We start from the raw sequence: 72,089 nt of genomic DNA on the forward strand, positions 1-72,089 counted from the left end.
CACATTGACACACGCGCAAGCATTGACGCACATTGACACGCGCGCAAGCATTGACGCACATTGACACTCGCGCGCATATTGACGCACGCACACGCATTGACACGCACGGGCGCATTGACGCACATTGACACGCGCGCAAGCATTGACGCACATTGACACGCGCGCAAGCATATTGACACACGCACACGCATTGACACGCACGCAAGCATTGACGCACATTGACACGCGCGCAAGCATTGACGCACATTGACACACGCGCGCATTGACACACATTGACACGCACATGACAATGGACGTGAGGTTCTGGTCTGCAGCCCACATCTGTGTATCGGATAGTCTGTCAAACATAAAAATGTAAACGGTTAGACTTTTATGATGCAATATACGAGGAACTAACTAAACATATACTGTACACACCTCCATGATGATTGCCTTTCTCAAGTGGCTTTGTATGTGCTGTTGGGTTTTGTCCATCTGTGCTGGTCTGAATTTGGTGACCTCACAAAAAGGGCAGTGAAAGAACAAGCAACACTGACGGCTGTGGAGTGAAGTACATCCTCAAACCTGGCTGATGTTTAACTGATCAGCCATTTATGAGATTAATGAAAGCTTTGACAGAAACTGTTTTCTATATCACAGACTAAGCTACACACACAGGCAAATGAAAACAGCCAGAAATATGTTATGTTCACTGAACACATCATTTATGAACACATTTTTCATGTTGTATAAAACTCAAACATTCTATTGAATGACTGAACAATCTACTTTAATATCCTCGTGTCCAATTAGTTCATATTCAACGTCTGCTATCTCTGGTCTGTTTATCTGGATTCTTGTCACGGGGGCAGCAGCTTCAGCAGAGAGGTCCATACTTTCTTCTCCCCAGTTACATCGTCCAGCTCTTTCTGGAGGACCCCCCTGTGTTTCCAGCCCAGTGGAGGAACATGCTTCTTCAGTGTGTTCTGGGTCTTCCCCGGGTTCTACCATCAGTGGAACATGTTCCACTTCATCGGACTTATTCTCAGATGAATAAATTGATCTAAGACAAGAAAAAAATAAGTCAGTTTAGATTAAAAAAAAAGCTCAAACTAATTGAAATTCTCACGGATGCTCCGTTGAATCCATACATTCATTCATTCCCACTGCCACCTCCTAATAAGAAATAATGATCGTTTCTCTGATGCACAAATACTGCAGTGCTGAAGATATTAAACCAAAATTGACATTCATTTTAATTGTACAAGTGATGACATTTGCAAAATTAATCAACATTACATTTAAACATTAAATCACTTTGATAAATGACTAAAAAACATTCTTACATACCTTCCTTCTTCTCTTGAACTCTTTTCCATCTGGTTAAGGAGAAAAATAATTCAAGGAAATGACTCCAGATAAACACAAATCAATATAATAATGTGATTTTTATGAATGCATTTGTTTTTTACCTCTTTTTCTTTTTTTATACCAATAAACTACAGAACATGTGATCAGTAGAACGATCACAGCAACAATAATTCCAGCCACTTCTCCTGGTGTCAAACCTTCTCGACATACAGAGTCAGAAGAAATACTTCCTTCTCGTAGATATGTTGAACATCTACAAAGACAAGTGGAGACAGTTTAGAAGAAAACATCTGGAGCAAACATTTGTGAAGCTTCACTCACTGTTTGTGATCCTGACATGACGTGAACGTTCCATTTGAAAATGTTCCTTCACTGCAGGTTCCACACTCAGTGTCTGTGGAGGACGTTCCTGTGAAGAACATTGTGTGTGTCTTATAGTTTCTGCACTCTTGCATTTCACATGTTGGATGTGAAACTCGCCTGCTCTGATGATGAACTGTCCTGGTTCACATGTGGAGTGTTGCTGTGCTGCCACACATGTGTCCACTGAGCCGTCCACACAGAAAAAACCCTCCAGAGGTTCACACTTGGTGTTTGCTGTGAAGGTACAGGATCTGATCTCTCTCAGTCCTGTTAGTCAATAACAAATTCTACATCACATCTACATACTGACCAACTCATCATTCTAGTGAAGAACAAACTTTACCTTCAGTACAGACGAGACACTTGAAACCATGTTTCTCTCGGTTCAATTTGTCCATGTAAGTTCCATCATCACAGACAGTGCAGGACGGAGATGGAAATTCTGTGCAATGAACATTGACTCTGAATCCTGTGAGAGAAATAAATAAATGACACATTTGAGTGACGTTTTACATCAAGACTCCTGACAGTTACTCTTATAAGAAAAAAGGTCAACATTTAAAATAGGCAGAATACATTTGATAGAATCAACATACAAGTGTCATGCTTATGTTCTTTTGTTTTATTTTGAAGGTGGTTTTCCGTTTTCATGTGTCCTGTGTTTTGAGTGACAGACGCTGGCAGGTGCGCGGCTGGGGATGATGGAGTGGCGGGTTCTTCCCATTGATAAGGAGCGTCTCTACCCGGAAGAACTCGCCAGAGTATTGCGTTTCCAGACCAGGTTGGCTGTCCTTTCGATCTCGCTCCTCGCCTTTGAATCACAACTGGATAATCCTTTGGATACTCCTGACGTTGTCAGCACTTTTATTTACTCAAGTGAGTCCTTTTGTCTTTTTGTTTTAGTTGCTGTTGGGACCCCGATCTCCAGAAGTGCCCTGCCTTCGCCCCGAGTGCCTGTTTTGTTTTTTTGTTCCTATTACGGACCGCTCTGGATCTATATAAGACTTTTTTTTCTGAATTTTTCCTCCGTGGATTATTTAGAAGATAGCTGGGAAGGGCGACAGGTCTTGATACCTTCACTTAAACTTAGCGTTACATTTACCGATGTCAATAAAATGAAAAGAGACTTTAATAAACCACAACATGTACCTGTGCTCCTTCCAGCTGGACACTCAACATCCTTATCCTTCAACAGTGGACACTGTGACGTCACTCCTTCAACATCCTTATCCTTGAGAGAAAAGATCATTTAATATCAGATGATTTTTGAGAATCTATCAGTGATAGTTTCGTAGATTCTTCCGCGTCTGACCGTTATAAACCTCCTTGTAGGTGGACAACGCATGCGCAAATGCGTGGTTGATTTCCAACCTCGTGTACTGTACTGACACTAATAGAATGTTTTTCCATCATATTTGTCCATCATGATGAGTGCCATGGATCATACATGAACACACATGTTTAATGATAAATATTTGTTACCAGAGAACAATTGTTTCAACTGTAATGAAGCATACATGTTTGATATTTACCAATTAGTGTTAAATATTAGCTATATTGATGTTTGAGATAAAATGGGGACCCTTGAAATAAAAAGAAAGACCCACACTGTTAAGTCTTTCTGTAGGTTTGTTTATTGGACATAATAAATCGTTTTAGCAACACTAGAGGGCAGCAGAGAGTACAAGTTGCTTTGCGTGCAGGTGGAGAGACAGGACGAGCTAATGAGATCACCTGTGCAGGTGAAGCTTCTGTCTACAGAGCATGACTACAGCCAAGGTAATGTTAAACTCTTCTGTTAAATTGTTCTCATTTGGAGAGAATATCTTAGGATTATGGACATAAACTTGCAGTGTGACTGCAGTTCACACTTTTAATGATGTCGTCGTTGTAAATCTAAAACGTCCCGAGAAAGTAGAATTCTAGTGTTTCTGATCCCATCATGCAGGGAATAGCAGGTTTGATATAAATGTACATGAATTGATTCATTAAAGATATTATTACATTTGTCTCTTTTAACATTAAGACTTCATCACAAAGTATCATTTCTGGAGATGATTTGACTTCAATGTTGACAACAGTTTATACTGAGTGGATCTAGTATAACACTGACAGACCCGGCTGCAGAAAAACATTTAAGGGGGGGCATTACATTTTTTCAGGGGGGCAAACTTTTCAACCTAAAAACGTATTGGCTTCAGGCTGAACAATGGCTCTGGGACGACTCGCACAGTGCAGAGAAATAATTCTCCCATTACTAAAAAGTGACGGTTGATCCCAAAATCTAAAAAAACAACTAACAACCAACAACAAAGTTTAGTGCTGTGTCCATGTATTAAACTAAAGCACCACAGCTTCACTTCTACTAAAACATAAGCACTGAAGTCAACCTGAACACTGGATTGAACATCAAATAAGTTTTCATCTCATTGAACAAAATCATGGTAGGTGTGATGTGTGATCTGTTTGATACTTGATGAAGCCCAGTTGCTGCACATTGGCGCACGCATTGACGCACATTCTTCTTCTGAGAGTTGTAACACAGCGTCTCTTAACTGTTGAGCATGGTCCCGTCGTCTCGCACCAACGTCCATCTCCTCACTTTCGCTCTTCACTTTCCCGTACATACCGGGGACGTTCGTTAGCAAAGTTCGTTGCTAATAACCGTTAGCTTCGCCTCAGGAGCAGGTCCGAAAAAGTCGCTTCTGACACCAATGTAACGTTTGGTCCTCCACACATGACCAGACGGTTGTCTTGCACAGATATTGTTTCTTTGTTCGCTGTACTCACAGAGAGGTTATTGTTTCGGCCACAACCAACGCCGCTCGTTCTTCACACCACTAGTTGAACGCGAAATCTCTCTAACAACAACTGCGCATGCGCACAGACTCACCTTCTTAAAGTGCCCGCAACATTAATGAACAGAACAAACAGGATCGTTACAATATATATACAGTATATACACACACACACACACACACGTCTATACACATACACACATATACATATACACACACACGTCTATACACATACACACGTATATATACACACACGTCTATACACATACACACATATACACACATATATATACACACACGTCTATACACATACACACATATACACACACACACGTCTATACACATACACACATATACACACATATATATACACACACACGTCTATACACATACACACATATATAAACACACACACGTATATATATATACACACACACACACACACACACGTCTATACACATACACACATATACACACACGTCTATACACATACACACATATATATACACACACGTCTATACACACACATATATACACACACACACGTCTATACACATACACACATATATATACACACACACGTCTATACACATACACACACACATATACACACACACGTCTATACACATACACACATATATGTACACACATATAAACACACGTCTATACGCATTGACACACCCGCACGCATTGACGACCCGGGTTACATTTGACGCGTCGCCCATCTCTTCGTTGCCTTGGTAACGTGACGTGTCGCTGTTTCATTTGGCTACCGTAATTCTACAACTATGAAGCTCATTTGAAATGTTTAATGTCAACAGTGTGATTCTAATCCTGATTGTGCTTAACGACCTCAAACCACTTTAAGGAGGTACAGAGTGAATATAAATCGGTAAAAATGCTTAATTTTAATTTTTTGGAGCTTGGATTGTTTACGCATCGCGGAAGTCAAGAAGCTCTCGCGGATTAAAACATGCTTAAAAGGTCCTGTAAAAGTGACTATATTGTATATTTTTAGGTGTTTCAACTCCATAATGTTGACATTGTTTTATGAATGAGTAAAATAAAGTCTGTGCTATTTCGCTTGATCCTCTTTATAATCCGGTGCGCTTTTCTATGAAAATAGAAGCTTTCATTGAGATTGCGTTTATGGACATATGTTTTCTTTTTATTTAGCTGCGATTATGAGCGTCTACGTGACGTTTGTCAACATTAATCGCGAGTCTGCAGGGGTGACGTCACACATGCTAATCAACTGATCCTGCAGCGGTGACGTCACACCACAGGAATACAATGAGATATTGTGCTTGTTTGTTTAAAAGCGCCATGAATACAATAGTAGATGCGTGCTTGTATAAAGACCGAGTTAAGTTTAGTTTAAATTTAGCGTCAGCTAAAAAGTTTTCAAATTGCCGCATACGCAACTTCCGGATGATGACGTCACACTTGTTGACAAAGATCGATCGCATTTTATCCTCACGTTTGTGCATAACTTGACGGAATCAGGTGCGCGTCACTCGTCTATTGAGGTAAGATATCATTATTGCTTTAAGACTCAGAAATAATGTTTCATTGCGTGTAATGTAACTTTCTGTGGTGCGTTAACACGAGAGCTAGTTCGCTAAAACTTAGCTTTTTTAATTATAATGTAACTCACACACGTATTTTGTTTGTTATTTTGAAGGACGAAAATATATTTATATTCCAATAAAAAGTTTGCTATATTGGTGGGTCATGGTAGGCGATTTATTTTATTAATATTCAAGATTCTTAGCTACGGCACCTTCAACACATTCAACGCTTGTTAACCATACAACAGCACGAACGTTTAATCGGCGTGTTAAATAACAGATGCGGTGAACTCTGAGCCGCTGAAGCATCTGAACACCACGCGATAACAAAATATAAAGTGCAACTTACTTTCAAAACAAAGTGAAACAGTACAATATAAAATACTATCGAAAATATACACTTGAATAAAGTTATAAAACAATGCTTCAAGTTTCACACAAAAACTTAAATAGCTGCTTCGACACAACATTCATTTTCACACAGCAATATAAACAATAATATAAACGTATTGTTTAGGCTCACCTAGGAGTGATAAGAGAGTGTATTCAGTAAAATTGCAGGAGCGTTGGCACACTTTACAGCTTAATGTGGACAAAACTGAAACTCTGGTGATTGCTCCTGATGATAAGATTCCATGGTTGAGTCAGTACTTGGGTGACTTAGGTCAGTCTGTCAAACTGAGCCTGAGAAACCTGGGTGTTGTATTTGATAAAGACATGTCTCTTGTTCAACACTGCAGAAAACTGACCAGAAACTGTTTCCTTCAACTGAGAAAAATCTCTAAACTTAGGAAAATGTTGTCACAACATGATCTGGAGCTTGTAATCCATGCGTTTGTTTCTTCTCGTCTGGACTATTGTAACGGTTTGTTTTCATGTCTTAACAAGAAGGAGCTGTCTCGTCTGCAGTTGATTCAGAACTCTGCAGCGAGAATTCTGACCCGCTCAAGTAGGAGAACTCACATTTCTCCGATCCTTAAAACTCTTCACTGGCTTCCAGTTTCTTTCAGGATCAACTTTAAAATTCTGGTTCTTACTTTCAGAGCTATTCATGGTCAGGCTCCTCCTTACATCACTGATCTGATCCAGCCTTACACCCCAGCTCGGTCTCTGAGGTCTGTGGATCAGAATCTACTGATGGTTCCACGCACACGGCTCAGGACCAGAGGAGAGAAATCTTTTCAGGCTGTTGCTCCTAAGCTTTGGAACAATCTTCCTCTCTCTTTGCGCTTGATGGAGTCTACTGACTCCTTTAAGAAACATCTTAAGACGTTTCTATTTGTTCAGGCTTTTCCTTGAATTTCTCGAACTTGTTGTTCTCGGTGTTGTCTTGATCTTTGAAGTATGTACTGTTTTGAGTATTGTTTTTGATTGTTAAAGCGCTTTGTGACCCTGGTCTCGAAAAGCGCTATATAAATAAATATTACTTACTTACTTACTTACTTACACGTGTCTCAGTCTCTGAGCCGCTGAAGCATCTGAACACCACGCGTCTCATCCGTGGAACGCAGGTAAAAAACAATGGCCGTCTTAAAGCGACAGTGTCTTGATGCGATACATGCATTGAAAAGTAATAAAACATAAAACACGAAAATAACAACTGGGTTTAATTATATACTTCCAGTGAAAATAATTGAAACATAAAACGACAAATAAACGGCTGGGTTACATTACTAAAAACTAAAGCCTGACAGAGGGGGAGTGGCGCGGGAATGAACTACCGTACTTACTGGCGCGCGCATGTACAGACAGCATATACATCTGTTGTTTTGAGCGAGCACCATAAACCGAATATACACAATAATCCATAGTGGTATTGGTTACAAGTGTCTACACGTGGTGTTCACTGCGCAGGTTAACTGTACCGCATTACAAGTAATAGAATGTAACTTAATGTTGGTGAACCACATAGCAATTCATCTACATTAGAAGTCTAAAAAGCGAATGGTAGTACAGTCACGGTGAATACAATTGTATAAATCGTTTAATTAATTTAAATATAAGTCAGCAGATGGAGAGACTTACCACAGTCTTTACCAATGGAAACATGGCGGTGGTCCATGAGGTCCAATTACTCTAGAAACTTCTGGATCATTTGAAATGGGCGGAGCATATTAAGATATTAACACTGAATATTGTTAAATTGACCCTTGACAGTGTTCATTCACTTTTTACACTGAATAAATAACACCTGGGTTTTAACTCTGGATATTGACAACAGCACTGCAGGGGGAGGAGCCACGTTTTACACCTGTTGTTGTTGTGTTACATCTGGAAGAGTTAAACCAGTCTATGAAATAGTTAAAATACATTAACACTTCCTTTTTGACACTTGGAAATTTACTGTGCACGAACGCACACATTAAACAAATGCGCACACCCACATAAAACAAACGCGCACGCACACATAAAACACACGCATGCGTACACGGACATGCACTGACAAACGCACACACACACGGTGACATGCACACATAAAACACACGCACGCACGCACACATAAAACAAACGCGGACGCACACATCAAAGAAACGCGCACACACACCTAAAACACACGCATGCACACGCAGACACACACTGACACATGCGCACACACACCAGTGACATGCACACAAACGCATAACTACACATCACAAACAAACCTATATATATTTTTTTAAATCTGCGCTGTTGTGAAAGTGTGTTTCCCCTCTGGGGATGAATAAAGCTTTTCTATTCTATTCTATTCTAAAAAAAATCCGCGTTTGTTTTATGTGTTCGTGCGTGCGTGTGTTTTATGTTTGCATGTCACCGTGTGTGTGTGCGTTTGTCAGTGCATGTCTATGTATGCATGCGTGTGTTTTATGTGTGCGTGCGCGTTTGTTTTGTGTGCGTCCGCGTTTGTTTTATGTGTGCATGTCACCGTGTGTGTGTGCGTGTGTCAGTGCATGTCTGTGTGTGCATCCGTGTGTTTTGTGTGCGCGCGCGCGCATTTGTTTTATGTGTGCATGCGCGCATTTGTTTTATGTGTGCATGCGCGCATTTGTTTTATGTGTGCGTGCGCGCATTTGTTTCATGTGACATGCACACATAAAACACACGCACGCACGCACACATAAAACAAACGCGGACGCACACAAAACACACGCATGCACACACAGACATGCACTGACACACGCACACACACGGTGACATGCACACATAAAACACACACACGCATGCACACACAGACATGCACTGACACACGCACACACACGGTGACATGCACACATAAAACGCACACACGCACGCACACGCAGACACACACTGACACATGCGCACACACACCAATGACATGCACACAAACGCATAACTACACATCACAAACAAACCTATAAAATCCGCGTGTGTTTTATGTTTGCATGTCACCGTGTGTGTGTGCGTTTGTCAGTGCATGTCTGTGTATGCATGCGTGTGTTTTATGTGTGCGTGCGCGTTTGTTTTATGTGGGTGTGCGCATTTGTTTAATGTGTGCGTGCGTGTGTTGTGTGCGTGTGCATTTGTTTTATCTGTGCGCGCGCATTTGTTTTGTGTGCTCTTGCGCATTTGTTTTGTGTGCGCGTGCGCATTTCTTTAATATGTGCGTGCGCGCATTTGTTTTATGTGTGCGTGCGCGCATTTGTTTTATGTGACGTGCGCGCATTTGTTTTATGTGTGCATGCGCGCATTTGCTTTATGTGTGCATGCGCGCATTTGTTTTATGTCTGCATGCGCGCATTTGTTTTATGTGTGCATGCGCGCATTTGTTTTATGTGTGCGTGCGCGCATTTGTTTCATGTGACATGCACACATAAAACACACGCACGCACGCACACATAAAACAAACGCGGACGCACACAAAACACACGCATGCACACACAGACATGCACTGACACACGCACACACACGGTGACATGCACACATAAAACACACACACACACGCACGCACACGCAGACACACACTGACACATGCGCACACACACCAATGACATGCACACAAACGCATAACTACACATCACAAACAAACCTATAAAACCCGCGTTTGTTTTATGTGTGCGTGCGTGCGTGTGTTTTATGTTTGCATGTCACCGTGTGTGTGTGCGTTTGTCAGTGCATGTCTGTGTATGCATGCGTGTGTTTTATGTGTGCGTGCGCGTTTGTTTTATGTGGGTGTGCGCATTTGTTTAATGTGTGCGTGCGTGTGTTGTGTGCGTGTACATTTGTTTTATCTGTGCGCGCGCATTTGTTTTGTGTGCTCTTGCGCATTTGTTTTTGTGTGCGCGTGCGCATTTCTTTAATATGTGCGTGCGCGCATTTGTTTTATGTGTGCGTGCGCGCATTTGTTTTATGTGACGTGCGCGCATTTGTTTTATGTGTGCATGCGCGCATTTGCTTTATGTGTGCATGCGCGCATTTGTTTTATGTGTGCATGCGCGCATTTGTTTTATGTGTGCGTGCGCGCATTTGTTTCATGTGACATGCACACATAAAACACACGCACGCACGCACACATAAAACAAACGCGGACGCACACAAAACACACGCATTATGTGTGCGTGCGTGCGTGTGTTTTATGTTTGCATGTCACCGTGTGTGTGTGCGTTTGTCAGTGCATGTCTGTGTATGCATGCGTGTGTTTTATGTGTGCGTGCGCGTTTGTTTAATGTGGGTGTGCGCATTTGTTTAATGTGTGCGTGCGTGTGTTGTGTGTTGACACGCGCAAGCATTGACGCACATTGTTTTGTGTGCGTCCGCGTTTGTTTTATGTGTGCATGTCACCGTGTGTGTGTGCGTGTGTCAGTGCATGTCTGTGTGTGCATCCGTGTGTTTTGTGTGCGCGCGCGCGCATTTGTTTTATGTGTGCATGCGCGCATTTGTTTTATGTGTGCATGCGCGCATTTGTTTTATGTGTGCGTGCGCGCATTTGTTTCATGTGACATGCACACATAAAACACACGCACGCACGCACGCACGCACACATAAAACAAACGCGGACGCACACAAAACACACGCATGCACACACAGACATGCACTGACACACGCACACACACGGTGACATGCACACATAAAACACACACACGCATGCACACACAGACATGCACTGACACACGCACACACACGGTGACATGCACACATAAAACACACACACGCACGCACACGCAGACACACACTGACACATGCGCACACACACCAATGACATGCACACAAACGCATAACTACACATCACAAACAAACCTATAAAATCCGCGTTTGTTTTATGTGTGCGTGCGTGCGTGTGTTTTATGTTTGCATGTCACCGTGTGTGTGTGCGTTTGTCAGTGCATGTCTGTGTATGCATGCGTGTGTTTTATGTGTGCGTGCGCGTTTGTTTTATGTGGGTGTGCGCATTTGTTTAATGTGTGCGTGCGTGTGTTGTGTGCGTGTGCATTTGTTTTATCTGTGCGCGCGCATTTGTTTTGTGTGCTCTTGCGCATTTGTTTTGTGTGCGCGTGCGCATTTCTTTAATATGTGCGTGCGCGCATTTGTTTTATGTGTGCGTGCGCGCATTTGTTTTATGTGACGTGCGCGCATTTGTTTTATGTGTGCATGCGCGCATTTGCTTTATGTGTGCATGCGCGCATTTGTTTTATGTGTGCATGCGCGCATTTGTTTTATGTGTGCATGCGCGCATTTGGTTTATATGTGCGTGCGCGCATTTGTTTCATGTGACATGCACACATAAAACACACGCACGCACACATAAAACAAACGCGGACGCACACAAAACACACGCATGCACACACAGACATGCACTGACACACGCACACACACGGTGACATGCACACATAAAACACACACACGCACGCACACGCAGACACACACTGACACATGCGCACACACACCAATGACATGCACACAAACGCATAACTACACATCACAAACAAACCTATAAAACCCGCGTTTGTTTTATGTGTGCGTGCGTGCGTGTGTTTTATGTTTGCATGTCACCGTGTGTGTGTGCGTTTGTCAGTGCATGTCTGTGTATGCATGCGTGTGTTTTATGTGTGCGTGCGCGTTTGTTTTATGTGGGTGTGCGCATTTGTTTAATGTGTGCGTGCGTGTGTTGTGTGCGTGTGCATTTGTTTTATCTGTGCGCGCGCATTTGTTTTGTGTGCTCTTGCGCATTTGTTTTGTGTGCGCGTGCGCATTTCTTTAATATGTGCGTGCGCGCATTTGTTTTATGTGTGCGTGCGCGCATTTGTTTTATGTGACGTGCGCGCATTTGTTTTATGTGTGCATGCGCGCATTTGCTTTATGTGTGCATGCGCGCATTTGCTTTATGTGTGCATGCGCGCATTTGTTTTATGTGTGCATGCGCGCATTTGTTTTATGTGTGCGTGCGCGCATTTGTTTCATGTGACATGCACACATAAAACACACGCACGCACGCACACATAAAACAAACGCGGACGCACACAAAACACACGCATGCACACACAGACATGCACTGACACACGCACACACACGGTGACATGCACACATAAAACACACACACGCACGCACACGCAGACACACACTGACACATGCGCACACACACCAATGACATGCACACAAACGCATAACTACACATCACAAACAAACCTATAAAATCCGCGTTTGTTTTATGTGTGCGTGCGTGCGTGTGTTTTATGTTTGCATGTCACCGTGTGTGTGTGCGTTTGTCAGTGCATGTCTGTGTATGCATGCGTGTGTTTTATGTGTGCGTGCGCGTTTGTTTAATGTGGGTGTGCGCATTTGTTTAATGTGTGCGTGCGTGTGTTGTGTGTTGACACGCGCAAGCATTGACGCACATTGACACACGCGCAAGCATTGACGCACATTGACACGCGCGCAAGCATTGACGCACATTGACACTCGCGCGCATATTGACGCACGCACACGCATTGACACGCACGGGCGCATTGACGCACATTGACACGCACGCGCGCATTGACGCACATTGACACGCGCGCAAGCATTGACGCACATTGACACGCGCGCAAGCATATTGACACACGCACACGCATTGACACGCACGCAAGCATTGACGCACATTGACACGCGCGCAAGCATTGACGCACATTGACACACGCGCGCATTGACACACATTGACACGCACATGACAATGGACGTGAGGTTCTGGTCTGCAGCCCACATCTGTGTATCGGATAGTCTGTCAAACATAAAAATGTAAACGGTTAGACTTTTATGATGCAATATACGAGGAACTAACTAAACATATACTGTACACACCTCCATGATGATTGCCTTTCTCAAGTGGCTTTGTATGTGCTGTTGGGTTTTGTCCATCTGTGCTGGTCTGAATTTGGTGACCTCACAAAAAGGGCAGTGAAAGAACAAGCAACACTGACGGCTGTGGAGTGAAGTACATCCTCAAACCTGGCTGATGTTTAACTGATCAGCCATTTATGAGATTAATGAAAGCTTTGACAGAAACTGTTTTCTATATCACAGACTAAGCTACACACACAGGCAAATGAAAACAGCCAGAAATATGTTATGTTCACTGAACACATCATTTATGAACACATTTTTCATGTTGTATAAAACTCAAACATTCTATTGAATGACTGAACAATCTACTTTAATATCCTCGTGTCCAATTAGTTCATATTCAACGTCTGCTATCTCTGGTCTGTTTATCTGGATTCTTGTCACGGGGGCAGCAGCTTCAGCAGAGAGGTCCATACTTTCTTCTCCCCAGTTACATCGTCCAGCTCTTTCTGGAGGACCCCCCTGTGTTTCCAGCCCAGTGGAGGAACATGCTTCTTCAGTGTGTTCTGGGTCTTCCCCGGGTTCTACCATCAGTGGAACATGTTCCACTTCATCGGACTTATTCTCAGATGAATAAATTGATCTAAGACAAGAAAAAAATAAGTCAGTTTAGATTAAAAAAAAAGCTCAAACTAATTGAAATTCTCACGGATGCTCCGTTGAATCCATACATTCATTCATTCCCACTGCCACCTCCTAATAAGAAATAATGATCGTTTCTCTGATGCACAAATACTGCAGTGCTGAAGATATTAAACCAAAATTGACATTCATTTTAATTGTACAAGTGATGACATTTGCAAAATTAATCAACATTACATTTAAACATTAAATCACTTTGATAAATGACTAAAAAACATTCTTACATACCTTCCTTCTTCTCTTGAACTCTTTTCCATCTGGTTAAGGAGAAAAATAATTCAAGGAAATGACTCCAGATAAACACAAATCAATATAATAATGTGATTTTTATGAATGCATTTGTTTTTTACCTCTTTTTCTTTTTTTATACCAATAAACTACAGAACATGTGATCAGTAGAACGATCACAGCAACAATAATTCCAGCCACTTCTCCTGGTGTCAAACCTTCTCGACATACAGAGTCAGAAGAAATAGTTCCTTCTCGTAGATATGTTGAACATCTACAAAGACAAGTGGAGACAGTTTAGAAGAAAACATCTGGAGCAAACATTTGTGAAGCTTCACTCACTGTTTGTGATCCTGACATGACGTGAACGTTCCATTTGAAAATGTTCCTTCACTGCAGGTTCCACACTCAGTGTCTGTGGAGGACGTTCCTGTGAAGAACATTGTGTGTGTCTTATAGTTTCTGCACTCTTGCATTTCACATGTTGGATGTGAAACTCGCCTGCTCTGATGATGAACTGTCCTGGTTCACATGTGGAGTGTTGCTGTGCTGCCACACATGTGTCCACTGAGCCGTCCACACAGAAAAAACCCTCCAGAGGTTCACACTTGGTGTTTGCTGTGAAGGTACAGGATCTGATCTCTCTCAGTCCTGTTAGTCAATAACAAATTCTACATCACATCTACATACTGACCAACTCATCATTCTAGTGAAGAACAAACTTTACCTTCAGTACAGACGAGACACTTGAAACCATGTTTCTCTCGGTTCAATTTGTCCATGTAAGTTCCATCATCACAGACAGTGCAGGACGGAGATGGAAATTCTGTGCAATGAACATTGACTCTGAATCCTGTGAGAGAAATAAATAAATGACACATTTGAGTGACGTTTTACATCAAGACTCCTGACAGTTACTCTTATAAGAAAAAAGGTCAACATTTAAAATAGGCAGAATACATTTGATAGAATCAACATACAAGTGTCATGCTTATGTTCTTTTGTTTTATTTTGAAGGTGGTTTTCCGTTTTCATGTGTCCTGTGTTTTGAGTGACAGACGCTGGCAGGTGCGCGGCTGGGGATGATGGAGTGGCGGGTTCTTCCCATTGATAAGGAGCGTCTCTACCCGGAAGAACTCGCCAGAGTATTGCGTTTCCAGACCAGGTTGGCTGTCCTTTCGATCTCGCTCCTCGCCTTTGAATCACAACTGGATAATCCTTTGGATACTCCTGACGTTGTCAGCACTTTTATTTACTCAAGTGAGTCCTTTTGTCTTTTTGTTTTAGTTGCTGTTGGGACCCCGATCTCCAGAAGTGCCCTGCCTTCGCCCCGAGTGCCTGTTTTGTTTTTTTGTTCCTATTACGGACCGCTCTGGATCTATATAAGACTTTTTTTTCTGAATTTTTCCTCCGTGGATTATTTAGAAGATAGCTGGGAAGGGCGACAGGTCTTGATACCTTCACTTAAACTTAGCGTTACATTTACCGATGTCAATAAAATGAAAAGAGACTTTAATAAACCACAACATGTACCTGTGCTCCTTCCAGCTGGACACTCAACATCCTTATCCTTCAACAGTGGACACTGTGACGTCACTCCTTCAACATCCTTATCCTTGAGAGAAAAGATCATTTAATATCAGATGATTTTTGAGAATCTATCAGTGATAGTTTCGTAGATTCTTCCGCGTCTGACCGTTATAAACCTCCTTGTAGGTGGACAACGCATGCGCAAATGCGTGGTTGATTTCCAACCTCGTGTACTGTACTGACACTAATAGAATGTTTTTCCATCATATTTGTCCATCATGATGAGTGCCATGGATCATACATGAACACACATGTTTAATGATAAATATTTGTTACCAGAGAACAATTGTTTCAACTGTAATGAAGCATACATGTTTGATATTTACCAATTAGTGTTAAATATTAGCTATATTGATGTTTGAGATAAAATGGGGACCCTTGAAATAAAAAGAAAGACCCACACTGTTAAGTCTTTCTGTAGGTTTGTTTATTGGACATAATAAATCGTTTTAGCAACACTAGAGGGCAGCAGAGAGTACAAGTTGCTTTGCGTGCAGGTGGAGAGACAGGACGAGCTAATGAGATCACCTGTGCAGGTGAAGCTTCTGTCTACAGAGCATGACTACAGCCAAGGTAATGTTAAACTCTTCTGTTAAATTGTTCTCATTTGGAGAGAATATCTAAGGATTATGGACATAAACTTGCAGTGTGACTGCAGTTCACACTTTTAATGATGTCGTCGTTGTAAATCTAAAACGTCCCGAGAAAGTAGAATTCTAGTGTTTCTGATCCCATCATGCAGGGAATAGCAGGTTTGATATAAATGTACATGAATTGATTCATTAAAGATATTATTACATTTGTCTCTTTTAACATTAAGACTTCATCACAAAGTATCATTTCTGGAGATGATTTGACTTCAATGTTGACAACAGTTTATACTGAGTGGATCTAGTATAACACTGACAGACCCGGCTGCAGAAAAACATTTAAGGGGGGGCATTACATTTTTTCAGGGGGGCAAACTTTTCAACCTAAAAACGTATTGGCTTCAGGCTGAACAATGGCTCTGGGACGACTCGCACAGTGCAGAGAAATAATTCTCCCATTACTAAAAAGTGACGGTTGATCCCAAAATCTAAAAAAACAACTAACAACCAACAACAAAGTTTAGTGCTGTGTCCATGTATTAAACTAAAGCACCACAGCTTCACTTCTACTAAAACATAAGCACTGAAGTCAACCTGAACACTGGATTGAACATCAAATAAGTTTTCATCTCATTGAACAAAATCATGGTAGGTGTGATGTGTGATCTGTTTGATACTTGATGAAGCCCAGTTGCTGCACATTGGCGCACGCATTGACGCACATTCTTCTTCTGAGAGTTGTAACACAGCGTCTCTTAACTGTTGAGCATGGTCCCGTCGTCTCGCACCAACGTCCATCTCCTCACTTTCGCTCTTCACTTTCCCGTACATACCGGGGACGTTCGTTAGCAAAGTTCGTTGCTAATAACCGTTAGCTTCGCCTCAGGAGCAGGTCCGAAAAAGTCGCTTCTGACACCAATGTAACGTTTGGTCCTCCACACATGACCAGACGGTTGTCTTGCACAGATATTGTTTCTTTGTTCGCTGTACTCACAGAGAGGTTATTGTTTCGGCCACAACCAACGCCGCTCGTTCTTCACACCACTAGTTGAACGCGAAATCTCTCTAACAACAACTGCGCATGCGCACAGACTCACCTTCTTAAAGTGCCCGCAACATTAATGAACAGAACAAACAGGATCGTTACAATATATATACAGTATATACACACACACACACACACACACACGTCTATACACATACACACATATACATATACACACACACGTCTATACACATACACACATATATATACACACACGTCTATACACATACACACATATACACACATATATATACACACACGTCTATACACATACACACATATACACACACACACGTCTATACACATACACACATATACACACATATATATACACACACACGTCTATACACATACACACATATATAAACACACACACGTATATATATATACACACACACACACACACACACGTCTATACACATACACACATATACACACACGTCTATACACATACACACATATATATACACACACGTCTATACACACACATATATACACACACACACGTCTATACACATACACACATATATATACACACACACGTCTATACACATACACACACATATATACACACACACGTCTATACACATACACACATATATGTACACACATATAAACACACGTCTATACGCATTGACACACCCGCACGCATTGACGCACATTGACACACACACACGTATTGACGCACATTGACGCACATTGACACACACGTATTGACGCACATTGACACGCGCGCACGCATTGACACGCACGGGTCACCCAGTATTATACAGAGCACCCCCCGACGTCGGATTCAAACGACCCGGGTTACATTTGACGCGTCGCCCATCTCTTCGTTGCCTTGGTAACGTGACGTGTCGCTGTTTCATTTGGCTACCGTAATTCTACAACTATGAAGCTCATTTGAAATGTTTAATGTCAACAGTGTGATTCTAATCCTGATTGTGCTTAACGACCTCAAACCACTTTAAGGAGGAACAGAGTGAATATAAATCGGTAAAAATGCTTAATTTTAATTTTTTGGAGCTTGGATTGTTTACGCATCGCGGAAGTCAAGAAGCTCTCGCGGATTAAAACATGCTTAAAAGGTCCTGTAAAAGTGACTATATTGTATATTTTTAGGTGTTTCAACTCCATAATGTTGACATTGTTTTATGAATGAGTAAAATAAAGTCTGTGCTATTTCGCTTGATCCTCTTTATAATCCGGTGCGCTTTTCTATGAAAATAGAAGCTTTCATTGAGATTGCGTTTATGGACATATGTTTTCTTTTTATTTAGCTGCGATTATGAGCGTCTACGTGACGTTTGTCAACATTAATCGCGAGTCTGCAGGGGTGACGTCACACATGCTAATCAACTGATCCTGCAGCGGTGACGTCACACCACAGGAATACAATGAGATATTGTGCTTGTTTGTTTAAAAGCGCCATGAATACAATAGTAGATGCGTGCTTGTATAAAGACCGAGTTAAGTTTAGTTTAAATTTAGCGTCAGCTAAAAAGTTTTCAAATTGCCGCATACGCAACTTCCGGATGATGACGTCACACTTGTTGACAAAGATCGATCGCATTTTATCCTCACGTTTGTGCATAACTTGACGGAATCAGGTGCGCGTCACTCGTCTATTGAGGTAAGATATCATTATTGCTTTAAGACTCAGAAATAATGTTTCATTGCGTGTAATGTAACTTTCTGTGGTGCGTTAACACGAGAGCTAGTTCGCTAAAACTTAGCTTTTTTAATTATAATGTAACTCACACACGTATTTTGTTTGTTATTTTGAAGGACGAAAATATATTTATATTCCAATAAAAAGTTTGCTATATTGGTGGGTCATGGTAGGCGATTTATTTTATTAATATTCAAGATTCTTAGCTACGGCACCTTCAACACATTCAACGCTTGTTAACCATACAACAGCACGAACGTTTAATCGGCGTGTTAAATAACAGATGCGGTGAACTCTGAGCCGCTGAAGCATCTGAACACCACGCGATAACAAAATATAAAGTGCAACTTACTTTCAAAACAAAGTGAAACAGTACAATATAAAATACTATCGAAAATATACACTTGAATAAAGTTATAAAACAATGCTTCAAGTTTCACACAAAAACTTAAATAGCTGCTTCGACACAACATTCATTTACACACAGCAATATAAACAATAATATAAACGTATTGTTTAGGCTCACCTAGGAGTGATAAGCGAGTGTATTCAGTAAAATTGCAGGAGCGTTGGCACACTTTACAGCTTAATGTGGACAAAACTGAAACTCTGGTGATTGCTCCTGATGATAAGATTCCATGGTTGAGTCAGTACTTGGGTGACTTAGGTCAGTCTGTCAAACTGAGCCTGAGAAACCTGGGTGTTGTATTTGATAAAGACATGTCTCTTGTTCAACACTGCAGAAAACTGACCAGAAACTGTTTCCTTCAACTGAGAAAAATCTCTAAACTTAGGAAAATGTTGTCACAACATGATCTGGAGCTTGTAATCCATGCGTTTGTTTCTTCTCGTCTGGACTATTGTAACGGTTTGTTTTCATGTCTTAACAAGAAGGAGCTGTCTAGTCTGCAGTTGATTCAGAACTCTGCAGCGAGAATTCTGACCCGCTCAAGTAGGAGAACTCACATTTCTCCGATCCTTAAAACTCTTCACTGGCTTCCAGTTTCTTTCAGGATCAACTTTAAAATTCTGGTTCTTACTTTCAGAGCTATTCATGGTCAGGCTCCTCCTTACATCACTGATCTGATCCAGCCTTACACCCCAGCTCGGTCTCTGAGGTCTGTGGATCAGAATCTACTGATGGTTCCACGCACACGGCTCAGGACCAGAGGAGAGAAATCTTTTCAGGCTGTTGCTCCTAAGCTTTGGAACAATCTTCCTCTCTCTTTGCGCTTGATGGAGTCTACTGACTCCTTTAAGAAACATCTTAAGACGTTTCTATTTGTTCAGGCTTTTCCTTGAATTTCTCGAACTTGTTGTTCTCGGTGTTGTCTTGATCTTTGAAGTATGTACTGTTTTGAGTATTGTTTTTGATTGTTAAAGCGCTTTGTGACCCTGGTCTCGAAAAGCGCTATATAAATAAATATTACTTACTTACTTACTTACTTACACGTGTCTCAGTCTCTGAGCCGCTGAAGCATCTGAACACCACGCGTCTCATCCGTGGAACGCAGGTAAAAAACAATGGCCGTCTTAAAGCGACAGTGTCTTGATGCGATACATGCATTGAAAAGTAATAAAACATAAAACACGAAAATAACAACTGGGTTTAATTATATACTTCCAGTGAAAATAATTGAAACATAAAACGACAAATAAACGGCTGGGTTACATTACTAAAAACTAAAGCCTGACAGAGGGGGAGTGGCGCGGGAATGAACTACCGTACTTACTGGCGCGCGCATGTACAGACAGCATATACATCTGTTGTTTTGAGCGAGCACCATAAACCGAATATACACAATAATCCATAGTGGTATTGGTTACAAGTGTCTACACGTGGTGTTCACTGCGCAGGTTAACTGTACCGCATTACAAGTAATAGAATGTAACTTAATGTTGGTGAACCACATAGCAATTCATCTACATTAGAAGTCTAAAAAGCGAATGGTAGTACAGTCACGGTGAATACAATTGTATAAATCGTTTAATTCATTTAAATATAAGTCAGCAGATGGAGAGACTTACCACAGTCTTTACCAATGGAAACATGGCGGTGGTCCATGAGGTCCAATTACTCTAGAAACTTCTGGATCATTTGAAATGGGCGGAGCATATTAAGATATTAACACTGAATATTGTTAAATTGACCCTTGACAGTGTTCATTCACTTTTTACACTGAATAAATAACACCTGGGTTTTAACTCTGGATATTGACAACAGCACTGCAGGGGGAGGAGCCACGTTTTACACCTGTTGTTGTTGTGTTACATCTGGAAGAGTTAAACCAGTCTATGAAATAGTTAAAATACATTAACACTTCCTTTTTGACACTTGGAAATTTACTGTGCACGAACGCACACATTAAACAAATGCGCACACCCACATAAAACAAACGCGCACGCACACATAAAACACACGCATGCACACACAGACATGCACTGACACACGCCCACACACACGGTGACATGCACACATAAACACACGCACGCACGCACACATAAAACAAACGCGGACGCACACAAAACAAACGCGCACGCACACATTAAACACACGCATGCACACACAGACATGCACTGACACACGCACACACACACGGTGACATGCAAACATAAAACACACACACGCACGCACACGCAGACACACACTGACACATGCGCACACACACCAGTGACATGCACACAAACGCATAACTACACATCACAAACAAACCTATATATATTTTTTTTAATCTGCGCTGTTGTGAAAGTGTGTTTCCCCTCTGGGGATGAATAAAGCTTTTCTATTCTATTCTATTCTAAAAAAAATCCGCGTTTGTTTTATGTGTTCGTGCGTGCGTGTGTTTTATGTTTGCATGTCACCGTGTGTGTGTGCGTTTGTCAGTGCATGTCTATGTATGCATGCGTGTGTTTTATGTGTGCGTGCGCGTTTGTTTTGTGTGCGTCCGCGTTTGTTTTATGTGTGCATGTCACCGTGTGTGTGTGCGTGTGTCAGTGCATGTCTGTGTGTGCATCCGTGTGTTTTGTGTGCGCGCGCGCGCATTTGTTTTATGTGTGCATGCGCGCATTTGTTTTATGTGTGCATGCGCGCATTTGTTTTATGTGTGCGTGCGCGCATTTGTTTCATGTGACATGCACACATAAAACACACGCACGCACGCACACATAAAACAAACGCGGACGCACACAAAACACACGCATGCACACACAGACATGCACTGACACACGCACACACGCGGTGACATGCACACATAAAACACACACACGCATGCACACACAGACATGCACTGACACACGCACACACACGGTGACATGCACACATAAAACACACACACGCACGCACACGCAGACACACACTGACACATGCGCACACACACCAATGACATGCACACAAACGCATAACTACAGATCACAAACAAACCTATAAAATCCGCGTTTGTTTTATGTGTGCGTGCGTGCGTGTGTTTTATGTTTGCATGTCACCGTGTGTGTGTGCGTTTGTCAGTGCATGTCTGTGTATGCATGCGTGTGTTTTATGTGTGCGTGCGCGTTTGTTTTATGTGGGTGTGCGCATTTGTTTAATGTGTGCGTGCGTGTGTTGTGTGCGTGTGCATTTGTTTTATCTGTGCGCGCGCATTTGTTTTGTGTGCTCTTGCGCATTTGTTTTGTGTGCGCGTGCGCATTTCTTTAATATGTGCGTGCGCGCATTTGCTTTATGTGTGCATGCGCGCATTTGTTTTATGTGTGCATGCGCGCATTTGTTTTATGTGTGCATGCGCGCATTTGTTTTATGTGTGCGTGCGCGCATTTGTTTCATGTGACATGCACACATAAAACACACGCACGCACGCACACATAAAACAAACGCGGACGCACACAAAACACACGAATGCACACACAGACATGCACTGACACACGCACACACACGGTGACATGCACACATAAAACACACACACACACGCACGCACACGCAGACACACACTGACACATGCGCACACACACCAATGACATGCACACAAACGCATAACTACACATCACAAACAAACCTATAAAACCCGCGTTTGTTTTATGTGTGCGTGCGTGCGTGTGTTTTATGTTTGCATGTCACCGTGTGTGTGTGCGTTTGTCAGTGCATGTCTGTGTATGCATGCGTGTGTTTTATGTGTGCGTGCGCGTTTGTTTTATGTGGGTGTGCGCATTTGTTTAATGTGTGCGTGCGTGTGTTGTGTGCGTGTGCATTTGTTTTATCTGTGCGCGCGCATTTGTTTTGTGTGCTCTTGCGCATTTGTTTTGTGTGCGCGTGCGCATTTCTTTAATATGTGCGTGCGCGCATTTGTTTTATGTGTGCGTGCGCGCATTTGTTTTATGTGACGTGCGCGCATTTGTTTTATGTGTGCATGCGCGCATTTGCTTTATGTGTGCATGCGCGCATTTGTTTTATGTGTGCATGCGCGCATTTGTTTTATGTGTGCGTGCGCGCATTTGTTTCATGTGACATGCACACATAAAACACACGCACGCACGCACACATAAAACAAACGCGGACGCACACAAAACACACGCATTATGTGTGCGTGCGTGCGTGTGTTTTATGTTTGCATGTCACCGTGTGTGTGTGCGTTTGTCAGTGCATGTCTGTGTATGCATGCGTGTGTTTTATGTGTGCGTGCGCGTTTGTTTAATGTGGGTGTGCGCATTTGTTTAATGTGTGCGTGCGTGTGTTGTGTGTTGACACGCGCAAGCATTGACGCACATTGTTTTGTGTGCGTCCGCGTTTGTTTTATGTGTGCATGTCACCGTGTGTGTGTGCGTGTGTCAGTGCATGTCTGTGTGTGCATCCGTGTGTTTTGTGTGCGCGCGCGCGCATTTGTTTTATGTGTGCGCGCGCGCGCATTTGTTTTATGTGTGCATGCGCGCATTTGTTTTATGTGTGCGTGCGCGCATTTGTTTCATGTGACATGCACACATAAAACACACGCACGCACGCACACATAAAACAAACGCGGACGCACACAAAACACACGCATGCACACACAGACATGCACTGACACACGCACACACACGGTGACATGCACACATAAAACACACACACGCATGCACACACAGACATGCACTGACACACGCACACACACGGTGACATGCACACATAAAACACACACACGCACGCACACGCAGACACACACTGACACATGCGCACACACACCAATGACATGCATACAAACGCATAACTACAGATCACAAACAAACCTATAAAATCCGCGTTTGTTTTATGTGTGCGTGCGTGCGTGTGTTTTATGTTTGCATGTCACCGTGTGTGTGTGCGTTTGTCAGTGCATGTCTGTGTATGCATGCGTGTGTTTTATGTGTGCGTGCGCGTTTGTTTTATGTGGGTGTGCGCATTTGTTTAATGTGTGCGTGCGTGTGTTGTGTGCGTGTGCATTTGTTTTAACTGTGCGCGCGCATTTGTTTTGTGTGCTCTTGCGCATTTGTTTTGTGTGCGCGTGCGCATTTCTTTAATATGTGCGTGCGCGCATTTGTTTTATGTGTGCGTGCGCGCATTTGTTTTATGTGACGTGCGCGCATTTGTTTTATGTGTGCATGCGCGCATTTGCTTTATGTGTGCATGCGCGCATTTGTTTTATGTGTGCATGCGCGCATTTGTTTTATGTGTGCATGCGCGCATTTGTTTTATGTGTGCGTGCGCGCATTTGTTTCATGTGACATGCACACATAAAACACACGCACGCACGCACACATAAAACAAACGCGGACGCACACAAAACACACGCATGCACACACAGACATGCACTGACACACGCACACACACGGTGACATGCACACATAAAACACACACACGCACGCACACGCAGACACACACTGACACATGCGCACACACACCAATGACATGCACACAAACGCATAACTACACATCACAAACAAACCTATAAAACCCGCGTTTGTTTTATGTGTGCGTGCGTGCGTGTGTTTTATGTTTGCATGTCACCGTGTGTGTGTGCGTTTGTCAGTGCATGTCTGTGTATGCATGCGTGTGTTTTATGTGTGCGTGCGCGTTTGTTTTTTGTGGGTGTGCGCATTTGTTTAATGTGTGCGTGCGTGTGTTGTGTGCGTGTGCATTTGTTTTATCTGTGCCCGCGCATTTGTTTTGTGTGCTCTTGCGCCTTTGTTTTGTGTGCGCGTGCGCATTTCTTTAATATGTGCGTGCGCGCATTTGTTTTATGTGTGCGTGCGCGCATTTGTTTTATGTGACGTGCGCGCATTTGTTTTATGTGTGCATGCGCGCATTTGTTTTATGTGTGCATGCGCGCATTTGCTTTATGTGTGCATGCGCGCATTTGTTTTATGTGTGCATGCGCGCATTTGTTTTATGTGTGCGTGCGCGCATTTGTTTCATGTGACATGCACACATAAAACACACGCACGCACGCACACATAAAACAAACGCGGACGCACACAAAACACACGCATGCACACACAGACATGCACTGACACACGCACACACACGGTGACATGCACACATAAAACACACACACGCACGCACACGCAGACACACTGACACATGCGCACACACACCAATGACATGCACACAAACGCATAACTACACATCACAAACAAACCTATAAAATCCGCGTTTGTTTTATGTGTGCGTGCGTGCGTGTGTTTTATGTTTGCATGTCACCGTGTGTGTGTGCGTTTGTCAGTGCATGTCTGTGTATGCATGCGTGTGTTTTATGTGTGCGTGCGCGTTTGTTTAATGTGGGTGTGCGCATTTGTTTAATGTGTGCGTGCGTGTGTTGTGTGTTGACACGCGCAAGCATTGACGCACATTGACACACGCGCAAGCATTGACGCACATTGACACGCGCGCAAGCATTGACGCACATTGACACTCGCGCGCATATTGACGCACGCACACGCATTGACACGCACGGGCGCATTGACGCACATTGACACGCACGCGCGCATTGACGCACATTGACACGCGCGCAAGCATTGACGCACATTGACACGCGCGCAAGCATATTGACACACGCACACGCATTGACACGCACGCAAGCATTGACGCACATTGACACGCGCGCAAGCATTGACGCACATTGACACACGCGCGCGCATTGACACACATTGACACGCACATGACAATGGACGTGAGGTTCTGGTCTGCAGCCCACATCTGTGTATCGGATAGTCTGTCAAACATAAAAATGTAAACGGTTAGACTTTTATGATGCAATATACGAGGAACTAACTAAAGATATACTGTACACACCTCCATGATGATTGCCTTTCTCAAGTGGCTTTGTATGTGCTGTTGGGTTTTGTCCATCTGTGCTGGTCTGAATTTGGTGACCTCACAAAAAGGGCAGTGAAAGAACAAGCAACACTGACGGCTGTGGAGTGAAGTACATCCTCAAACCTGGCTGATGTTTAACTGATCAGCCATTTATGAGATTAATGAAAGCTTTGACAGAAACTGTTTTCTATATCACAGACTAAGCTACACACACAGGCAAATGAAAACAGCCAGAAATATGTTATGTTCACTGAACACATCATTTATGAACACATTTTTCATGTTGTATAAAACTCAAACATTCTATTGAATGACTGAACAATCTACTTTAATATCCTCGTGTCCAATTAGTTCATATTCAACGTCTGCTATCTCTGGTCTGTTTATCTGGATTCTTGTCACGGGGGCAGCAGCTTCAGCAGAGAGGTCCATACTTTCTTCTCCCCAGTTACATCGTCCAGCTCTTTCTGGAGGACCCCCCTGTGTTTCCAGCCCAGTGGAGGAACATGCTTCTTCAGTGTGTTCTGGGTCTTCCCCGGGTTCTACCATCAGTGGAACATGTTCCACTTCATCGGACTTATTCTCAGATGAATAAATTGATCTAAGACAAGAAAAAAATAAGTCAGTTTAGATTAAAAAAAAAGCTCAAACTAATTGAAATTCTCACGGATGCTCCGTTGAATCCATACATTCATTCATTCCCACTGCCACCTCCTAATAAGAAATAATGATCGTTTCTCTGATGCACAAATACTGCAGTGCTGAAGATATTAAACCAAAATTGACATTCATTTTAATTGTACAAGTGATGACATTTGCAAAATTAATCAACATTACATTTAAACATTAAATCACTTTGATAAATGACTAAAAAACATTCTTACATACCTTCCTTCTTCTCTTGAACTCTTTTCCATCTGGTTAAGGAGAAAAATAATTCAAGGAAATGACTCCAGATAAACACAAATCAATATAATAATGTGATTTTTATGAATGCATTTGTTTTTTACCTCTTTTTCTTTTTTTATACCAATAAACTACAGAACATGTGATCAGTAGAACGATCACAGCAACAATAATTCCAGCCACTTCTCCTGGTGTCAAACCTTCTCGACATACAGAGTCAGAAGAAATAGTTCCTTCTCGTAGATATGTTGAACATCTACAAAGACAAGTGGAGACAGTTTAGAAGAAAACATCTGGAGCAAACATTTGTGAAGCTTCACTCACTGTTTGTGATCCTGACATGACGTGAACGTTCCATTTGAAAATGTTCCTTCACTGCAGGTTCCACACTCAGTGTCTGTGGAGGACGTTCCTGTGAAGAACATTGTGTGTGTCTTATAGTTTCTGCACTCTTGCATTTCACATGTTGGATGTGAAACTCGCCTGCTCTGATGATGAACTGTCCTGGTTCACATGTGGAGTGTTGCTGTGCTGCCACACATGTGTCCACTGAGCCGTCCACACAGAAAAAACCCTCCAGAGGTTCACACTTGGTGTTTGCTGTGAAGGTACAGGATCTGATCTCTCTCAGTCCTGTTAGTCAATAACAAATTCTACATCACATCTACATACTGACCAACTCATCATTCTAGTGAAGAACAAACTTTACCTTCAGTACAGACGAGACACTTGAAACCATGTTTCTCTCGGTTCAATTTGTCCATGTAAGTTCCATCATCACAGACAGTGCAGGACGGAGATGGAAATTCTGTGCAATGAACATTGACTCTGAATCCTGTGAGAGAAATAAATAAATGACACATTTGAGTGACGTTTTACATCAAGACTCCTGACAGTTACTCTTATAAGAAAAAAGGTCAACATTTAAAATAGGCAGAATACATTTGATAGAATCAACATACAAGTGTCATGCTTATGTTCTTTTGTTTTATTTTGAAGGTGGTTTTCCGTTTTCATGTGTCCTGTGTTTTGAGTGACAGACGCTGGCAGGTGCGCGGCTGGGGATGATGGAGTGGCGGGTTCTTCCCATTGATAAGGAGCGTCTCTACCCGGAAGAACTCGCCAGAGTATTGCGTTTCCAGACCAGGTTGGCTGTCCTTTCGATCTCGCTCCTCGCCTTTGAATCACAACTGGATAATCCTTTGGATACTCCTGACGTTGTCAGCACTTTTATTTACTCAAGTGAGTCCTTTTGTCTTTTTGTTTTAGTTGCTGTTGGGACCCCGATCTCCAGAAGTGCCCTGCCTTCGCCCCGAGTGCCTGTTTTGTTTTTTTGTTCCTATTACGGACCGCTCTGGATCTATATAAGACTTTTTTTTCTGAATTTTTCCTCCGTGGATTATTTAGAAGATAGCTGGGAAGGGCGACAGGTCTTGATACCTTCACTTAAACTTAGCGTTACATTTACCGATGTCAATAAAATGAAAAGAGACTTTAATAAACCACAACATGTACCTGTGCTCCTTCCAGCTGGACACTCAACATCCTTATCCTTCAACAGTGGACACTGTGACGTCACTCCTTCAACATCCTTATCCTTGAGAGAAAAGATCATTTAATATCAGATGATTTTTGAGAATCTATCAGTGATAGTTTCGTAGATTCTTCCGCGTCTGACCGTTATAAACCTCCTTGTAGGTGGACAACGCATGCGCAAATGCGTGGTTGATTTCCAACCTCGTGTACTGTATTGACACTAATAGAATGTTTTTCCATCATATTTGTCCATCATGATGAGTGCCATGGATCATACATGAACACACATGTTTAATGATAAATATTTGTTACCAGAGAACAATTGTTTCAACTGTAATGAAGCATACATGTTTGATATTTACCAATTAGTGTTAAATATTAGCTATATTGATGTTTGAGATAAAATGGGGACCCTTGAAATAAAAAGAAAGACCCACACTGTTAAGTCTTTCTGTAGGTTTGTTTATTGGACATAATAAATCGTTTTAGCAACACTAGAGGGCAGCAGAGAGTACAAGTTGCTTTGCGTGCAGGTGGAGAGACAGGACGAGCTAATGAGATCACCTGTGCAGGTGAAGCTTCTGTCTACAGAGCATGACTACAGCCAAGGTAATGTTAAACTCTTCTTTTAAATTGTTCTCATTTGGAGAGAATATCTAAGGATTATGGACATAAACTTGCAGTGTGACTGCAGTTCACACTTTTAATGATGTCGTCGTTGTAAATCTAAAACGTCCCGAGAAAGTAGAATTCTAGTGTTTCTGATCCCATCATGCAGGGAATAGCAGGTTTGATATAAATGTACATGAATTGATTCATTAAAGATATTATTACATTTGTCTCTTTTAACATTAAGACTTCATCACAAAGTATCATTTCTGGAGATGATTTGACTTCAATGTTGACAACAGTTTATACTGAGTGGATCTAGTATAACACTGACAGACCCGGCTGCAGAAAAACATTTAAGGGGGGGCATTACATTTTTTCAGGGGGGCAAACTTTTCAACCTAAAAACGTATTGGCTTCAGGCTGAACAATGGCTCTGGGACGACTCGCACAGTGCAGAGAAATAATTCTCCCATTACTAAAAAGTGACGGTTGATCCCAAAATCTAAAAAAACAACTAACAACCAACAACAAAGTTTAGTGCTGTGTCCATGTATTAAACTAAAGCACCACAGCTTCACTTCTACTAAAACATAAGCACTGAAGTCAACCTGAACACTGGATTGAACATCAAATAAGTTTTCATCTCATTGAACAAAATCATGGTATGTGTGATCTGTTTGATACTTGATGAAGCCCAGTTGCTGCACATTGGCGCACGCATTGACGCACATTCTTCTTCTGAGAGTTGTAACACAGCGTCTCTTAACTGTTGAGCATGGTCCCGTCGTCTCGCACCAACGTCCATCTCCTCACTTTCGCTCTTCACTTTCCCGTACATACCGGGGACGTTCGTTAGCAAAGTTCGTTGCTAATAACCGTTAGCTTCGCCTCAGGAGCAGGTCCGAAAAAGTCGCTTCTGACACCAATGTAACGTTTGGTCCTCCACACATGACCAGACGGTTGTCTTGCACAGATATTGTTTCTTTGTTCGCTGTACTCACAGAGAGGTTATTGTTTCGGCCACAACCAACGCCGCTCGTTCTTCACACCACTAGTTGAACGCGAAATCTCTCTAACAACAACTGCGCATGCGCACAGACTCACCTTCTTAAAGTGCCCGCAACATTAATGAACAGAACAAACAGGATCGTTACAATATATATACAGTATATACACACACACACACACACACACACGTCTATACACATACACACATATACATATACACACACACGTCTATACACATACACACATATATATACACACACGTCTATACACATACACACATATACACACATATATATACACACACGTCTATACACATACACACATATACACACACACACGTCTATACACATACACACATATACACACATATATATACACACACACGTCTATACACATACACACATATATAAACACACACACGTATATATATATACACACACACACACACACACACACGTCTATACACATACACACATATACACACACGTCTATACACATACACACATATATATACACACACGTCTATACACACACATATATACACACACACACGTCTATACACATACACACATATATATACACACACACGTCTATACACATACACACACATATATACACACACACGTCTATACACATACACACATATATGTACACACATATAAACACACGTCTATACGCATTGACACACCCGCACGCATTGACGCACATTGACACACGCACACGTATTGACGCACATTGACGCACATTGACACACACGTATTGACGCACATTGACACGCGCGCACGCATTGACACGCACGGGTCACCCAGTATTATACAGAGCACCCCCCGACGTCGGATTCAAACGACCCGGGTTACATTTGACGCGTCGCCCATCTCTTCGTTGCCTTGGTAACGTGACGTGTCGCTGTTTCATTTGGCTACCGTAATTCTACAACTATGAAGCTCATTTGAAATGTTTAATGTCAACAGTGTGATTCTAATCCTGATTGTGCTTAACGACCTCAAACCACTTTAAGGAGGTACAGAGTGAATATAAATCGGTAAAAATGCTTAATTTTAATTTTTTGGAGCTTGGATTGTTTACGCATCGCGGAAGTCAAGAAGCTCTCGCGGATTAAAACATGCTTAAAAGGTCCTGTAAAAGTGACTATATTGTATATTTTTAGGTGTTTCAACTCCATAATGTTGACATTGTTTTATGAATGAGTAAAATAAAGTCTGTGCTATTTCGCTTGATCCTCTTTATAATCCGGTGCGCTTTTCTATGAAAATAGAAGCTTTCATTGAGATTGCGTTTATGGACATATGTTTTCTTTTTATTTAGCTGCGATTATGAGCGTCTACGTGACGTTTGTCAACATTAATCGCGAGTCTGCAGGGGTGACGTCACACATGCTAATCAACTGATCCTGCAGCGGTGACGTCACACCACAGGAATACAATGAGATATTGTGCTTGTTTGTTTAAAAGCGCCATGAATACAATAGTAGATGCGTGCTTGTATAAAGACCGAGTTAAGTTTAGTTTAAATTTAGCGTCAGCTAAAAAGTTTTCAAATTGCCGCATACGCAACTTCCGGATGATGACGTCACACTTGTTGACAAAGATCGATCGCATTTTATCCTCACGTTTGTGCATAACTTGACGGAATCAGGTGCGCGTCACTCGTCTATTGAGGTAAGATATCATTATTGCTTTAAGACTCAGAAATAATGTTTCATTGCGTGTAATGTAACTTTCTGTGGTGCGTTAACACGAGAGCTAGTTCGCTAAAACTTAGCTTTTTTAATTATAATGTAACTCACACACGTATTTTGTTTGTTATTTTGAAGGACGAAAATATATTTATATTCCAATAAAAAGTTTGCTATATTGGTGGGTCATGGTAGGCGATTTATTTTATTAATATTCAAGATTCTTAGCTACGGCACCTTCAACACATTCAACGCTTGTTAACCATACAACAGCACGAACGTTTAATCGGCGTGTTAAATAACAGATGCGGTGAACTCTGAGCCGCTGAAGCATCTGAACACCACGCGATAACAAAATATAAAGTGCAACTTACTTTCAAAACAAAGTGAAACAGTACAATATAAAATACTATCGAAAATATACACTTGAATAAAGTTATAAAACAATGCTTCAAGTTTCACACAAAAACTTAAATAGCTGCTTCGACACAACATTCATTTACACACAGCAATATAAACAATAATATAAACGTATTGTTTAGGCTCACCTAGGAGTGATAAGAGAGTGTATTCAGTAAAATTGCAGGAGCGTTGGCACACTTTACAGCTTAATGTGGACAAAACTGAAACTCTGGTGATTGCTCCTGATGATAAGATTCCATGGTTGAGTCAGTACTTGGGTGACTTAGGTCAGTCTGTCAAACTGAGCCTGAGAAACCTGGGTGTTGTATTTGATAAAGACATGTCTCTTGTTCAACACTGCAGAAAACTGACCAGAAACTGTTTCCTTCAACTGAGAAAAATCTCTAAACTTAGGAAAATGTTGTCACAACATGATCTGGAGCTTGTAATCCATGCGTTTGTTTCTTCTCGTCTGGACTATTGTAACGGTTTGTTTTCATGTCTTAACAAGAAGGAGCTGTCTCGTCTGCAGTTGATTCAGAACTCTGCAGCGAGAATTCTGACCCGCTCAAGTAGGAGAACTCACATTTCTCCGATCCTTAAAACTCTTCACTGGCTTCCAGTTTCTTTCAGGATCAACTTTAAAATTCTGGTTCTTACTTTCAGAGCTATTCATGGTCAGGCTCCTCCTTACATCACTGATCTGATCCAGCCTTACACCCCAGCTCGGTCTCTGAGGTCTGTGGATCAGAATCTACTGATGGTTCCACGCACACGGCTCAGGACCAGAGGAGAGAAATCTTTTCAGGCTGTTGCTCCTAAGCTTTGGAACAATCTTCCTCTCTCTTTGCGCTTGATGGAGTCTACTGACTCCTTTAAGAAACATCTTAAGACGTTTCTATTTGTTCAGGCTTTTCCTTGAATTTCTCGAACTTGTTGTTCTCGGTGTTGTCTTGATCTTTGAAGTATGTACTGTTTTGAGTATTGTTTTTGATTGTTAAAGCGCTTTGTGACCCTGGTCTCGAAAAGCGCTATATAAATAAATATTACTTACTTACTTACTTACTTACACGTGTCTCAGTCTCTGAGCCGCTGAAGCATCTGAACACCACGCGTCTCATCCGTGGAACGCAGGTAAAAAACAATGGCCGTCTTAAAGCGACAGTGTCTTGATGCGATACATGCATTGAAAAGTAATAAAACATAAAACACGAAAATAACAACTGGGTTTAATTATATACTTCCAGTGAAAATAATTGAAACATAAAACGACAAATAAACGGCTGGGTTACATTACTAAAAACTAAAGCCTGACAGAGGGGGAGTGGCGCGGGAATGAACTACCGTACTTACTGGCGCGCGCATGTACAGACAGCATATACATCTGTTGTTTTGAGCGAGCACCATAAACCGAATATACACAATAATCCATAGTGGTATTGGTTACAAGTGTCTACACGTGGTGTTCACTGCGCAGGTTAACTGTACCGCATTACAAGTAATAGAATGTAACTTAATGTTGGTGAACCACATAGCAATTCATCTACATTAGAAGTCTAAAAAGCGAATGGTAGTACAGTCACGGTGAATACAATTGTATAAATCGTTTAATTAATTTAAATATAAGTCAGCAGATGGAGAGACTTACCACAGTCTTTACCAATGGAAACATGGCGGTGGTCCATGAGGTCCAATTACTCTAGAAACTTCTGGATCATTTGAAATGGGCGGAGCATATTAAGATATTAACACTGAATATTGTTAAATTGACCCTTGACAGTGTTCATTCACTTTTTACACTGAATAAATAACACCTGGGTTTTAACTCTGGATATTGACAACAGCACTGCAGGGGGAGGAGCCACGTTTTACACCTGTTGTTGTTGTGTTACATCTGGAAGAGTTAAACCAGTCTATGAAATAGTTAAAATACATTAACACTTCCTTTTTGACACTTGGAAATTTACTGTGCACGAACGCACACATTAAACAAATGCGCACACCCACATAAAACAAACGCGCACGCACACATAAAACACACGCATGCGTACACGGACATGCACTGACAAACGCACACACACACGGTGACATGCACACATAAAACACACGCACGCACGCACACATAAAACAAACGCGGACGCACACATCAAAGAAACGCGCACGCACACCTAAAACACACGCATGCACACACAGACATGCACTGACACACGCCCACACACACGGTGACATGCACACATAAACACACGCACGCACGCACACATAAAACAAACGCGGACGCACACAAAACAAACGCGCACGCACACATTAAACACACGCATGCACACACAGACATGCACTGACACACGCACACACACACGGTGACATGCACACATAAAACACACACACGCACGCACACGCAGACGCACACTGACACATGCGCACACACACCAGTGACATGCACACAAACGCATAACTACACATCACAAACAAACCTATATATATTTTTTTTAATCTGCGCTGTTGTGAAAGTGTGTTTCCCCTCTGGGGATGAATAAAGCTTTTCTATTCTATTCTATTCTAAAAAAAATCCGCGTTTGTTTTATGTGTTCGTGCGTGCGTGTGTTTTATGTTTGCATGTCACCGTGTGTGTGTGCGTTTGTCAGTGCATGTCTATGTATGCATGCGTGTGTTTTATGTGTGCGTGCGCGTTTGTTTTGTGTGCGTCCGCGTTTGTTTTATGTGTGCATGTCACCGTGTGTGTGTGCGTGTGTCAGTGCATGTCTGTGTGTGCATCCGTGTGTTTTGTGTGCGCGCGCGCGCATTTGTTTTATGTGTGCATGCGCGCATTTGTTTTATGTGTGCATGCGCGCATTTGTTTTATGTGTGCGTGCGCGCATTTGTTTCATGTGACATGCACACATAAAACACACGCACGCACGCACAGACATGCACTGACACACGCACACACACGGTGACATGCACACATAAAACACACACACGCATGCACACACAGACATGCACTGACACACGCACACACACGGTGACATGCACACATAAAACACACACACGCACACGCAGACACACACTGACACATGCGCACACACACCAATGACATGCACACAAACGCATAACTACAGATCACAAACAAACCTATAAAATCCGCGTTTGTTTTATGTGTGCGTGCGTGCGTGTGTTTTATGTTTGCATGTCACCGTGTGTGTGTGCGTTTGTCAGTGCATGTCTGTGTATGCATGCGTGTGTTTTATGTGTGCGTGCGCGTTTGTTTTATGTGGGTGTGCGCATTTGTTTAATGTGTGCGTGCGTGTGTTGTGTGCGTGTGCATTTGTTTTATCTGTGCGCGCGCATTTGTTTTGTGTGCTCTTGCGCATTTGTTTTGTGTGCGCGTGCGCATTTCTTTAATATGTGCGTGCGCGCATTTGTTTTATGTGTGCGTGCGCGCATTTGTTTTATGTGACGTGCGCGCATTTGTTTTATGTGTGCATGCGCGCATTTGCTTTATGTGTGCATGCGCGCATTTGTTTTATGTGTGCATGCGCGCATTTGTTTTATGTGTGCATGCGCGCATTTGTTTTATGTGTGCATGCGCGCATTTGTTTTATGTGTGCGTGCGCGCATTTGTTTCATGTGACATGCACACATAAAACACACGCACGCACGCACACATAAAACAAACGCGGACGCACACAAAACACACGCATGCACACACAGACATGCACTGACACACGCACACACACGGTGACATGCACACATAAAACACACACACACACGCACGCACACGCAGACACACACTGACACATGCGCACACACACCAATGACATGCACACAAACGCATAACTACACATCACAAACAAACCTATAAAACCCGCGTTTGTTTTATGTGTGCGTGCGTGCGTGTGTTTTATGTTTGCATCTCACCGTGTGTGTGTGCGTTTGTCAGTGCATGTCTGTGTATGCATGCGTGTGTTTTATGTGTGCGTGCGCGTTTGTTTTATGTGGGTGTGCGCATTTGTTTAATGTGTGCGTGCGTGTGTTGTGTGCGTGTGCATTTGTTTTATCTGTGCGCGCGCATTTGTTTTGTGTGCTCTTGCGCATTTGTTTTGTGTGCGCGTGCGCATTTCTTTAATATGTGCGTGCGCGCATTTGTTTTATGTGTGCGTGCGCGCATTTGTTTTATGTGACGTGCGCGCATTTGTGTTATGTGCGCGCGCGCGCATTTGTTTTATGTGTGCATGCGCGCATTTGTTTTATGTGTGCATGCGCGCATTTGTTTTATGTGTGCATGCGCGCATTTGTTTTATGTGTGCGTGCGCGCATTTGTTTCATGTGACATGCACACATAAAACACACGCACGCACGCACACATAAAACAAACGCGGACGCACACAAAACACACGCATGCACACACAGACATGCACTGACACACGCACACACACGGTGACATGCACACATAAAACACACACACGCATGCACACACAGACATGCACTGACACACGCACACACACGGTGACATGCACACATAAAACACACACACGCACGCACACGCAGACACACACTGACACATGCGCACACACACCAATGACATGCACACAAACGCATAACTACAGATCACAAACAAACCTATAAAATCCGCGTTTGTTTTATGTGTGCGTGCGTGCGTGTGTTTTATGTTTGCATGTCACCGTGTGTGTGTGCGTTTGTCAGTGCATGTCTGTGTATGCATGCGTGTGTTTTATGTGTGCGTGCGCGTTTGTTTTATGTGGGTGTGCGCATTTGTTTAATGTGTGCGTGCGTGTGTTGTGTGCGTGTGCATTTGTTTTATCTGTGCGCGCGCATTTGTTTTGTGTGCTCTTGCGCATTTGTTTTGTGTGCGCGTGCGCATTTCTTTAATATGTGCGTGCGCGCATTTGTTTTATGTGTGCGTGCGCGCATTTGTTTTATGTGACGTGCGCGCATTTGTTTTATGTGTGCATGCGCGCATTTGCTTTATGTGTGCATGCGCGCATTTGTTTTATGTGTGCATGCGCGCATTTGTTTTATGTGTGCATGCGCGCATTTGTTTTATGTGTGCGTGCGCGCATTTGTTTCATGTGACATGCACACATAAAACACACGCACGCACGCACACATAAAACAAACGCGGACGCACACAAAACACACGCATGCACACACAGACATGCACTGACACACGCACACACACGGTGACATGCACACAAACGCATAACTACACATCACAAACAAACCTATAAAACCCGCGTTTGTTTTATGTGTGCGTGCGTGCGTGTGTTTTATGTTTGCATGTCACCGTGTGTGTGTGCGTTTGTCAGTGCATGTCTGTGTATGCATGCGTGTGTTTTATGTGTGCGTGCGCGCGCGTTTGTTTTATGTGGGTGTGCGCATTTGTTTAATGTGTGCGTGCGTGTGTTGTGTGCGTGTGCATTTGTTTTATCTGTGCGCGCGCATTTGTTTTGTGTGCTCTTGCGCATTTGTTTTGTGTGCGCGTGCGCATTTCTTTAATATGTGCGTGCGCGCATTTGTTTTATGTGTGCGCGCGCGCATTTGTTTTATGTGACGTGCGCGCATTTGTTTTATGTGTGCATGCGCGCATTTGCTTTATGTGTGCATGCGCGCATTTGCTTTATGTGTGCATGCGCGCATTTGCTTTATGTGTGCATGCGCGCATTTGTTTTATGTGTGCATGCGCGCATTTGTTTTATGTGTGCGTGCGCGCATTTGTTTCATGTGACATGCACACATAAAACACACGCACGCACGCACACATAAAACAAACGCGGACGCACACAAAACACACGCATGCACACACAGACATGCACTGACACACGCACACACACGGTGACATGCACACATAAAACACACACACGCACGCACACGCAGACACACACTGACACATGCGCACACACACCAATGACATGCACACAAACGCATAACTACACATCACAAACAAACCTATAAAATCCGCGTTTGTTTTATGTGTGCGTGCGTGCGTGTGTTTTATGTTTGCATGTCACCGTGTGTGTGTGCGTTTGTCAGTGCATGTCTGTGTATGCATGCGTGTGTTTTATGTGTGCGTGCGCGTTTGTTTAATGTGGGTGTGCGCATTTGTTTAATGTGTGCGTGCGTGTGTTGTGTGTTGACACGCGCAAGCATTGACGCACATTGACACACGCGCAAGCATTGACGCACATTGACACGCGCGCAAGCATTGACGCACATTGACACTCGCGCGCATATTGACGCACGCACACGCATTGACACGCACGGGCGCATTGACGCACATTGACACGCACGCGCGCATTGACGCACATTGACACGCGCGCAAGCATTGACGCACATTGACACGCGCGCAAGCATATTGACACACGCACACGCATTGACACGCACGCAAGCATTGACGCACATTGACACGCGCGCAAGCATTGACGCACATTGACACACGCGCGCATTGACACACATTGACACGCACATGACAATGGACGTGAGGTTCTGGTCTGCAGCCCACATCTGTGTATCGGATAGTCTGTCAAACATAAAAATGTAAACGGTTAGACTTTTATGATGCAATATACGAGGAACTAACTAAACATATACTGTACACACCTCCATGATGATTGCCTTTCTCAAGTGGCTTTGTATGTGCTGTTGGGTTTTGTCCATCTGTGCTGGTCTGAATTTGGTGACCTCACAAAAAGGGCAGTGAAAGAACAAGCAACACTGACGGCTGTGGAGTGAAGTACATCCTCAAACCTGGCTGATGTTTAACTGATCAGCCATTTATGAGATTAATGAAAGCTTTGACAGAAACTGTTTTCTATATCACAGACTAAGCTACACACACAGGCAAATGAAAACAGCCAGAAATATGTTATGTTCACTGAACACATCATTTATGAACACATTTTTCATGTTGTATAAAACTCAAACATTCTATTGAATGACTGAACAATCTACTTTAATATCCTCGTGTCCAATTAGTTCATATTCAACGTCTGCTATCTCTGGTCTGTTTATCTGGATTCTTGTCACGGGGGCAGCAGCTTCAGCAGAGAGGTCCATACTTTCTTCTCCCCAGTTACATCGTCCAGCTCTTTCTGGAGGACCCCCCTGTGTTTCCAGCCCAGTGGAGGAACATGCTTCTTCAGTGTGTTCTGGGTCTTCCCCGGGTTCTACCATCAGTGGAACATGTTCCACTTCATCGGACTTATTCTCAGATGAATAAATTGATCTAAGACAAGAAAAAAATAAGTCAGTTTAGATTAAAAAAAAAGCTCAAACTAATTGAAATTCTCACGGATGCTCCGTTGAATCCATACATTCATTCATTCCCACTGCCACCTCCTAATAAGAAATAATGATCGTTTCTCTGATGCACAAATACTGCAGTGCTGAAGATATTAAACCAAAATTGACATTCATTTTAATTGTACAAGTGATGACATTTGCAAAATTAATCAACATTACATTTAAACATTAAATCACTTTGATAAATGACTAAAAAACATTCTTACATACCTTCCTTCTTCTCTTGAACTCTTTTCCATCTGGTTAAGGAGAAAAATAATTCAAGGAAATGACTCCAGATAAACACAAATCAATATAATAATGTGATTTTTATGAATGCATTTGTTTTTTACCTCTTTTTCTTTTTTTATACCAATAAACTACAGAACATGTGATCAGTAGAACGATCACAGCAACAATAATTCCAGCCACTTCTCCTGGTGTCAAACCTTCTCGACATACAGAGTCAGAAGAAATAGTTCCTTCTCGTAGATATGTTGAACATCTACAAAGACAAGTGGAGACAGTTTAGAAGAAAACATCTGGAGCAAACATTTGTGAAGCTTCACTCACTGTTTGTGATCCTGACATGACGTGAACGTTCCATTTGAAAATGTTCCTTCACTGCAGGTTCCACACTCAGTGTCTGTGGAGGACGTTCCTGTGAAGAACATTGTGTGTGTCTTATAGTTTCTGCACTCTTGCATTTCACATGTTGGATGTGAAACTCGCCTGCTCTGATGATGAACTGTCCTGGTTCACATGTGGAGTGTTGCTGTGCTGCCACACATGTGTCCACTGAGCCGTCCACACAGAAAAAACCCTCCAGAGGTTCACACTTGGTGTTTGCTGTGAAGGTACAGGATCTGATCTCTCTCAGTCCTGTTAGTCAATAACAAATTCTACATCACATCTACATACTGACCAACTCATCATTCTAGTGAAGAACAAACTTTACCTTCAGTACAGACGAGACACTTGAAACCATGTTTCTCTCGGTTCAATTTGTCCATGTAAGTTCCATCATCACAGACAGTGCAGGACGGAGATGGAAATTCTGTGCAATGAACATTGACTCTGAATCCTGTGAGAGAAATAAATAAATGACACATTTGAGTGACGTTTTACATCAAGACTCCTGACAGTTACTCTTATAAGAAAAAAGGTCAACATTTAAAATAGGCAGAATACATTTGATAGAATCAACATACAAGTGTCATGCTTATGTTCTTTTGTTTTATTTTGAAGGTGGTTTTCCGTTTTCATGTGTCCTGTGTTTTGAGTGACAGACGCTGGCAGGTGCGCGGCTGGGGATGATGGAGTGGCGGGTTCTTCCCATTGATAAGGAGCGTCTCTACCCGGAAGAACTCGCCAGAGTATTGCGTTTCCAGACCAGGTTGGCTGTCCTTTCGATCTCGCTCCTCGCCTTTGAATCACAACTGGATAATCCTTTGGATACTCCTGACGTTGTCAGCACTTTTATTTACTCAAGTGAGTCCTTTTGTCTTTTTGTTTTAGTTGCTGTTGGGACCCCGATCTCCAGAAGTGCCCTGCCTTCGCCCCGAGTGCCTGTTTTGTTTTTTTGTTCCTATTACGGACCGCTCTGGATCTATATAAGACTTTTTTTTCTGAATTTTTCCTCCGTGGATTATTTAGAAGATAGCTGGGAAGGGCGACAGGTCTTGATACCTTCACTTAAACTTAGCGTTACATTTACCGATGTCAATAAAATGAAAAGAGACTTTAATAAACCACAACATGTACCTGTGCTCCTTCCAGCTGGACACTCAACATCCTTATCCTTCAACAGTGGACACTGTGACGTCACTCCTTCAACATCCTTATCCTTGAGAGAAAAGATCATTTAATATCAGATGATTTTTGAGAATCTATCAGTGATAGTTTCGTAGATTCTTCCGCGTCTGACCGTTATAAACCTCCTTGTAGGTGGACAACGCATGCGCAAATGCGTGGTTGATTTCCAACCTCGTGTACTGTACTGACACTAATAGAATGTTTTTCCATCATATTTGTCCATCATGATGAGTGCCATGGATCATACATGAACACACATGTTTAATGATAAATATTTGTTACCAGAGAACAATTGTTTCAACTGTAATGAAGCATACATGTTTGATATTTACCAATTAGTGTTAAATATTAGCTATATTGATGTTTGAGATAAAATGGGGACCCTTGAAATAAAAAGAAAGACCCACACTGTTAAGTCTTTCTGTAGGTTTGTTTATTGGACATAATAAATCGTTTTAGCAACACTAGAGGGCAGCAGAGAGTACAAGTTGCTTTGCGTGCAGGTGGAGAGACAGGACGAGCTAATGAGATCACCTGTGCAGGTGAAGCTTCTGTCTACAGAGCATGACTACAGCCAAGGTAATGTTAAACTCTTCTGTTAAATTGTTCTCATTTGGAGAGAATATCTAAGGATTATGGACATAAACTTGCAGTGTGACTGCAGTTCACACTTTTAATGATGTCGTCGTTGTAAATCTAAAACGTCCCGAGAAAGTAGAATTCTAGTGTTTCTGATCCCATCATGCAGGGAATAGCAGGTTTGATATAAATGTACATGAATTGATTCATTAAAGATATTATTACATTTGTCTCTTTTAACATTAAGACTTCATCACAAAGTATCATTTCTGGAGATGATTTGACTTCAATGTTGACAACAGTTTATACTGAGTGGATCTAGTATAACACTGACAGACCCGGCTGCAGAAAAACATTTAAGGGGGGGCATTACATTTTTTCAGGGGGGCAAACTTTTCAACCTAAAAACGTATTGGCTTCAGGCTGAACAATGGCTCTGGGACGACTCGCACAGTGCAGAGAAATAATTCTCCCATTACTAAAAAGTGACGGTTGATCCCAAAATCTAAAAAAACAACTAACAACCAACAACAAAGTTTAGTGCTGTGTCCATGTATTAAACTAAAGCACCACAGCTTCACTTCTACTAAAACATAAGCACTGAAGTCAACCTGAACACTGGATTGAACATCAAATAAGTTTTCATCTCATTGAACAAAATCATGGTAGGTGTGATGTGTGATCTGTTTGATACTTGATGAAGCCCAGTTGCTGCACATTGGCGCACGCATTGACGCACATTCTTCTTCTGAGAGTTGTAACACAGCGTCTCTTAACTGTTGAGCATGGTCCCGTCGTCTCGCACCAACGTCCATCTCCTCACTTTCGCTCTTCACTTTCCCGTACATACCGGGGACGTTCGTTAGCAAAGTTCGTTGCTAATAACCGTTAGCTTCGCCTCAGGAGCAGGTCCGAAAAAGTCGCTTCTGACACCAATGTAACGTTTGGTCCTCCACACATGACCAGACGGTTGTCTTGCACAGATATTGTTTCTTTGTTCGCTGTACTCACAGAGAGGTTATTGTTTCGGCCACAACCAACGCCGCTCGTTCTTCACACCACTAGTTGAACGCGAAATCTCTCTAACAACAACTGCGCATGCGCACAGACTCACCTTCTTAAAGTGCCCGCAACATTAATGAACAGAACAAACAGGATCGTTACAATATATATACAGTATATACACACACACACGTCTATACACATACACACATATACATATACACACACACACACGTCTATACACATACACACATATATATACACACACGTCTATACACATACACACATATACACACATATATATACACACACGTCTATACACATACACACATATACACACACACACGTCTATACACATACACACATATACACACATATATATACACACACACGTCTATACACATACACACATATATATACACACACGTCTATACACATACACACATATACACACATATATATACACACACGTCTATACACATACACACATATACACACACACACGTCTATACACATACACACATATACACACATATATATACACATACACGTCTATACACATACACACATATATAAACACACACACGTATATATATATACACACACACACACACACACACACGTCTATACACATACACAAATATACACACACGTCTATACACATACACACATATATATACACACACGTCTATACACACACATATATACACACACACACGTCTATACACATACACACATATATATACACACACGTCTATACACATACACACACATATATACACACACACGTCTATACACATACACACATATATGTACACACATATAAACACACGTCTATACGCATTGACACACCCGCACGCATTGACGCACATTGACACACACACACGTATTGACGCACATTGACGCACATTGACGCACATTGACACACACACACGTATTGACGCACATTGACGCACATTGACACACACGTATTGACGCACATTGACACGCGCGCACGCATTGACACGCACGGGTCACCCAGTATTATACAGAGCACCCCCCGACGTCGGATTCAAACGACCCGGGTTACATTTGACGCGTCGCCCATCTCTTCGTTGCCTTGGTAACGTGACGTGTCGCTGTTTCATTTGGCTACCGTAATTCTACAACTATGAAGCTCATTTGAAATGTTTAATGTCAACAGTGTGATTCTAATCCTGATTGTGCTTAACGACCTCAAACCACTTTAAGGAGGTACAGAGTGAATATAAATCGGTAAAAATGCTTAATTTTAATTTTTTGGAGCTTGGATTGTTTACGCATCGCGGAAGTCAAGAAGCTCTCGCGGATTAAAACATGCTTAAAAGGTCCTGTAAAAGTGACTATATTGTATATTTTTAGGTGTTTCAACTCCATAATGTTGACATTGTTTTATGAATGAGTAAAATAAAGTCTGTGCTATTTCGCTTGATCCTCTTTATAATCCGGTGCGCTTTTCTATGAAAATAGAAGCTTTCATTGAGATTGCGTTTATGGACATATGTTTTCTTTTTATTTAGCTGCGATTATGAGCGTCTACGTGACGTTTGTCAACATTAATCGCGAGTCTGCAGGGGTGACGTCACACATGCTAATCAACTGATCCTGCAGCGGTGACGTCACACCACAGGAATACAATGAGATATTGTGCTTGTTTGTTTAAAAGCGCCATGAATACAATAGTAGATGCGTGCTTGTATAAAGACCGAGTTAAGTTTAGTTTAAATTTAGCGTTAGCTAAAAAGTTTTCAAATTGCCGCATACGCAACTTCCGGATGATGACGTCACACTTGTTGACAAAGATCGATCGCATTTTATCCTCACGTTTGTGCATAACTTGACGGAATCAGGTGCGCGTCACTCGTCTATTGAGGTAAGATATCATTATTGCTTTAAGACTCAGAAATAATGTTTCATTGCGTGTAATGTAACTTTCTGTGGTGCGTTAACACGAGAGCTAGTTCGCTAAAACTTAGCTTTTTTAAATTATAATGTAACTCACACACGTATTTTGTTTGTTATTTTGAAGGACGAAAATATATTTATATTCCAATAAAAAGTTTGCTATATTGGTGGGTCATGGTAGGCGATTTATTTTATTAATATTCAAGATTCTTAGCTACGGCACCTTCAACACATTCAACGCTTGTTAACCATACAACAGCACGAACGTTTAATCGGCGTGTTAAATAACAGATGCGGTGAACTCTGAGCCGCTGAAGCATCTGAACACCACGCGATAACAAAATATAAAGTGCAACTTACTTTCAAAACAAAGTGAAACAGTACAATATAAAATACTATCGAAAATATACACTTGAATAAAGTTATAAAACAATGCTTCAAGTTTCACACAAAAACTTAAATAGCTGCTTCGACACAACATTCATTTACACACAGCAATATAAACAATAATATAAACGTATTGTTTAGGCTCACCTAGGAGTGATAAGCGAGTGTATTCAGTAAAATTGCAGGAGCGTTGGCACACTTTACAGCTTAATGTGGACAAAACTGAAACTCTGGTGATTGCTCCTGATGATAAGATTCCATGGTTGAGTCAGTACTTGGGTGACTTAGGTCAGTCTGTCAAACTGAGCCTGAGAAACCTGGGTGTTGTATTTGATAAAGACATGTCTCTTGTTCAACACTGCAGAAAACTGACCAGAAACTGTTTCCTTCAACTGAGAAAAATCTCTAAACTTAGGAAAATGTTGTCACAACATGATCTGGAGCTTGTAATCCATGCGTTTGTTTCTTCTCGTCTGGACTATTGTAACGGTTTGTTTTCATGTCTTAACAAGAAGGAGCTGTCTCGTCTGCAGTTGATTCAGAACTCTGCAGCGAGAATTCTGACCCGCTCAAGTAGGAGAACTCACATTTCTCCGATCCTTAAAACTCTTCACTGGCTTCCAGTTTCTTTCAGGATCAACTTTAAAATTCTGGTTCTTACTTTCAGAGCTATTCATGGTCAGGCTCCTCCTTACATCACTGATCTGATCCAGCCTTACACCCCAGCTCGGTCTCTGAGGTCTGTGGATCAGAATCTACTGATGGTTCCACGCACACGGCTCAGGACCAGAGGAGAGAAATCTTTTCAGGCTGTTGCTCCTAAGCTTTGGAACAATCTTCCTCTCTCTTTGCGCTTGATGGAGTCTACTGACTCCTTTAAGAAACATCTTAAGACGTTTCTATTTGTTCAGGCTTTTCCTTGAATTTCTCGAACTTGTTGTTCTCGGTGTTGTCTTGATCTTTGAAGTATGTACTGTTTTGAGTATTGTTTTTGATTGTTAAAGCGCTTTGTGACCCTGGTCTCGAAAAGCGCTATATAAATAAATATTACTTACTTACTTACTTACTTACACGTGTCTCAGTCTCTGAGCCGCTGAAGCATCTGAACACCACGCGTCTCATCCGTGGAACGCAGGTAAAAAACAATGGCCGTCTTAAAGCGACAGTGTCTTGATGCGATACATGCATTGAAAAGTAATAAAACATAAAACACGAAAATAACAACTGGGTTTAATTATATACTTCCAGTGAAAATAATTGAAACATAAAACGACAAATAAACGGCTGGGTTACATTACTAAAAACTAAAGCCTGACAGAGGGGGAGTGGCGCGGGAATGAACTACCGTACTTACTGGCGCGCGCATGTACAGACAGCATATACATCTGTTGTTTTGAGCGAGCACCATAAACCGAATATACACAATAATCCATAGTGGTATTGGTTACAAGTGTCTACACGTGGTGTTCACTGCGCAGGTTAACTGTACCGCATTACAAGTAATAGAATGTAACTTAATGTTGGTGAACCACATAGCAATTCATCTACATTAGAAGTCTAAAAAGCGAATGGTAGTACAGTCACGGTGAATACAATTGTATAAATCGTTTAATTCATTTAAATATAAGTCAGCAGATGGAGAGACTTACCACAGTCTTTACCAATGGAAACATGGCGGTGGTCCATGAGGTCCAATTACTCTAGAAACTTCTGGATCATTTGAAATGGGCGGAGCATATTAAGATATTAACACTGAATATTGTTAAATTGACCCTTGACAGTGTTCATTCACTTTTTACACTGAATAAATAACACCTGGGTTTTAACTCTGGATATTGACAACAGCACTGCAGGGGGAGGAGCCACGTTTTACACCTGTTGTTGTTGTGTTACATCTGGAAGAGTTAAACCAGTCTATGAAATAGTTAAAATACATTAACACTTCCTTTTTGACACTTGGAAATTTACTGTGCACGAACGCACACATTAAACAAATGCGCACACCCACATAAAACAAACGCGCACGCACACATAAAACACACGCATGCGTACACGGACATGCACTGACAAACGCACACACACACGGTGACATGCACACATAAAACACACGCACGCACGCACACATAAAACAAACGCGGACGCACACATCAAAGAAACGCGCACGCACACCTAAAACACACGCATGCACACACAGACATGCACTGACACACGCCCACACACACGGTGAAATGCACACATAAACACACGCACGCACGCACACATAAAACACACGCGGACGCACACAAAACAAACGCGCACGCACACATTAAACACACGCATGCACACACAGACATGCACTGACACACGCACACACACACGGTGACATGCACACATAAAACACACACACGCACGCACACGCAGACACACACTGACACATGCGCACACACACCAATGACATGCACACAAACGCATAACTACAGATCACAAACAAACCTATAAAATCCGCGTTTGTTTTATGTGTGCGTACGTGCGTGTGTTTTATGTTTGCATGTCACCGTGTGTGTGCGTTTGTCAGTGCATGTCTGTGTATGCATGCGTGTGTTTTATGTGTGCGTGCGCGTTTGTTTTATGTGGGTGTGCGCATTTGTTTAATGTGTGCGTGCGTGTGTTGTGTGCGTGTGCATTTGTTTTATCTGTGCGCGCGCATTTGTTTTGTGTGCTCTTGCGCATTTGTTTTGTGTGCGCGTGCGCATTTCTTTAATATGTGCGTGCGCGCATTTGTTTTATGTGTGCGTGCGCGCATTTGTTTTATGTGACGTGCGCGCATTTGTTTTATGTGTGCATGCGCGCATTTGCTTTATGTGTGCATGCGCGCATTTGTTTTATGTGTGCATGCGCGCATTTGTTTTATGTGTGCGTGCGCGCATTTGTTTCATGTGACATGCACACATAAAACACACGCACGCACGCACACATAAAACAAACGCGGACGCACACAAAACACACGCATGCACACACAGACATGCACTGACACACGCACACACACGGTGACATGCACACATAAAACACACACACGCACGCACACGCAGACACACACTGACACATGCGCACACACACCAATGACATGCACACAAACGCATAACTACACATCACAAACAAACCTATAAAACCCGCGTTTGTTTTATGTGTGCGTGCGTACGTGTGTTTTATGTTTGCATGTCACCGTGTGTGTGTGCGTTTGTCAGTGCATGTCTGTGTATGCATGCGTGTGTTTTATGTGTGCGTGCGCGTTTGTTTAATGTGGGTGTGCGCATTTGTTTAATGTGTGCGTGCGTGTGTTGTGTGCGTGTGCATTTGTTTTATCTGTGCGCGCGCATTTGTTTTGTGTGCTCTTGCGCATTTGTTTTGTGTGCGCGTGCGCATTTCTTTAATATGTGCGTGCGCGCATTTGTTTTATGTGTGCGTGCGCGCATTTGTTTTATGTGACGTGCGCGCATTTGTTTTATGTGTGCATGCGCGCATTTGCTTTATGTGTGCATGCGCGCATTTGTTTTATGTGTGCATGCGCGCATTTGTTTTATGTGTGCGTGCGCGCATTTGTTTCATGTGACATGCACACATAAAACACACGCACACACGCACACATAAAACAAACGCGGACGCACACAAAACACACGCATTATGTGTGCGTGCGTGCGTGTGTTTTATGTTTGCATGTCACCGTGTGTGTGTGCGTTTGTCAGTGCATGTCTGTGTATGCATGCGTGTGTTTTATGTGTGCGTGCGCGTTTGTTTAATGTGGGTGTGCGCATTTGTTTAATGTGTGCGTGCGTGTGTTGTGTGTTGACACAGGCAAGCATTGACGCACATTGTTTTGTGTGCGTCCGCGTTTGTTTTATGTGTGCATGTCACCGTGTGTGTGTGCGTGTGTCAGTGCATGTCTGTGTGTGCATCCGTGTGTTTTGTGTGCGCGCGCGCGCATTTGTTTTATGTGTGCATGCGCGCATTTGTTTTATGTGTGCATGCGCGCATTTGTTTTATGTGTGCGTGCGCGCATTTGTTTCATGTGACATGCACACATAAAACACACGCACGCACGCACACATAAAACAAACGCGGACGCACACAAAACACACGCATGCACACACAGACATGCACTGACACACGCACACACACGGTGACATGCACACATAAAACACACACACGCATGCACACACAGACATGCACTGACACACGCACACACACGGTGACATGCACACATAAAACACACACACGCACGCACACGCAGACACACACTGACACATGCGCACACACACCAATGACATGCACACAAACGCATAACTACAGATCACAAACAAACCTATAAAATCCGCGTTTGTTTTATGTGTGCGTGCGTGCGTGTGTTTTATGTTTGCATGTCACCGTGTGTGTGTGCGTTTGTCAGTGCATGTCTGTGTATGCATGCGTGTGTTTTATGTGTGCGTGCGCGTTTGTTTTATGTGGGTGTGCGCATTTGTTTAATGTGTGCGTGCGTGTGTTGTGTGCGTGTGCATTTGTTTTATGTGGGTGTGCGCATTTGTTTAATGTGTGCGTGCGTGTGTTGTGTGCGTGTGCATTTGTTTTATCTGTGCGCGCGCATTTGTTTTGTGTGCTCTTGCGCATTTGTTTTGTGTGCGCGTGCGCATTTCTTTAATATGTGCGTGCGCGCATTTGTTTTATGTGTGCGTGCGCGCATTTGTTTTATGTGACGTGCGCGCATTTGTTTTATGTGACGTGCGCGCATTTGTTTTATGTGTGCATGCGCGCATTTGCTTTATGTGTGCATGCGCGCATTTGTTTTATGTGTGCATGCGCGCATTTGTTTTATGTGTGCATGCGCGCATTTGTTTTATGTGTGCGTGCGCGCATTTGTTTCATGTGACATGCACACATAAAACACACGCACGCACGCACACATAAAACAAACGCGGACGCACACAAAACACACGCATGCACACACAGACATGCACTGACACACGCACACACACGGTGACATGCACACATAAAACACACACACGCACGCACACGCAGACACACACTGACACATGCGCACACACACCAATGACATGCACACAAACGCATAACTACACATCACAAACAAACCTATAAAACCCGCGTTTGTTTTATGTGTGCGTGCGTGCGTGTGTTTTATGTTTGCATGTCACCGTGTGTGTGTGCGTTTGTCAGTGCATGTCTGTGTATGCATGCGTGTGTTTTATGTGTGCGTGCGCGTTTGTTTAATGTGGGTGTGCGCATTTGTTTAATGTGTGCGTGCGTGTGTTGTGTGCGTGTGCATTTGTTTTATCTGTGCGCGCGCATTTGTTTTGTGTGCTCTTGCGCATTTGTTTTGTGTGCGCGTGCGCATTTCTTTAATATGTTCGTGCGCGCATTTGTTTTATGTGTGCGTGCGCGCATTTGTTTTATGTGACGTGCGCGCATTTGTTTTATGTGTACATGCGCGCATTTGCTTTATGTGTGCATGCGCGCATTTGTTTTATGTGTGCATGCGCGCATTTGTTTTATGTGTGCGTGCGCGCATTTGTTTCATGTGACATGCACACATAAAACACACGCACGCACGCACACATAAAACAAACGCGGACGCACACAAAACACACGCATGCACACACAGACATGCACTGACACACGCACACACACGGTGACATGCACACATAAAACACACACACGCATGCACACACAGACATGCACTGACACACGCACACACACGGTGACATGCACACATAAAACACACACACGCACGCACACGCAGACACACACTGACACATGCGCACACACACCAATGACATGCACACAAACGCATAACTACAGATCACAAACAAACCTATAAAATCCGCGTTTGTTTTATGTGTGCGTGCGTGCGTGTGTTTTATGTTTGCATGTCACCGTGTGTGTGTGCGTTTGTCAGTGCATGTCTGTGTATGCATGCGTGTGTTTTATGTGTGCGTGCGCGTTTGTTTAATGTGGGTGTGCGCATTTGTTTAATGTGTGCGTGCGTGTGTTGTGTGCGTGTGCATTTGTTTTATCTGTGCGCGCGCATTTGTTTTGTGTGCTCTTGCGCATTTGTTTTGTGTGCGCGTGCGCATTTCTTTAATATGTACGTGCGCGCATTTGTTTTATGTGTGCGTGCGCGCATTTGTTTTATGTGACGTGCGCGCATTTGTTTTATGTGTGCATGCGCGCATTTGCTTTATGTGTGCATGCGCGCATTTGTTTTATGTGTGCATGCGCGCATTTGTTTTATGTGTGCATGCGCGCATTTGTTTTATGTGTGCGTGCGCGCATTTGTTTCATGTGACATGCACACATAAAACACACGCACGCACGCACACATAAAACAAACGCGGACGCACACAAAACACACGCATGCACACACAGACATGCACTGACACACGCACACACACGGTGACATGCACACATAAAACACACACACGCACGCACACGCAGACACACACTGACACATGCGCACACACACCAATGACATGCACACAAACGCATAACTACACATCACAAACAAACCTATAAAACCCGCGTTTGTTTTATGTGTGCGTGTGTGCGTGTGTTTTATGTTTGCATGTCACCGTGTGTGTGTGCGTTTGTCAGTGCATGTCTGTGTATGCATGCGTGTGTTTTATGTGTGCGTGCGCGTTTGTTTTATGTGGGTGTGCGCATTTGTTTAATGTGTGCGTGCGTGTGTTGTGTGCGTGTGCATTTGTTTTATCTGTGCACGCGCATTTGTTTTGTGTGCTCTTGCGCATTTGTTTTGTGTGCGCGTGCGCATTTCTTTAATATGTGCGTGCGCGCATTTGTTTTATGTGTGCGTGCGCGCATTTGTTTTATGTGACGTGCGCGCATTTGCTTTATGTGTGCATGCGCGCATTTGCTTTATGTGTGCATGCGCGCATTTGTTTTATGTGTGCATGCGCGCATTTGTTTTATGTGTGCGTGCGCGCATTTGTTTCATGTGACATGCACACATAAAACACACGCACGCACGCACACATAAAACAAACGCGGACGCACACAAAACACACGCATGCACACACAGACATGCACTGACACACGCACACACACGGTGACATGCACACATAAAACACACACACGCACGCACACGCAGACACACACTGACACATGCGCACACACACCAATGACATGCACACAAACGCATAACTACATATCACAAACAAACCTATAAAATCCGCGTTTGTTTTATGTGTGCGTGCGTGCGTGTGTTTTATGTTTGCATGTCACCGTGTGTGTGTGCGTTTGTCAGTGCATGTCTGTGTATGCATGCGTGTGTTTTATGTGTGCGTGCGCGTTTGTTTAATGTGGGTGTGCGCATTTGTTTAATGTGTGCGTGCGTGTGTTGTGTGTTGACACGCGCAAGCATTGACGCACATTGACACACGCGCAAGCATTGACGCACATTGACACGCGCGCGCATATTGACGCACGCACACGCATTGACACGCACGGGCGCATTGACGCACATTGACACGCGCGCAAGCATTGACGCACATTGACACGCGCGCAAGCATATTGACACACGCACACGCATTGACACGCACGCAAGCATTGACGCACATTGACACGCGCGCAAGCATTGACGCACATTGACACACGCGCGCATTGACACACATTGACACGCACATGACAATGGACGTGAGGTTCTGGTCTGCAGCCCACATCTGTGTATCGGATAGTCTGTCAAACATAAAAATGTAAACGGTTAGACTTTTATGATGCAATATACGAGGAACTAACTAAACATATACTGTACACACCTCCATGATGATTGCCTTTCTCAAGTGGCTTTGTATGTGCTGTTGGGTTTTGTCCATCTGTGCTGGTCTGAATTTGGTGACCTCACAAAAAGGGCAGTGAAAGAACAAGCAACACTGACGGCTGTGGAGTGAAGTACATCCTCAAACCTGGCTGATGTTTAACTGATCAGCCATTTATGAGATTAATGAAAGCTTTGACAGAAACTGTTTTCTATATCACAGACTAAGCTACACACACAGGCAAATGAAAACAGCCAGAAATATGTTATGTTCACTGAACACATCATTTATGAACACATTTTTCATGTTGTATAAAACTCAAACATTCTATTGAATGACTGAACAATCTACTTTAATATCCTCGTGTCCAATTAGTTCATATTCAACGTCTGCTATCTCTGGTCTGTTTATCTGGATTCTTGTCACGGGGGCAGCAGCTTCAGCAGAGAGGTCCATACTTTCTTCTCCCCAGTTACATCGTCCAGCTCTTTCTGGAGGACCCCCCTGTGTTTCCAGCCCAGTGGAGGAACATGCTTCTTCAGTGTGTTCTGGGTCTTCCCCGGGTTCTACCATCAGTGGAACATGTTCCACTTCATCGGACTTATTCTCAGATGAATAAATTGATCTAAGACAAGAAAAAAATAAGTCAGTTTAGATTAAAAAAAAAGCTCAAACTAATTGAAATTCTCACGGATGCTCCGTTGAATCCATACATTCATTCATTCCCACTGCCACCTCCTAATAAGAAATAATGATCGTTTCTCTGATGCACAAATACTGCAGTGCTGAAGATATTAAACCAAAATTGACATTCATTTTAATTGTACAAGTGATGACATTTGCAAAATTAATCAACATTACATTTAAACATTAAATCACTTTGATAAATGACTAAAAAACATTCTTACATACCTTCCTTCTTCTCTTGAACTCTTTTCCATCTGGTTAAGGAGAAAAATAATTCAAGGAAATGACTCCAGATAAACACAAATCAATATAATAATGTGATTTTTATGAATGCATTTGTTTTTTACCTCTTTTTCTTTTTTTATACCAATAAACTACAGAACATGTGATCAGTAGAACGATCACAGCAACAATAATTCCAGCCACTTCTCCTGGTGTCAAACCTTCTCGACATACAGAGTCAGAAGAAATAGTTCCTTCTCGTAGATATGTTGAACATCTACAAAGACAAGTGGAGACAGTTTAGAAGAAAACATCTGGAGCAAACATTTGTGAAGCTTCACTCACTGTTTGTGATCCTGACATGACGTGAACGTTCCATTTGAAAATGTTCCTTCACTGCAGGTTCCACACTCAGTGTCTGTGGAGGACGTTCCTGTGAAGAACATTGTGTGTGTCTTATAGTTTCTGCACTCTTGCATTTCACATGTTGGATGTGAAACTCGCCTGCTCTGATGATGAACTGTCCTGGTTCACATGTGGAGTGTTGCTGTGCTGCCACACATGTGTCCACTGAGCCGTCCACACAGAAAAAACCCTCCAGAGGTTCACACTTGGTGTTTGCTGTGAAGGTACAGGATCTGATCTCTCTCAGTCCTGTTAGTCAATAACAAATTCTACATCACATCTACATACTGACCAACTCATCATTCTAGTGAAGAACAAACTTTACCTTCAATACAGACGAGACACTTGAAACCATGTTTCTCTCGGTTCAATTTGTCCATGTAAGTTCCATCATCACAGACAGTGCAGGACGGAGATGGAAATTCTGTGCAATGAACATTGACTCTGAATCCTGTGAGAGAAATAAATAAATGACACATTTGAGTGACGTTTTACATCAAGACTCCTGACAGTTACTCTTATAAGAAAAAAGGTCAACATTTAAAATAGGCAGAATACATTTGATAGAATCAACATACAAGTGTCATGCTTATGTTCTTTTGTTTTATTTTGAAGGTGGTTTTCCGTTTTCATGTGTCCTGTGTTTTGAGTGACAGACGCTGGCAGGTGCGCGGCTGGGGATGATGGAGTGGCGGGTTCTTCCCATTGATAAGGAGCGTCTCTACCCGGAAGAACTCGCCAGAGTATTGCGTTTCCAGACCAGGTTGGCTGTCCTTTCGATCTCGCTCCTCGCCTTTGAATCACAACTGGATAATCCTTTGGATACTCCTGACGTTGTCAGCACTTTTATTTACTCAAGTGAGTCCTTTTGTCTTTTTGTTTTAGTTGCTGTTGGGACCCCGATCTCCAGAAGTGCCCTGCCTTCGCCCCGAGTGCCTGTTTTGTTTTTTTGTTCCTATTACGGACCGCTCTGGATCTATATAAGACTTTTTTTTCTGAATTTTTCCTCCGTGGATTATTTAGAAGATAGCTGGGAAGGGCGACAGGTCTTGATACCTTCACTTAAACTTAGCGTTACATTTACCGATGTCAATAAAATGAAAAGAGACTTTAATAAACCACAACATGTACCTGTGCTCCTTCCAGCTGGACACTCAACATCCTTATCCTTCAACAGTGGACACTGTGACGTCACTCCTTCAACATCCTTATCCTTGAGAGAAAAGATCATTTAATATCAGATGATTTTTGAGAATCTATCAGTGATAGTTTCGTAGATTCTTCCGCGTCTGACCGTTATAAACCTCCTTGTAGGTGGACAACGCATGCGCAAATGCGTGGTTGATTTCCAACCTCGTGTACTGTACTGACACTAATAGAATGTTTTTCCATCATATTTGTCCATCATGATGAGTGCCATGGATCATACATGAACACACATGTTTAATGATAAATATTTGTTACCAGAGAACAATTGTTTCAACTGTAATGAAGCATACATGTTTGATATTTACCAATTAGTGTTAAATATTAGCTATATTGATGTTTGAGATAAAATGGGGACCCTTGAAATAAAAAGAAAGACCCACACTGTTAAGTCTTTCTGTAGGTTTGTTTATTGGACATAATTAATCGTTTTAGCAACACTAGAGGGCAGCAGAGAGTACAAATTGCTTTGCGTGCAGGTGGAGAGACAGGACGAGCTAATGAGATCACCTGTGCAGGTGAAGCTTCTGTCTACAGAGCATGACTACAGCCAAGGTAATGTTAAACTCTTCTGTTAAATTGTTCTCATTTGGAGAGAATATCTAAGGATTATGGACATAAACTTGCAGTGTGACTGCAGTTCACACTTTTAATGATGTCGTCGTTGTAAATCTAAAACGTCCCGAGAAAGTAGAATTCTAGTGTTTCTGATCCCATCATGCAGGGAATAGCAGGTTTGATATAAATGTACATGAATTGATTCATTAAAGATATTATTACATTTGTCTCTTTTAACATTAAGACTTCATCACAAAGTATCATTTCTGGAGATGATTTGACTTCAATGTTGACAACAGTTTATACTGAGTGGATCTAGTATAACACTGACAGACCCGGCTGCAGAAAAACATTTAAGGGGGGGCATTACATTTTTTCAGGGGGGCAAACTTTTCAACCTAAAAACGTATTGGCTTCAGGCTGAACAATGGCTCTGGGACGACTCGCACAGTACAGAGAAATAATTCTCCCATTACTAAAAAGTGACGGTTGATCCCAAAATCTAAAAAAACAACTAACAACCAACAACAAAGTTTAGTGCTGTGTCCATGTATTAAACTAAAGCACCACAGCTTCACTTCTACTAAAACATAAGCACTGAAGTCAACCTGAACACTGGATTGAACATCAAATAAGTTTTCATCTCATTGAACAAAATCATGGTAGGTGTGATGTGTGATCTGTTTGATACTTGATGAAGCCCAGTTGCTGCACATTGGCGCACGCATTGACGCACATTCTTCTTCTGAGAGTTGTAACACAGCGTCTCTTAACTGTTGAGCATGGTCCCGTCGTCTCGCACCAACGTCCATCTCCTCACTTTCGCTCTTCACTTTCCCGTACATACCGGGGACGTTCGTTAGCAAAGTTCGTTGCTAATAACCGTTAGCTTCGCCTCAGGAGCAGGTCCGAAAAAGTCGCTTCTGACACCAATGTAACGTTTGGTCCTCCACACATGACCAGACGGTTGTCTTGCACAGATATTGTTTCTTTGTTCGCTGTACTCACAGAGAGGTTATTGTTTCGGCCACAACCAACGCCGCTCGTTCTTCACACCACTAGTTGAACGCGAAATCTCTCTAACAACAACTGCGCATGCGCACAGACTCACCTTCTTAAAGTGCCCGCAACATTAATGAACAGAACAAACAGGATCGTTACAATATATATACAGTATATACACACACACACACACACACACACGTCTATACACATACACACATATACATATACACACACACACGTCTATACACATACACACATATATATACACACACGTCTATACACATACACACATATACACACATATATATACACACACGTCTATACACATACACACATATACACACACACACGTCTATACACATACACACATATACACACATATATATACACACACACGTCTATACACATACACACATATATATACACACACGTCTATACACATACACACATATACACACATATATATACACACACGTCTATACACATACACACATATACACACACACACGTCTATACACATACACACATATACACACATATATATACACACACACGTCTATACACATACACACATATATAAACACACACACGTATATATATATACACACACACACACGTCTATACACATACACACATATACACACACGTCTATACACATACACACATATATATACACACACGTCTATACACACACATATATACACACACACGTCTATACACATACACACATATATATACACACACACGTCTATACACATACACACACATATATACACACACACGTCTATACACATACACACATATATGTACACACATATAAACACACGTCTATACGCATTGACACACCCGCACGCATTGACGCACATTGACACACACACACGTATTGACGCACATTGACGCACATTGACACACACGTATTGACGCACATTGACACGCGCGCACGCATTGACACGCACGGGTCACCCAGTATTATACAGAGCACCCCCCGACGTCGGATTCAAACGACCCGGGTTACATTTGACGCGTCGCCCATCTCTTCGTTGCCTTGGTAACGTGACGTGTCGCTGTTTCATTTGGCTACCGTAATTCTACAACTATGAAGCTCATTTGAAATGTTTAATGTCAACAGTGTGATTCTAATCCTGATTGTGCTTAACGACCTCAAACCACTTTAAGGAGGTACAGAGTGAATATAAATCGGTAAAAATGCTTAATTTTAATTTTTTGGAGCTTGGATTGTTTACGCATCGCGGAAGTCAAGAAGCTCTCGCGGATTAAAACATGCTTAAAAGGTCCTGTAAAAGTGACTATATTGTATATTTTTAGGTGTTTCAACTCCATAATGTTGACATTGTTTTATGAATGAGTAAAATAAAGTCTGTGCTATTTCGCTTGATCCTCTTTATAATCCGGTGCGCTTTTCTATGAAAATAGAAGCTTTCATTGAGATTGCGTTTATGGACATATGTTTTCTTTTTATTTAGCTGCGATTATGAGCGTCTACGTGACGTTTGTCAACATTAATCGCGAGTCTGCAGGGGTGACGTCACACATGCTAATCAACTGATCCTGCAGCGGTGACGTCACACCACAGGAATACAATGAGATATTGTGCTTGTTTGTTTAAAAGCGCCATGAATACAATAGTAGATGCGTGCTTGTATAAAGACCGAGTTAAGTTTAGTTTAAATTTAGCGTCAGCTAAAAAGTTTTCAAATTGCCGCATACGCAACTTCCGGATGATGACGTCACACTTGTTGACAAAGATCGATCGCATTTTATCCTCACGTTTGTGCATAACTTGACGGAATCAGGTGCGCGTCACTCGTCTATTGAGGTAAGATATCATTATTGCTTTAAGACTCAGAAATAATGTTTCATTGCGTGTAATGTAACTTTCTGTGGTGCGTTAACACGAGCGCTAGTTCGCTAAAACTTAGCTTTTTTAATTATAATGTAACTCACACACGTATTTTGTTTGTTATTTTGAAGGACGAAAATATATTTATATTCCAATAAAAAGTTTGCTATATTGGTGGGTCATGGTAGGCGATTTATTTTATTAATATTCAAGATTCTTAGCTACGGCACCTTCAACACATTCAACGCTTGTTAACCATACAACAGCACGAACGTTTAATCGGCGTGTTAAATAACAGATGCGGTGAACTCTGAGCCGCTGAAGCATCTGAACACCACGCTATAACAAAATATAAAGTGCAACTTACTTTCAAAACAAAGTGAAACAGTACAATATAAAATACTATCGAAAATATACACTTGAATAAAGTTATAAAACAATGCTTCAAGTTTCACACAAAAACTTAAATAGCTGCTTCGACACAACATTCATTTACACACAGCAATATAAACAATAATATAAACGTATTGTTTAGGCTCACCTAGGAGTGATAAGCGAGTGTATTCAGTAAAATTGCAGGAGTGTTGGCACACTTTACAGCTTAATGTGGACAAAACTGAAACTCTGGTGATTGCTCCTGATGATAAGATTCCATGGTTGAGTCAGTACTTGGGTGACTTAGGTCAGTCTGTCAAACTGAGCCTGAGAAACCTGGGTGTTGTATTTGATAAAGACATGTCTCTTGTTCAACACTGCAGAAAACTGACCAGAAACTGTTTCCTTCAACTGAGAAAAATCTCTAAACTTAGGAAAATGTTGTCACAACATGATCTGGAGCTTGTAATCCATGCGTTTGTTTCTTCTCGTCTGGACTATTGTAACGGTTTGTTTTCATGTCTTAACAAGAAGGAGCTGTCTCGTCTGCAGTTGATTCAGAACTCTGCAGCGAGAATTCTGACCCGCTCAAGTAGGAGAACTCACATTTCTCCGATCCTTAAAACTCTTCACTGGCTTCCAGTTTCTTTCAGGATCAACTTTAAAATTCTGGTTCTTACTTTCAGAGCTATTCATGGTCAGGCTCCTCCTTACATCACTGATCTGATCCAGCCTTACACCCCAGCTCGGTCTCTGAGGTCTGTGGATCAGAATCTACTGATGGTTCCACGCACACGGCTCAGGACCAGAGGAGAGAAATCTTTTCAGGCTGTTGCTCCTAAGCTTTGGAACAATCTTCCTCTCTCTTTGCGCTTGATGGAGTCTACTGACTCCTTTAAGAAACATCTTAAGACGTTTCTATTTGTTCAGGCTTTTCCTTGAATTTCTCGAACTTGTTGTTCTCGGTGTTGTCTTGATCTTTGAAGTATGTACTGTTTTGAGTATTGTTTTTGATTGTTAAAGCGCTTTGTGACCCTGGTCTCGAAAAGCGCTATATAAATAAATATTACTTACTTACTTACTTACTTACACGTGTCTCAGTCTCTGAGCCGCTGAAGCATCTGAACACCACGCGTCTCATCCGTGGAACGCAGGTAAAAAACAATGGCCGTCTTAAAGCGACAGTGTCTTGATGCGATACATGCATTGAAAAGTAATAAAACATAAAACACGAAAATAACAACTGGGTTTAATTATATACTTCCAGTGAAAATAATTGAAACATAAAACGACAAATAAACGGCTGGGTTACATTACTAAAAACTAAAGCCTGACAGAGGGGGAGTGGCGCGGGAATGAACTACCGTACTTACTGGCGCGCGCATGTACAGACAGCATATACATCTGTTGTTTTGAGCGAGCACCATAAACCGAATATACACAATAATCCATAGTGGTATTGGTTACAAGTGTCTACACGTGGTGTTCACTGCGCAGGTTAACTGTACCGCATTACAAGTAATAGAATGTAACTTAATGTTGGTGAACCACATAGCAATTCATCTACATTAGAAGTCTAAAAAGCGAATGGTAGTACAGTCACGGTGAATACAATTGTATAAATCGTTTAATTCATTTAAATATAAGTCAGCAGATGGAGAGACTTACCACAGTCTTTACCAATGGAAACATGGCGGTGGTCCATGAGGTCCAATTACTCTAGAAACTTCTGGATCATTTGAAATGGGCGGAGCATATTAAGATATTAACACTGAATATTGTTAAATTGACCCTTGACAGTGTTCATTCACTTTTTACACTGAATAAATAACACCTGGGTTTTAACTCTGGATATTGACAACAGCACTGCAGGGGGAGGAGCCACGTTTTACACCTGTTGTTGTTGTGTTACATCTGGAAGAGTTAAACCAGTCTATGAAATAGTTAAAATACATTAACACTTCCTTTTTGACACTTGGAAATTTACTGTGCACGAACGCACACATTAAACAAATGCGCACACCCACATAAAACAAACGCGCACGCACACATAAAACACACGCATGCGTACACGGACATGCACTGACAAACGCACACACACACGGTGACATGCACACATAAAACACACGCACGCACGCACACATAAAACAAACGCGGACGCACACATCAAAGAAACGCGCACGCACACCTAAAACACACGCATGCACACACAGACATGCACTGACACACGCCCACACACACGGTGACATGCACACATAAACACACGCACGCACGCACACATAAAACAAACGCGGACGCACACAAAACAAACGCGCACGCACACATTAAACACGCATGCACACACAGACATGCACTGACACACGCACACACACACGGTGACATGCACACATAAAACACACACACGCACGCACACGCAGACACACACTGACACATGCGCACACACACCAGTGACATGCACACAAACGCATAACTACACATCACAAACAAACCTATATATATTTTTTTTAATCTGCGCTGTTGTGAAAGTGTGTTTCCCCTCTGGGGATGAATAAAGCTTTTCTTTCTATTCTATTCTAAAAAAAATCCGCGTTTGTTTTATGTGTTCGTGCGTGCGTGTGTTTTATGTTTGCATGTCACCGTGTGTGTGTGCGTTTGTCAGTGCATGTCTATGTATGCATGCGTGTGTTTTATGTGTGCGTGCGCGTTTGTTTTGTGTGCGTCCGCGTTTGTTTTATGTGTGCATGTCACCGTGTGTGTGACACACGCACACACACGGTGACATGCACACATAAAACACACACACGCATGCACACACAGACATGCACTGACACACGCACACACACGGTGACATGCACACATAAAACACACACACGCACGCACACGCAGACACACACTGACACATGCGCACACACACCAATGACATGCACACAAACGCATAACTACAGATCACAAACAAACCTATAAAATCCGCGTTTGTTTTATGTGTGCGTGCGTGCGTGTGTTTTATGTTTGCATGTCACCGTGTGTGTGTGCGTTTGTCAGTGCATGTCTGTGTATGCATGCGTGTGTTTTATGTGTGCGTGCGCGTTTGTTTTATGTGGGTGTGCGCATTTGTTTAATGTGTGCGTGCGTGTGTTGTGTGCGTGTGCATTTGTTTTATCTGTGCGCGCGCATTTGTTTTGTGTGCTCTTGCGCATTTGTTTTGTGTGCGCGTGCGCATTTCTTTAATATGTGCGTGCGCGCATTTGTTTTATGTGTGCGTGCGCGCATTTGTTTTATGTGACGTGCGCGCATTTGTTTTATGTGTGCATGCGCGCATTTGCTTTATGTGTGCATGCGCGCATTTGTTTTATGTGTGCATGCGCGCATTTGTTTTATGTGTGCATGCGCGCATTTGTTTTATGTGTGCGTGCGCGCATTTGTTTCATGTGACATGCACACATAAAACGCACGCACGCACGCACACATAAAACAAACGCGGACGCACACAAAACACACGCATGCACACACAGACATGCACTGACACACGCACACACACGGTGACATGCACACATAAAACACACACACGCACGCACACGCAGACACACACTGACACATGCGCACACACACCAATGACATGCACACAAACGCATAACTACACATCACAAACAAACCTATAAAACCCGCGTTTGTTTTATGTGTGCGTGCGTGCGTGTGTTTTATGTTTGCATCTCATGTCTCCTCATGTGTCCTCATGTGTCTTGTGTCCTCGTGTCTCCTCATGTGTCCTCGTGTCTCCTCATGTGTCCTCATATGTCCTCATGTCTCTTCATATGTCCACATGTGTCCTCGTGTCTCCTCATGTGTCCTCATTTGTCCTCATGTGTCATGTGTCCTCGTGTCTCCTCATATGTCCTCATGTGTCCTCATGTCTCCTCATGTGTCCTCATGTGTCATGTGTCCTCGTGTCTCCTCATGTGTCCTTGTGTCTCCTCATGTGTCCTCATGTGTCTTCATGTCTCATGTGTCCTCATGTGTCCTCATGTCTCCTCATGTCTCCTCATGTGTCCTCATGTGTCCTCATGTGTCCTCATGTGTTCTCATGTCTCCTCATGTGTCCTCATGTCTCCTCATGTGTCCTCATGTGTCCTCATGTCTCCTCATGTGTTCTCATGTCTCCTCATGTGTCCTCATGTGTCCTCATGTGTCTTCATGTCTCCTCATGTGTCCTCATGTGTCCTCATGTGTCCTCATGTCTCATGTCTCCTCATGTCTCCTCATGTGTCCTCATGTCTCATGTGTCCTCGTGTGTCCTCGTGTGTCCTCATGTGTCCTCATGTCTCCTCATGTGTTCTCATGTGTCCTCATGTCTCCTCATGTGTACTCATGTCTCATGTCTCCTCATGTCTCCTCATGTCTCCTCATGTGTTCTCATGTCTCCTCATGTCTCCTCATGTGTCCTCATGTCTCATGTGTCCTCATGTGTCCTCATGTGTCCTCATGTCTCCTCATGTCTCCTCATGTGTCCTCATGTCTCCTCATGTGTTCTCATGTGTCCTCATGTCTCCTCATGTGTACTCATGTCTCATGTCTCCTCATGTGTCCTCGTGTGTACTCATGTCTCCTCATGTGTCCTCATGTCTCCTCGTGTGTCCTCATGTGTCCTCATGTCTCCTCATATGTCTTCATGTCTCATGTGTCCTCATGTCTCCTCATGTGTCCTCATGTCTCCTCATGTGTTCTCATGTCTCCTTGTGTGTCCTTGTGTGTCCTCATGTGTCCTCATGTCTCCTCATGTGTCTTCATGTCTCATGTGTCCTCTTGTCTCCTCATGTGTCCTCATGTCTCCGTGTGTCCTCATGTGTCCTCATGTCTCCTCATGTGTCTTCATGTCTCATGTGTCCTCATGTGTCCTCATGTGTCCTCATGTGTCCTCATGTCTCCTCATGTGTCCTCATGTGTCCTCATGTCTCCTCATGTCTCCGCATATGTCCTCATGTCTCCTCATGTGTTCTCATGTGTCCTCATGTCTGCTCATGTGTTCTCATGTGTTCTCATGTCTCCTCATGTGTCCTCATGTGTCCTCATGTGTCCTCATGTCTCCTCATGTGTCCTCATGTCTCCTCATGTGTTCTCATGTGTCCTCATGTCTCCTCTTGTGTCCTCATGTGTCCTCATGTCTCCTCATGTCTCAAGCGTCCTCGTGTGTCCTCATGTCTCCTCATGTGTTCTCATGTCTCCTCATGTGTCTTGTGTCCTCGTGTCTCATTTGTCCTCATGTGTCCTCGTGTCTCCTCATGTGTCCTCATGTCTCCACATATGTCCTCATGTGTCCTCGTGTCTCCTCATGTGTCCTCATTTGTCCTCATGTGTCATGTGTCCTCGTGTCTCCTCATGTGTCCTCATGTGTCCTCATGTGTCCTCATGTCTCCTCATGTGTCCTTGTGTGTCCTCGTGTGTCCTCATGTGTCCTTGTGTCTCCTCATGTGTCCTCGTGTCTTCATGTCTCATGTGTCCTCATGTGTCCTCATGTGTTCTCATGTCTCCTCATGTGTCCTCATGTCTCCTCATGTGTCCTCATGTGTCCTCATGTCTCCTCATGTGTCTTCATGTCTCATGTGTCCTCATTTGTCCTCATGTGTCCTCATGTGTCCTCGTGTGTCCTCGTGTGTCCTCGTGTGTCCTCATGTGTCCTCATGTCTCCTCAATTGTCTTCATGTCTCATGTGTCCTCATGTCTCCTCATGTGTCCTCATGCCTCCTCATGTGTTCTCATGTGTCATGTCTCCTCATGTGTCCTCGTGTGTCCTCATGTCTCCTCATGTGTTCTCATGTGTCCTCATGTGTCTTCATGTCTCATGTGTCCTCATGTGTCCTCATGTCTCATGCGTCCTCATGTGTCGTCATGTGTCCTCATGTGTCCTCATGTCTCCTCATGGGTCCTCATGTCTCCTCATGTGTTCTCATGTGTCCTCATGTCTCCTCATGTGTACTCATGTCTCATGTCTCCTCATGTGTCCTCGTGTGTCCTCATGTCTCCTCATGTGTTCTCATGTCTCCTCATGTCTCCTCATGTGTCCTCATGTGTCTTCATGTCTCATGTCTCCTCATGTGTCCTCATGTCTCCTCATGTGTCCTCATGTCTCATGTGTCCTCGTGTGTCCTCGTGTGTCCTCATGTGTCCTCATGTGTCCTCATGTGTCTTCATGTCTCATGTGTCCTCATGTCTCCTCATGTGTCCTCGTGTGTACTCATGTCTCCTCATGTGTCCTCATGTCTCCTCGTGTGTCCTCATGTCTCCTCATGTGTCCTCGTGTGTACTCATGTCTCCTCATGTGTCCTCATGTCTCCTCGTGTGTCCTCGTGTGTCCTCATGTCTCCTCATGTGTCCTCATGTGTCTTCATGTCTCATGTGTCCTCATGTGTCCTCATGTCTCATGCGTCCTCATGTGTCCTCATGTGTTCTCATGTGTCCTCATGTCTCCTCATGTGTCTTCATGTCTCATGTCTCCTCATGTGTCCTCATGTCTCATGTGTCCTCGTGTGTCCTCGTGTGTCCTCATGTGTCCTCATATGTCCTCATGTGTCTTCATGTCTCATGTGTCCTCATGTGTCCTCATGTCTCATGCGTCCTCATGTGTCCTCATGTGTCCTCATGTCTCCTCATGTGTCTTCATGTCTCATGTCTCCTCATGTGTCCTCATGTCTCCTCATGTGTTCTCATGTGTCCTCATGTCTCCTCATGTGTACTCATGTCTCATGTCTCCTCGTGTGTACTCATGTCTCCTCATGTGTCCTCATGTCTCCTCGTGTGTCCTCATGTGTCCTCATGTCTCCTCATGTGTCTTCATGTCTCATGTGTCCTCATGTCTCCTCATGTGTCCTCATGTCTCCTCATGTGTTCTCATGTCTCCTCATGTGTCCTTGTGTGTCCTCGTGTGTCCTCATGTGTCCTCATGTCTCCTCATGTGTCTTCATGTCTCATGTGTCCTCATGTCTCCTCGTGTGTCCTCATGTGTCCTCATGTCTCCTCATGTGTCTTCATGTCTCATGTGTCCTCATGTGTCCTCATGTCTCGTCATGTGTCCTCATGTGTCCTCATATGTCCTCATGTGTCCTCATGTCTCCGCATATGTCCTCGTGTCTCCTCATGTGTCCTCATATGTCCTCATATGTCCTCATGTGTCCTCGTGTCTCATGTGTCCTCATGTCTCCTCATGTCTCCTCATGTGTCCTCATGTGTCTTGTGTCCTCGTGTCTCATGTGTCCTCATGTGTCATGTGTCCTCGTGTCTCCTCATGTGTCCTCGTGTCTCCTCATGTGTCCTCATATGTCCTCATGTCTCCTCATATGTCCACATGTGTCCTCGTGTCTCCTCATGTGTCCTCATTTGTCCTCATGTGTCATGTGTCCTCGTGTCTCCTCATATGTCCTCATGTGTCCTCATGTCTCCTCATGTGTCCTCATGTGTCATGTGTCATGTGTCCTCGTGTCTCCTCATGTGTCCTTGTGTCTCCTCATGTGTCCTCATGTGTCTTCATGTCTCATGTGTCCTCATGTGTCCTCATGTGTCCTCATGTGTTCTCATGTCTCCTCATGTGTCCTCATGTCTCCTCATGTGTCCTCATGTCTCCTCATGTGTTCTCATGTCTCCTCATGTGTCCTCATGTGTCCTCATGTGTCTTCATGTCTCCTCATGTGTCCTCATGTGTCCTCAAGTCTCATGTCTCCTCATGTTTCCTCATGTGTCCTCATGTCTCATGTGTCCTCGTGTGTCCTCGTGTGTCCTCATGTGTCCTCATGTCTCCTCATGTGTCTTCATGTCTCATGTGTCCTCATATCTCCTCATGTGTCCTCATGTCTCCTCATGTGTTCTCATGTCTCCTCATGTGTCCTCGTGTGTACTCATGTCTCCTCATGTGTCCTCATGTCTCATGTCTCCTCATGTGTCCTCGTGTGTACTCATGTCTCCTCATGTGTCCTCATGTCTCCTCATGTGTACTCATGTCTCATGTCTCCTCATCTGTCCTCGTGTGTATTCAAGTCTCCTCATGTGTCCTTGTGTGTCCTCATGTCTCATGTGTCTTCATGTCTCATGTGTCCTCATGTCTCCTCATGTGTCCCCATGTCTCATGTCTCCTCATGTGTCCTTGTGTGTACTCATGTCTCCTCATGTGTCCTCATGTCTCCTCATATGTCCTCGTGTCTCCTCATGTGTCCTCATATGTCCTCATGTGTCCTCGTGTCTCATGTGTCCTCATGTGTCCTCATGTGTCCTCATTTGTCTTGTGTCCTCGTGTCTCATTTGTCCTCATGTGTCATGTGTCCTCGTGTCTCCTCATGTGTCCTCGTGTCTCCTCATTTGTCCTCATGTGTACTCATGTCTCCTCATATGTCCTCATGTGTCCTCGTGTCTCCTCATGTGTCCTCATTTGTCCTCATGTGTCATGTGTCCTCGTTTCTCCTCATATGTCCTCATGTGTCCTCATGTCTCCTCATGTGTCCTCATGTGTCATGTGTCCTTGTGTCTCCTCATGTGTCCTTGTGTCTCCTCATGTGTCCTCGTGTGTCCTCATGTGTCCTCATGTCTCCTCATGTGTCTTCATGTCTCATGTGTCCTCATGTCTCCTCATGTGTCCTCATGTCTCCTCATGTGTTCTCATGTGTCCTCATGTCTCCTCATGTGTACTCATGTCTCATGTCTCCTCATGTGTCCTCGTGTGTACTCATGTCTCCTATTGTGTCCTTGTGTGTCCTCATGTCTCCTCATGTTTCTTCATGTCTCATGTGTCCTCATGTCTCCTCATGTGTCCTCATGTCTCATGTCTCCTCATGTGTCCTCGTGTGTACTCATGTCTCCTCATGTGTCCTCATGTCTCCTCATATGTCCTTGTGTCTCCTCATGTGTCCTCATATGTCCTCATGTGTCCTCGTGTCTCATGTGTCCTCATGTGTCCTCATTTGTCTTGTGTCCTCGTGTCTCATTTGTCCTCATGTGTCATGTGTCCTCGTGTCTCCTCATGCGTCCTCGTGTCTCCTAATTTGTCCTCATGTGTCCTCATGTCTCCTCATATGTCCTCATGTGTCCTCATGTGTCCTCGTGTCTCCTCATGTGTCCTCATTTGTCCTCATGTGTCATGTGTCCTCGTTTCTCCTCATATGTCCTCATGTGTCCTCATGTCTCCTCATGTGTCCTCATGTGTCATGTGTCCTCGTGTCTCCTCATGTGTCCTTGTGTCTCCTCATGTGTCCTCATGTGTCTTCATGTCTCATGTGTCCTCATGTGTCCTCATGTGTTCTCATGTCTCCTCATGTGTCCTCATGTCTCCTCATGTGTCCTCATGTCTCCTCATGTGTCTTCATGTCTCATGTGTCCTCATGTCTCCTCATGTGTCCTCATGTCTCCTCATGTTTTCTCATGTGTCCTCATGTCTCCTCATGTGTACTCATGTCTCATGTCTCCTCAAGTGTCCTCGTGTGTACTCATGTCTCCTCATGTGTCCTTGTGTGTCCTCAAGTCTCCTCATGTGTCTTCATGTCTCATGTGTCCTCATGTCTCCTCATGTGTCCTCATGTGTCTTCATGTCTCATGTGTCCTCATGTCTCCTCATGTGTCCTCATGTGTCCTCATGTCTCCTCATGTGTCCTTGAGTGTCCTCATGTGTCCTCATGTCTCCTCATGTCTCCTCATGTGTCCTCATGTGTCTTCATGTCTCATGTGTCCTCATGTGTCCTCATGTCTCCTCATGTGTCCTAGAGTGTCCTCATGTGTCCTCATGTGTCTTCATGTCTCATGCGTCCTCATGTCTCCTCATGTGTCCTCATGTCTCCTCATGTGTCCTCATGTGTCTTCATGTCTCATGTGTCCTCATGTGTCCTCATGTCTCCTCATGTGTCCTCATGTGTCTTCATGTCTCATGTCTCCTCATGTGTCCTCATGTCTCCTCATGTGTCCTCATGTCTCATGTGTCCTCGTGTCTCCTCATGTGTCCTCATGTCTCCTCATGTGTTCTCATGTGTCCTCATGTCTCCTCATGTGTACTCATGTCTCATGTCTCCTCATGTGTCCTCGTGTGTACTCATGTCTCCTCATGTGTCCTCATGTCTCCTTGTGTGTCCTCGTGTGTCCTCATGTCTCCTCATGTGTCTTCATGTCTCATGTGTCCTCATGTGTCCTCATGTGTCCTCATGTCTCCTCATGTGTCCTCATGTGTCCTCGTGTGTCCTCGTGTGTCCTCATGTGTCCTCATGTGTCCTCATGTCTCCTCAATTGTCTTCATGTCTCATGTGTCCTCATGTCTCCTCATGTGTCCTCATGTCTCCTCATGTGTTCTCATGTGTCCTCATGTCTCCTCATGTGTCCTCATGTCTCATGCGTCCTCATGTGTCGTCATGTGTTCTCATGTGTCCTCATGTCTCCTCATGTGTCTTCATGTCTCATGTCTCCTCATGTGTCCTCATGTCTCCTCATGTGTCCTCATGTCTCATGTGTCCTCGTGTGTCCTCGTGTGTCCTCGTGTGTCCTCGTGTGTCCTCATGTCTCCTCATGTCTCATGCGTCCTCATGTCTCCATGTGTCCTCGTGTGTACTCATGTCTCCTCATGTGTCCTCATGTCTCCTCGTGTGTCCTTGTGTGTCCTCATGTCTCCTCATGTGTCCTCGTGTGTACTCATGTCTCCTCATGTGTCCTCATGTCTACTCGTGTGTCCTCGTGTGTCCTCATGTGTCCTCATGTCTCCTCATGTGTCCTCATGTGTCTTCATGTCTCATGTGTCCTCATGTGTCCTCATGTCTCATGCGTCCTCATGTGTCCTCATGTGTTCTCATGTGTCCTCATGTCTCCTCATGTGTCTTCATGTCTCATGTCTCCTCATGTGTCCTCATGTTTCCTCATGTGTCCTCATGTCTCATGTGTCCTCGTGTGTCCTCGTGTGTCCTCATGTCTCCTCATGTGTCTTCATGTCTCATGTGTCCTCATGTCTTCTCATGTGTCCTCATGTCTCCTCATGTGTACTCATGTCTCATGTCTCCTCATGTGTCCTCGTGTGTCTTCATGTCTCATGTGTCCTCATGTCTCCTCATGTGTCCTCGTGTGTACTCATGTCTCCTCATGTGTCCTCATGTCTCCTCATGTCTCCTCATGTGTCTTCATGTCTCATGTCTCCTCATGTGTCCTCATGTCTCCTCATGTGTCCTCATGTCTCATGTGTCCTCGTGTGTCCTCGTGTGTCCTCATGTGTCCTCATGTCTCCTCATGTGTCTTCATGTCTCATGTGTCCTCTTGTCTCCTCATGTGTCCTCATGTCTCCTCGTGTGTCCTCATGTGTCCTCATGTCTCCTCATGTGTCTTCATGTCTCATGTGTCCTCATGTGTCCTCATGTCTCCTCATGTGTCCTCATGTCTCCTCATGTGTCCTCATGTGTCCTCATATGTCCTCATATGTCCTCATGTGTCCTCATGTCTCCGCATATGTCCTCGTGTCTCCTCATGTGTCCTCATATGTCCTCATATGTCCTCATGTGTCCTCGTGTCTCATGTGTCCTCATGTGTCATGTGTCCTCGTGTCTTCTCATGTGTCCTCGTGTTTCCTCATGTGTCCTCATATGTCCTCATGTCTCCTCATATGTCCTCATGTGTCCTCGTGTCTCCTCTTGTGTCCTCATTTGTCCTCATGTGTCATGTGTCCTCGTGTCTCCTCATATGTCCTCATGTGTCCTCATGTCTCCTCATGTGTCCTCATGTGTCATGTGTCCTCGTGTCTCCTCATGTGTCCTTGTGTCTCCTCATGTGTCCTCATGTGTCCTCATGTCTCCTCATGTGTTCTCATGTCTCCTCATGTGTCCTCATGTGTCCTCATGTCTCCTCATGTCTCCTCATGTGTCCTTATGTGTCTTCATGTCTCCTCATGTCTCCTCATGTGTCCTCATGTCTCATGTCTCCTCATGTTTCCTCATGTCTCATGTGTCCTCGTGTGTCCTCATGTGTCCTCATGTCTCCTCATGTGTCTTCATGTCTCATGTGTCATCATGTCTCCTCATGTGTCCTCATGTCTCCTCATGTGTTCTCATGTGTCCTCATGTCTCCTCATGTGTACTCATGTCTCATGTCTCCTCATGTGTCCTCGTGTGTACTCATGTCTCCTCATGTGTCCTTGTGTGTCCTCATGTCTCCTCATGTGTCTTCATGTGTCATGTGTCCTCATGTGTCCTCATGTGTCTTCATGTCTCATGTGTCCTCATGTCTCCTCATGTGTCCTCATGTGTCCTCATGTCTCCTCATGTGTCCTTGAGTGTCCTCATGTGTCCTCATGTCTCCTCATGTGTCCTCATGTCTCCTC

Source organism: Callionymus lyra, unplaced genomic scaffold (assembly GCF_982586985.1).
Source record: "Callionymus lyra unplaced genomic scaffold, fCalLyr1.hap1.1 HAP1_SCAFFOLD_25, whole genome shotgun sequence".
NCBI classification, from domain to species: domain Eukaryota; kingdom Metazoa; phylum Chordata; class Actinopteri; order Syngnathiformes; family Callionymidae; genus Callionymus; species Callionymus lyra.